The sequence below is a fragment of the Solea solea genome, chromosome 9 (genome assembly GCF_958295425.1).
Source record: "Solea solea chromosome 9, fSolSol10.1, whole genome shotgun sequence".
Taxonomy (NCBI): domain Eukaryota; kingdom Metazoa; phylum Chordata; class Actinopteri; order Pleuronectiformes; family Soleidae; genus Solea; species Solea solea.
The window spans coordinates 18,992-91,080 of record NC_081142.1 but is presented as its reverse complement, the minus strand read 5'-3'; the positions used below and the strand labels follow the sequence as shown (position 1 = coordinate 91,080).

At 41.1% G+C, this 72,089-nt stretch overlaps 2 protein-coding genes across 4 annotated transcripts; both read left to right on the top strand.

Moving 5' to 3' along the window:
- The first annotated feature begins 22,928 nt into the window (after window positions 1–22,928).
- LOC131465366 (claudin-18-like) lies at window positions 22,929–28,511 on the top strand. The gene is made up of 5 exons (XM_058637976.1): window positions 22,929–23,195; window positions 25,757–25,921; window positions 26,760–26,895; window positions 26,988–27,101; window positions 27,584–28,511. Exons 1-5 carry the CDS (start codon window positions 22,976–22,978, stop codon window positions 27,723–27,725), a joined length of 777 nt encoding a protein of 258 aa, XP_058493959.1. The 5' UTR covers window positions 22,929–22,975; the 3' UTR covers window positions 27,726–28,511.
- A 1,205-nt stretch (window positions 28,512–29,716) lies between these two features.
- Window positions 29,717–52,467, top strand: LOC131465365 (heparan sulfate 2-O-sulfotransferase 1-like). Of its 3 annotated transcripts, XM_058637975.1 has the most exons (8): window positions 29,717–30,294; window positions 32,690–32,928; window positions 34,482–34,567; window positions 35,118–35,256; window positions 44,665–44,762; window positions 44,886–45,043; window positions 50,337–50,403; window positions 50,752–50,839. In XM_058637975.1, exons 1-7 carry the CDS (start codon window positions 30,171–30,173, stop codon window positions 50,375–50,377), a joined length of 885 nt encoding a protein of 294 aa, XP_058493958.1. In that variant the 5' UTR covers window positions 29,717–30,170; the 3' UTR covers window positions 50,378–50,403; window positions 50,752–50,839. The 3 variants fall into 3 exon arrangements, with proteins under 3 accessions (XP_058493958.1, XP_058493956.1, XP_058493957.1); XM_058637973.1 differs by lacking the exon at window positions 50,337–50,403 and having other exon boundaries at window positions 50,752–52,467; XM_058637974.1 differs by having other exon boundaries at window positions 50,337–50,893.
- Window positions 52,468–72,089: the final 19,622 nt, after the last annotated feature.

The following is a 72,089-nucleotide window of genomic DNA, read 5'->3' as shown; positions in this document are numbered from 1 at the left end:
AGTGGCAACAGCACTGGCTGCCGATGCTCAGTATTCATGGAGCATAAACCAGCCTTAAGACTTAGAAAAGCTGAAAGGGCTTATCCCTATATTCTTAAACTCCCCTCTTTTATGTTGGTCTTAGGCATTAAGGATAGGATTGTGAATAGCAATTGTTCAACTGCTGCACTGAGAGTGAGTATATATATGTGGGTGGGGGTGTTTTATTCGCTGGCAAAATCCTTTCCTTTTCTCCTTTTTTTTTCCCAACTGTAAATATTAACTGTGTTCTTAACTCTTAACGGTGTATGGGACAGAGTAATGTGATTTTAAGGATATATTATGTGAAAGATTTTCCACTGCATACACTGCTGCTTGAAATAAGAAAAGGCTATTTTATGGAGCCTGAAAACAAATTTGCTGCGGCAGGAGAAGAAAAGGGGGAGAATAAGGATGAAGGAAAACAGATCTAACTTTGCACAGTATCAAGTCGTCAGCGTACAATGACAGTCAGATCTCAAGGGGGCTGGGATGCAAAACTGATTGCATTCCATTTTTTTTTATTTGTTCCTTTTTTCTTCTTCTTTCTCTTTTTTTGTGCCATCGCTATGTTTGAAATCCGTGCTTGGTCTTTCTTCAGAAAGCGTGTAGTGCTAATGCATTTCAAAAGCCCATTTTTGACGCACAAAGGAAATACTGCCATAGAAGTTTAGCAGTTCTGCCGAAAAAAGTGGCTCAGTCACCGAGCGCTGTACGCCATTGTGCTGCAGCCTAAGATGCTCTCGGTGGAAAAACTTGGTTATTTTGCTGTTTTCTTTACCACGGCTGGAGTTAAAAAAAAAAGCTTACACGTTCCTGTGCTGCCTTATAACCTGTTGTAATATTTGACGTTGTACATCTAATTGTGTGTGGGCACTGCTTTACAGTAGAAAACGATGGAGCATACAAAGAGGCGAAGTTGTGCACGGGGATGAATGAAGTGTCTTGGAGTTCATTTTGTTACTTGACTTATTCTCTCTTATGGCTCAGCCACATGAGTGTGGCTCAGATGAAACCATTACATGTACTGTAAAGTGCAGTCAACTGTATATAATCAGAATCGAGAGTGGCACTTAGGGGGGATTGAGACACCTGCAGCCACCACTGTTGATATCAAATAGGACCTTCTGAAACATTAGAGATGAGTTAGCATGAAACAAATTGCTCCTAATTGTCAGGAGGATAATTAATCTCCATTCATCTGAGCCTCAGTACTTTAATTGACAGGGTCTGGACTGGGTGAATGTGTTGGTAATAGAAATAAGGACCGAATGTGAATATTTTAATCAGTGATGACTTCTGTACCAGGGCAGAAATGAGTCGGCTAACCACGGAGCGGCAGACCATCCATCTCCAGAGTCTCAGGTGGAGATGGAAGAGTGGCTTCTCCATTGAAAGTGACAGTCACTCAAGTTTGTGTGTGTGTGGGGTTTGGGGTGGAGTTGGGGGGCTAATGGCTCAGCACTGACTACTGATGGTTATTGGGATTTATGCTCCCTTTCAAAAACAATAAGCTTCTTCTCTGAAATGGCTCGTGCAGGAGATCATCACCATTAGGAAAATACAAGGCTTCTGTTGTTGTATCGTCACGCAGTGTTGTAAGTACTGTGTGGGTACTACTGTGTAAGTACTGCATTTGTTTACACGTTAGGCCATTGTCAGCTCTTTCTGCCATGACATCTTTGGACTTTATTCATCACAGAGTTTACCTATAAAGTGAGGCCTAAAATACAATTTACAATGTAAATCAAATGACAGAATTTCCCACATCGTGTATTCATTTAATACATTTAATGGGGCAGCCCATGCGCAAGAGGAAAGGAATTGGGCTCATAACTGGAAGGTCACTGTTTCAAATCCTGGGAAGGGCCAAGGGCGGGGCTGCCCTTGAACAAGGCACCCAATCCACCATTGCTCCCCGGGCACAGATAAGTGCTGCCCACTGCTCCTGCACCGGCTTACTTATTACCTTATTACTAATACTACATAAACATACAATGGAGCAGTGTTTAGACCTCATGTCAAGTGGTTTGGTTTGTTGAAATGAGTGGAAGCAACCTATTAAAATTAGAAAATACAAAGAAATGTCCACAAAAAGTCTCAGAAGTCATTTCTACTGCTCAAAAAAACGTGGTCGTGGAGCTGCTTGATGGGATGGGAAACATTCCTTTAGTCAGGTCTGATATACCCCCATTCCCACTGGTCAAAAAACCTGTTTATTCCATGGTTCAAATGGTTCAAGTAAACATCCTAATTCTTTCCTCAACTGCTCCATTTATATACTGTATACTGTATGTAGCATTTCCATTGCAATGCTATGACATGAATTCAACCTCCAGCCACTGGCATTAATATTTGTTGCAATCGTCACTTTGTAAAACTTGGGATAGCACACAATATCATATATTTCATCAACTGGATCATCTTGAGGACTGATTTAAAGGGAGATCAATGTGAAAGACACAAAATAGTAACCTCTGTAACACTATCAGTCAGAGCTACAATGGTGTTGTTTTTTTGGGTGGGAAAACATGGGAAAGTGGTTCAGATGAGTTTTAAAGCTGCACTTAGATGGAAGTTATCTTAGCTTAGCTTAAAGATTAGAGACAGGATGAAACATCTTTTAGTTTTAAATATAAATCAACAGTCCGACATCTCTAAACATCTTCAGTTTATAGTGCCTATAAAAAATGAATGAAGCAGTTGCTCCTGCTGCAAGACGCTAAGCCAACTTCTACTGGCTATAGAGACGCAGCAGTTTTAGTTAAACAGTACTCAGTAACTTTTCCCATGGAGTCCTGTCTCATCTGTTTCCAGCTTTGGTGTAGCACTGCTGACGACTGGACGTTTAAATGCTAATCATTTCCTGCATATGTCTGCAGTGTTATTGTGACACATGACAGCTGACACCTTTGTCCATTTCAAAACACACACTCTAGTAGTTCATAAATAGGCCGACGGGACTATTTATAAAATTGGACAACAGGGAACAGAGCAGAGAGCGTGTCTTTCTTTAGCTGCAGGATATTTGGTGTGGCTCGCACAGGCTAACTTCTGCATATTCTAATTTGTCCTTGTCATGTTTATCATTAATCTTTGGCCCAGGTTTTTTTTTGGTCCCCCGGGAGGACTGAAGACATTCTCCACTGTGATAATGGCATTATGCCCGCCTCAGTGAAAATTTGTCATATAAATTATACATCATCAGTGACGACATGCGTCATATGTTGATGTGGCAGCGCTCAGTCTGGAGTGGAACACTCTGATGTGTCATTTATAAACATTCTCACCATCCCCAGGTCTCCACTTAGGTGTTCTGTCTGACCTTACTGTAAGCGTGTTCATTTCTTTTTGTAGTTTAATATATATATATATATATATATATATATATATATACACACACATCATATATTTGTTCTTGTACAAACTATGCAAAAAACATAATACACAATAAACAACAAGTACTCCTGCATTTACAAAGGATGCACTATCAACAACAGTGTATTAAGTTCTGCTGGTTGTTGGCGACAAATTGTATTATATCAGCTCCCTTTTACATTCATCACTCATTTGACGGATGCACAAACTGTTTTCATCTGTCACTTGACAAAATTCATCAATCAAATGACACAGTATATGGCAGACTTGATGTTATTGGGCATTATTCACCATTGTCCCTCGGTGAGTACACTTTTCAAAACACGGTGGGCTCATATATCAATCACACACATTGTTAACTATTGATTATTTCAACCAGGAGGAATCACAAGATTAAAAGGGAGCGATCAATCACGAGCGTGTTCCTATAGTTGTTTGTAGTTTTCTTGTTGTTTTTTTTTTTTTCATATGACTTTGCTGACGGCAGCGGACTCATTTTGGGTGCAGTCAGGAAGAAAAGAAAGTATGAGACATGATGGTGGCAGAGATGAATTAGAGCTGTGGAAAAGTGCACAGATATGAGCAGGTGACATTTTTTTTTCTGTCCCGCTTTCCATTTTCTCCCCACCAAAAAAAAAGGGGGGGGGGGGGAACAGAGGGTAAAAAGGGCTGCATTGTGCAAAATGGGACAACGTATAAAACATATTCAAAGTAAGTATGAAATTCCCTAACTTCAGAAAGCCATTTAGATCATCCATCCGAGTGACGTAAGGGAAAATAATATGCTTGACCCTTTTGTCTGTGCACTTTGAGAAGTTTGTTATAATGGCAAGCCCTGTAATAACTCACTGTAGCTCATGTATATTAAGTAGAAATTCACTGGCTTTTATGATAAATTGCCAGGGTAACGCCAGGACACCTCTTTTGCATTTCAATGCAAGAGAGTGTCAGATTCTTATTTCATTACCAGGCGACACATTAGCTGATGGATTTTAATTTTCTTTTTTTTTTCTCTCCTGCTGCAAGGAGGAATCCACCGAGACCGGACGGCAACAGAAAGGTTTTGTATATGAGGATAGGTGGAAAATGAAATAAATAAATACAAATAGGTGCCAAGTACCATTATTGCAATTTTGAGGCCATCATCAAAAAGAAATATAATACAATAAAAAAGAAAAAAAGAAAAAGTCACTTTCTGATCTTTGCATACCTTTGTGGATTGCCTGTCCAGAGTGTGAAATGATGTCGCCCCAATATCACAGCTGCAGCTCTCTCTTGCTGAGTGTACAGAAAATCAAGGTTTAATTCATATAGTGATAAAAATCAGGATGTGGTTGAATCTAAGACATGCTGAGCAGGGGCAATGTGGAGGAGACGTGGGAGCACAGCCCTTTCAGAGTTTCACGCAGCGGGGGTGCTGAGCCGCTCCTCACCGTAAAAACTCTGCTGAGGGATGGTTTCTGCTCAGCCACGGGGACGACAGGACAAATCACAGGTGCCAAAAGCAATTATCAAATTACCCAAGCCTTTCTTGCTCCCATTTAATCTGTTTGTAGCAAATCCAGCTAATGCAATACTTTGGGGTATTATTCTCTGTAGAGGGAATGATCACAATCGCTGCAGTTTTCAATGGAAACTGAAGTAGGTCAGTGAGAAATCTCCGCTACGGCCCCAATTCTGTGTAAGGTCTTGGCCTTGTTTTAGCACAAACAGTGCTTGAAGTGAGCCGGTTAATGTCTGGTAAGCTGTTCCCGGCAAACCTTAATTTGACTATTTTTTGGACTGGCACTTCTCACAAGATGCCGATACGCTGTTTAAGTTATCTGTCCAGTTCATTATGTCCCAGAATAACAATGTCCAAGGCTGCACGACATGACGGTCACCCATTCTCATAAGAGTAGTGTTTGTTACTATGGTACAGAGTAGTTTTTTGTTGTTTATTTATTTTATTTTATTCTTTATTTCTATTTTGCCTAATGACGAAACTTTATATCTACTGTAAATCTGCTGCGGCAAGAAAATGTAAAGTATGATGTTGATTTCACTACAGAGGAGATTAAATGACTCGGTTGGTTGAAGGGAAATCTCTATCAGTTATCGGCCCAAGAACTCCATATCGGCATATTGGATATCCAATATCATCCCTAAAAATCCCTCATTTTAAAAGATATTTTAGGTTTTTTTGAAGTTTGCTGATAGAAGAAATTGGCACATTATCAACAGATGCTTGCTGTCAATTTGTCCTTGTAATGGGAAACATCCCTATGGGTTGTTTTGGCCAACCCCTGAATATATCCCATAGATGCGTTTTTAGAGTACTCTCCATCTGTTTTTTTTTTACTGAGGTTAAGGTTAGAGCTAAAAGAAAACAAGATGGACATGTGGAAAACGAACAAGAACATGTGCTGTATCGGCAAGCCTTATTAAGAGGCCACCAAAGTTTTATGTCTGTTTGTTCGACTTTGTTGAAATGAACCCTTAAAAAGACTATCTGGCACCAGCGAAATGGTAAAAATCTTTCAAGGTGACGTCACCAGTCGCAGGTAAAACCACAGCTAATTATCTGAGTTTGTGTCCCCAGTAACAGCTGATATAGCTGTGTCATTAAGACCGGGTTATATTGCCTACTTTTATGAATTTATGCTTTCATTTCATTCACCCCTTCAACCGTCCGCATAATTCAAAATATCCTCGTTCATTATATGGGGCCACTCCCTCATATCGTCCTCCCACTCTGTAATATCACACTGATGTGGAACTGACCTGACAATTCCATTTGTTATCGATAGTTTTGAGTTTTCCCACGACATTGTTAAGGAAGCAGATTTACTCACTTTCACAGATAGCAGAACTATGCAGTATTTTAACCCTAATTTAACAGCTTCAGTCATTGTGATGGTTAAATGGTTTGTTGTCATTGTTTGCTATTGTTGTAAAGGTGTTTGCTCGACCATTCTTATGAACGATGTCTGTTGCCGGTTTGTTTTCGATTGGGTGGTTAGCTGTTCTTCCATTGGCATGGACATGGCTCCACAGCTTGTGTTTGCTGGCTCCACTGGAAACGAATGCACATGGCCAGAAGAGGAGAATAGAGGGAGGCAGTAGCTTCAGTCGTGAGTATTTACGACAGTGAGGATAAAGTGGTAGACACAAGGGGGAGTACCGAAGAAAAAAGAGGCGAAAAACTGACCAGTCTTTGCAAAGTTCCACTTTTTGCCAAATTCACAACTCAAAGGAACTGTGTTATTTATAACTGAAATAATGAAGACAATAGCTTTATCCCAGTATGTTTTGCTTGTCATGACGCATCACCAGCTACAAGGGAAAGTACCTGTGTCCCCACGGCATCTTGGCACTGCTATGTCTCCCTGACAATAACCAAACAGGAACCAGCTAAGGACATGAAAGTTGTCTGTTGCCGCTTTAATCACAGCAGGTTTCTACCAGACTGGCATCTCCATGACTACAGTCTATACTGTATAGCATTTAACTGAACAAGCCCAGGAGGCTAGTGGACCGTCATTGGCTCCAGTTGCACTGGGATTTATGGTTTTGGCACTGTAGCTTTCCTGCCTCCCACATGTGACTGTATTCACACTCTGTGACAACAAGACCCTCCTTCATTTCACAGCCAGTCCTCCGTGTTCCCACCATCCTTTGTTGCCACATTAACCGTAGGCTAACATAAAAGTAATTGGAAACGGATGCAAGCCAAAGCTCCAATTAATGCACCACCAAAGTCCCCATTCTGTGTAATCGGCAATAATGGTTTCATGTTTTGGAGGGCGTATGGTCACTCGCGTTCAGCGCTCACCTCGTGACAGAGAGTGTTAAACCCTGCTCAAAATCCCCACTCCACTGTAATCTTCATTTCAGTCATTTTCCCTCTTTCTCCATCTCTGATGACAGCTCCAGTGTCTTCACGTTGCTCGCAGTCAGATTGTGCGCCCGAGTGAACAGGGGGTGTAATTGACTACTGACAACTCAGCGACAGGATTCTTAATTATTACTCTAGGGTATGGTGGCTGGCTGGCCCGGGTTCAGCTCACTCACTGAGCATGCTAACAGAGTCATTTTCCTCTTCTCTGTGAATATTGAATTGCAGTTTTGTTCGCTGGATTTCCATGTCAGACCCTCAGACTTTACGAGATGACTGCAAATGAAATGTGCTGTTTTGAAAACAGGAAGTGCACTGTTGGCTCCATAAAAATAAGTATTCCTCACCCAATCAATGCTGCTGCAAAACCAGTTTAATTACAGGATATTATACTTGCTCTTTTTCAGAAAATGGGAACAAATATGCAGCACAAAATATGAGGAAACAAATATTAACTGTATGTAAACATACACACATCTTTTATGGTGTACTCCATGGTGTTCAGCGGGTTGTTAATGCCATTATCTAACATCTCAATGCATTAAGGCATTTGGACATATTCAATCTCATCAGAATTTGGGAGAAAAGGTGATTTAAATTACTTTGAATATGACATGGTTGTCTGCTGATCACACAGAACAAGTCTCTTGTGTTTAAGGAAAGTGAAAAAATGCCTCGTAGATGCCAGAGGTGAATGACCAGACTGGTTTTAATTGACGGAAAGGCCACAGTCATTACAACTAAGATCTGCCAAGGACCGGTTTCTAATTGCACAACAATATGTGCCACTTGCACCATTTTATTATGCCAGGTGAGTGTATAGTACAACTTGTCCTTCAACTAAAACTTAACTATGGGTTGTTTTGGCCAACCCCTGAATCTGACCAATAGGTATGTTTTAGCGCACCGCTCCAGTTATTTTTCAACTCAACTATGCACAGGTGTTAGTAAGGTTAGGGCACAAAAATGCAGGGTTAAAATTTAAATTAAAAGTCTAACGTGGGAGTAAAACCCATATTGACCACACCAGCGTAAACGTAACGGTGTTCACGAGACAAGTTACTTTCAACAATCCCCCGTGACATGAAGCTAGCTGTCTCTTCCTCGGCTACATTGAGATTACCAGGTGTTTCATTGCATTTGACGGTTTAAATTAATTACTGCAAACATCTCACATCTGTCTTTATTTTCTTCTTCCTCTAACACTTTCCATTAGGCAGTACATTGACAGGTGTCATGCTGCCCTCCACAGTTTGAAGTTCTTATGATCACATTTCGAAGTTCTTCACAGTTTGAAGTTTTCGTTCACAGTTTGAACTTCTTATTTTCAATCCAAAGTTTGTAATCACAGTAAGAACTTCTTAATCACCACGTCTGACTTTCATTTGAATGCGACTGTCCTCTGAACAGCAGGAGGTAGGTCAAAAAGGACACATTTCTCTCTCTCTCTTGTTTGATTTTGTCAGTTGAACTCTCACACACAGTGTGTCGTCAAAATGCCATATGGATTCTGATATGAACATTCTCACTCATGTCATATCACCACACTTCAAATATATATTTACTTTTGCACCGAATACTGAAGTGACACAAATCAGGTTTGAAAATTGCATTAACTAAAGATTTCTGTATCCACGCAGCTCTGGATAAAAAAAGTGTCCCATTTAAAGAAAGAATTAGACATGAGAAACCTCAGGGGCTGTCCGCACGAAAATGAGTCTGTGAAAATGGAAACTTTTTTTTATCATACCAGTGTTTTATCCACACAGAAATGTCGATGACGTCATTATCCCACCTCTCTTGCTCTGGCAGTTGCTGTCTCTTATCTTTATCATTGTCCTTATCCTTATTGTCTGTTCACTTTATAACTTTTCTTTCCTCAGTTGCCCTAACGTTCTTCATTCTGCCTCTGTTTCAGTGACTTCATACATTGTAATATATACTTTATTTTGTAAGCTTGTAAGTAACAAACTGTTTTTGGTGTATTTCAGCAGTGATACAAAACCACGTGTAAGCCTGGCATATGTACTGCAGGGGTTTTAGGGTGGGGTTTGGGGACGAAGGCATTTCCTGAAACAATCCCGTGTTTAAAACTTTCTCAATATGACAAAGAAAAGGAAATTTATGTTTAGTTCTGTTTCTGTGTGGATAGACCCTCAGCCTGGTAATTTTGGCTCTTAGATAGACGAATCTTAAGGCCCTGGTTTTCTTCTGCATGACACAAATTGAGTTGTGTACGAATTGTGCGTGCATTCCTGATTTTGGAACCGCACACAAAGAGCGCGTTGGGTGGGAGGGGACAGTGTATGTATGAACTGAACTTGTGCCCCACCGGTAGGTGGAGTATTAAGCCCCGTTCACCAAGCAGAAAAAAACATTTCGACAACAGAAGAAGTAGTCTCCAAGGAGAGTCCTCCGAGCCTCGACCTGGCGACCCACGAACCGGCTGACACCCCGTCTCCCCTGCCCGACGAGCCTTTCAGCTGACGAGCCGCTCGAACCAGACGTGTCCGAGGGAGCTTTAGCATCGTTTTCTTCTTATTTGGTAGGAATGTGTTCTCTTCCCCGAGTCCAGACTTGGTGCCACCGCCACCCGATGGTGAATTGGGATACTACAGGACCCTGACGCACGAGTATACCAGGGTCTGCGATATTCGACGCACAATGTGATGTGTGCGGCATGTGCACTGAAGTATCAGGGCCTTTAGATAGTAGCCCTTGACTCTTAGATAATGAGATGCACACATCATTATGCTACATATCTGTTTACATTGTTGACTTGGTAGAACGGGTATGCGTAGTTGTCACAATTGCTGTATTTTGGTCTAGTATTCGTGACTATCAGTGGTGCTCAAGTATTGCATATTGGACTTAAAAAAAAAAATTAAAATAACGTCAAGGCTCCAAATATGATACAATATGGTGCCTTTTGTTTCCTTTGCCTTTGTGTGTCAATACTTCATCTGCCCTCACAGTGATAAGACATTACACTGTGGCTCCCGCTGCTGCTACTACCACTACACAAGAGTTTAATTCCTCTGGTCCTTGCCTGTTTGTGCCTGCACCGGGGCCTGCTCAGTGTGATAGAGCAGAGTAAAGAGGGCGAGCGTCGCTTTGTGCTGCAGTCTGTGTCTTTTGTGCGGGTGGTTATGGAAGAGGGTGTAAAACAATTGGACAAAATGGCCCTAATGTGCTTAAAGAATCTTCTGTCTATAATCAAAGCTCACACACATGCACCACAAAGGCAGACAGAGCATACCCAATTCTCTGTTCTTTCTGCCGACTGTTCCTCTGCTGGCTTCTCCTCTCTGAGCTAAAAATCCAGGATCACTTATTGGCTTTTGCTCAGCTGTCATTCTCAGCGACTCATTGCCTCATCTCTTAAGGAAGAGACAATGCAGGGAACTGGCTTTAAGAGGAGATGGCAAAGTGTAACTTTGTATTTTTGTTGTCATCATTACACTGTATTGTTTTTATGGCTTGATCCACTCAGGACCACTCATTTTCTCAGCCTATACGTTCCAGAGAGTAGATGGAAAAAGGAAACATAATTGTTAACTTACCATCCAAACAGCAACAGTCCAGTCGAGTCCGTTAGTCGTAAAATTAAGATTTAAAGACTTTGAAAGGTTTCATAGTAATCTTCCCGTAACCAAAAACACACACAAAAATTCCAAGTGTAATTAATTTAATTTGCGTTAGCTGGAATAGCTTAATATTTCTAATGCCCAAATTGTTTTTTAGTTTGTTTGCTAACAGTTTGCTAGTTTGTTTGTAGCAGTCCTGGATACTATCTGAGCATAGGCTCACTTTAGCAGCTCTGTTTACACTGAAGCAGATTAATACTGTGTTCACACTGGACACGATGCAAATTTATTACACGGCACAGTAGATGTGACATGATAGAATTACGATAGTAAAGCAATGCAACAAATTTTGTTCCGTGTGAACACAGCATCAGCCCTAAAGTAGCGATTTTGTTAGCTTGCATGCTCAAAGCCTTTTCTATAAATTACAGTATACTGTTAGCTTATAGCATAAAAACTAGTCGGACTCAGACTGCCGATGAGGTCCAAACTTGCAACCTACACGGTGAGGTTTTGCATTTACATCTGTTAAGGTTTTTTTTTTGACTCTTTTAATGACAACTGTGTAGCATAAAAAAGTGACAAAAAAACCAAAATTGACAGTTTAATCTTCCTTTTTTACTTTTATCATATTTAGAAAACTAGCTAGCACCATTTTGTGCTTTAAAGTTGTGTCTTATTTATTATATCTTGTAATTCTTATTACTTTTTTCTGCTTTATTTTAAAGATTTCATAGTGTTGTTTTTTTTTAATGTATTTATTTTATCCCTTTTTTTAAAAAAAAAAATCTATATCTCTGCCTTTGGTGTTCATTTGTAAACTGGGGAGATCAGGTCCAATTTTCATGTATGATCCATTATGGCCTAAATGATTTAGTGATATATACTAACATGTACAAATGTATCATGTTGTGCAGAGAATCCATAGTAACATCTGGCCACAGACAAGGTGAAAACTGCCTTTTTGCTAACTCTGGCATATTTACATAAATGTTTATTGCACTGGTCAAATAAACCCATTTATGTATTTGTGCATCAAAGTTTGAGGATACTGACACTTTAGCCTCAGGCTCATAGCACATCCTTTTAGCAGCCGTAAAGGTGATATTAGCTCTTTGTCTGAAATGAAGTATTTGCTGTTCATTTAAGAAAATATTCCAGATGTAACAATTATATTTAAAGGGTCCAGATGAAGAGAGTGGGAATATGTGACATTTACTGTACATGTAATACCTGCTTTGTTTGTAATTACGCAGAACAGTTCCTGTGGTTTTTAGCGAATACCACATGGCCAAATGACTTTATTTTTGCCTATTTGGCACAGTGAAGTGATCAACAGAGTGAGCAGAAATGGCCACTCATCTCATCTGTAATTTGATGATGAATAGATGGGAGTAAAAAGGTGGGAAAGAAGAAGGGGGTGAGAATACCTGAGAATGTAAAAAAAAAGAGAAGCATGATGGCTGCCTCATGACCGCTCCTCTTGCCCTTAGTGTAACATTCAGGGAAAGAGTGTCCCTTTGTTATCACCCCCCCACTCCCTGCCTGGCAATTATCACAAACTCCACTTCCCCTGCCCTGCGGAGCCCAGAGAACTGAGCGGCCGGAGTGGGAGAATAGCTACATTTATAATTTTTTTCTTCTCTTTCCATAGATTAATTTTCTAGGAAGCCCTGTCACTGTTGTACAGGGAAGCGAGAGAGAGAGGGAGAGAGAGAGGAATAGAATGTAAAAAAGAGGGGGAGATGTGGGACGGGTGGGTGGGGGTTAGAGATTGGGGCTACAGTGCATGAGGCTTCTCGCTTTTTCCGTTTTCTTTTTTCTTTTCCTTGACAGATCATTTTCCATGCAGGGGTATCAGGGGGTCTGGCCGATAATTGGCATGCAGATTGCAGCTGATGGCGTCCCGCAACAGAAGAAAAGAAGTGGCCAGTTAGAATAATGAGCCAGCCTGCCTGATGGATGGGCGAGAGAGGAGGTCATAGGAAATGTTTCAGACACAATTCTTAACACCCCCCCCCCCCCCCCGCCCGCTACCTGCACCTCCCTTTTTTTTATTTTTCTATTTTCCTCACAAAGCCATGATATTTCATTATATCCTCCTCTCTGTACCCTTCCGGAGCAATGAATGCGCCCCATCTTCTCCTTTTCTTCTCCTCTCCTTTTTTATTTTATTTTATTTCTACCTTCTGTCCTCAGCCCCAGCTGTGGACACTTTGCTCCGCACTGTGCAGGACAGTCTGCAGGTACACACACACACACAGTGACGGTACAGTTACAGTTTTGGGAGTCGCTGAAATGTCACAACTCATTAGGAGGCCGACACCCTTAAGAGACCTCTGTGTTTTAATTACAGCAAAGGAGTTCATTAGTGGCCACTCAATGGATTTATGTCTTTTAGTGTCCGCTCGTGCAGGTTTCTGACTAAATATTGATGGAAATCAAAAAAAAAGTATAATTTCTGTTGAAACCTTTAATACACTGTAAAATATTTGCAGTACATTACAAGTAAATTACTGGCTACTATAGTTGCATTATTTTTACTGTATCAATTTATACCAAAGGCAGTAACTCTATATTATATCATATAAGATGAGGTAAGATAATACTTTATTAATATTATTATTATCATTATTGAGATTTAGCAGTATTTTTCTGTACAAATACTGTATTTGATCGTAACTTCATGTAGTAATTAATCTATACAGAATATTACTGTGATTTAACGGTGTGTACCTGCATAAATACTGTATTTTAATGTAACTGTCACAATCATTATGTCCTCAGTGTGACTTTACACTTTACTGTAGAAATTCTGTTTGACCGTAAATGTATAGTTATTCTATGCATTATAGTACTGAGATTTAGTAATAATTATTATTTAATACTTGTGATTTACAGGAATAGATACAATTTACTGTATAAATATTATATTTGATAATACTGTGATTAAACAGTACAAATAATATTGTATTTAAATGTGATAATTACCATCCATACATCCATCTTCTACCACCTCCACATGAAGGTCATGTCATTGATGTCAATCCCAGCTGACATAGGGCAAACATGGGGTATAACCTGGACAGGTCACCAGTCCATCACCGGTCATGTGATATTTACACTTAAAATACTTTACAGGGTTTTTCTGTAACAGCCACAATAAAACTAAAAAAAGGTGGATTTATATTGTGAGATTTACGGTGAAAAGCCTGTGAATGATGAACATACACTGTTTACGGTTTTGAAACTCTGATGCTTACTTGGAAAGAAACTATATATGTTATACATATGCATGTAATCAAATAGTTTATTTTGTGTACTTGCGGTCAGTTTTTGTAAATGTACATGATTTGTTTTGCACGATAAGGATAGAGCTTAAAATCTGTTTCTTGTGTTGAGGTGTTTCACTTTTCAATACGTCATCAATAATCAATAATAGCACTTTTACACAAGTATTATATTTAAGTAAGTACGTTTTTGCCCCTGTAATTTTGACCATTCTGAATTCACACATCACTATTTACTGTAGAGGTCATTATAGACTCTGTAATCACGTCTGTGAAGTCAAATCACAGAACTATCATCTCTTGTGCTTGTACATGGTTTAAACAAACTAATGTGTTCATTTATATCCCAGGTTGACTTTGGACACAGCTCCTCTCTGTGGGTGGATCCATACATTTCTCCTTCATTCACCCTCGGGTTTGCATTTTTATCGAGAATTTAACTTTAATCCTATACAGTTTATTAACCCAGCCTGCTCACTGTGCTCTAACAGGTCAGGTGGTGAATAACTGAGGGATTCTAAGTGTTATTAATACAAAACATGTCACATGTGAGAGGATCACAACATTTCCCTGCGTCATTGACACATTTTGTTTAGTTTTGTTTTATCTCAGATTATATTTACCGCCTCAGTCAACATCAAATTCATGATTATCTGTTGTACTTCACTTCTTTTTCAGAAGTAAAGTCTTGACCATACTTACTTTAGATATGGAAATAAATACAGGTTATAAAGTGGATAATAGCAGAATTGTCAGACTAAATTCAGCATTGAAATCTATTTTACACATAAAGCATGTTGAGTCACTAATTCATCATATCATCATCTATGATAAAGTTACATAGTATTTGTATTTTTTAAGTCTTTAAGCACAGTGGAGTGAAATGCTGACAAGTATTTATAGTATAGTGTGTTTATACTGTATGAATATGCCACATTTTGCCTTTATGTCATCACAATAAACTAAAAAGGGGAAAAAAAAACCAAGATACTATAAGATAATCCTTTATTAGTCCCACAATAAAGGATTCACGGGTGTCACAGCAGCAGAGTCAAGGTAATGAATAACAAGCACACTTTTCTACAAAATAGAATAATAAGCCACTAGTTTATCACATGATTATCTACATATATACAGTATATTGTCAGTATGTTTAATTATCATTAACATACTTTTAAATAAAGACATTTAAACACAGACTGCACAGTAAGTCAAATATGCAGTGTATGTACCGTAGGGATATGCCACAATCTGCCTTTATTTCATCATAAACTAAAGAAGAAAAGGAAGAATATATGACAAGATAAAAACAAGATAAGATAATCCTTTATTAGTCACAGCAGCAAAAACAGTAACGGTAATACATAATGAACTTGCTTTTCTACATCTACAGTATGAATTAAATGTTGACTATTAATAGCTTCATATTTACAATATAACCCAGGATTGCACTTATGTGAAATGAGTAACATGTTGCATGTGATTTACTGAGTGCAGTGTAGAGTCTAACAGCGACCTGCGATCCTTTGAACATCGAGAACATTTTAATAACGGACCATGTATCCTGTAAATATGTAAAACTGTTTGTTATGGGGGGGGGACTTTGCTGTGCTCGATCACAATAGAATAACACAGGACGGTGCAGTTCACACACAGTTCACTTCACTTTAATTCAGCACAACTATTCAGTGTCTCGCAAAATAAATGCACTCACACAACAGACGGGCGCAGAATCATCACACTTAAGCAAACGTAAGTGAAGTGTTTAAAGGAGAGCAGAAAGTAATGAATCAAAGTCGAAGTCATACATTTTAGTTCATTTTAAACTTCACCGAGTAAAAATGACTTTAATCCTGAATTATTTTTGCTGAGGGCGCTCCTCTTTTATAACTGTCGTCTTGAAGTGCATTGTGGGAAAATGCCACTTGTCAACGTCAGATTCAGATATCACTCGATTGAATTCTCTTCATGCTTGATTGATTTTTATGTAAAACTCCAATTTAATGACACAACCTTTACCATTAACCTGGCGGCCATTTTGGACCACCATGTATCCATGTTTTGAGTTTTGACGCTAAATGGAGGCTACATAGTTTCTTCAACACACCCGGAAGGGAAGAGTGAGATGAGGGATATTCAGTGTTGCTAAATGTTGCTAACTCTTACACACTGTACCTTTAAAATAAGTGTGAAATGTGTACACATTTATTGATAATGATCCTTATTGTTAAGGTTACTGATATTTAAAATGAGAAATGGGAGCTGTGAGATACAGCAGTGACGGACATATCGTCACAGATTCTCATTTTACGTGAGTTGACTATTGTTGTGAAGGAGAATGTAAAAAAATACAAAGTTAACTTCTGAATGGAGCAAAAGTCTGAATTTAAACACCACAGAAAAGTCTTTACATTTGAGCAGAACATCATAAATCAAACTCAGAATGAATTCAGAAGAGTAAAAAAGTACTTGAAACACTTAATGATGAATCATTTTTGTGTTGTCTGAAATTATTAATGGAGCTGTCGGACCATTTTTTGCCTGTACTTCCTTTATGCAGTGCATTGTGGGAGAATATTGGTGATATACTGTCAGCAACACATTTGGTATTAAAGCTTTTCTTTGCTGTTGTGAACACATCGTACAAACTTAAAATGATTGTGTCGTGTGGCAGCTACTCGCCGATCCCTTCATATTGATCCCTGACTAATTCATGGACTGTGAATTGGAAGGAGAGCACATGTTAAAACCCTTGAGACACAGGAGTGATGTAAATTACTTTTAACGAAAATTAAAAAGTTAACATCTGAAAAGCGCTAAAGTCTGAAGTAAAACAGGAGAGAAAAGTGTTTAAATTTGACCAGAACATAATAAATCAAAGGGAGTCAGGATTTTTACTTCCATTTAAATTTAAAAGAGTGAAAAAAGTACTTTAAACACAATGATGAATCATTTTTGTGTTTCTAACATGATTCATGGAGTGGTCTCTCCATTTGGTATTTTCTTGATTGTACTTTTACTTGAAATAATAATGTGTATGACACTGCAGCACAGCAACTGATCAATCCCTTACAAATATACTGGAAGGGGAGCATGGAGGAAACCTGTAAAATACACAAGTGAAATGCTGTCAAGCTCAATCAGCAGAAGAGCAGCGTTTGTCTCTCGTTAATACCATTAACACAAGGTCTCTCTGCAATTGTGTAGTCTGAGAAAGTAAGAAGTTTAACGGCACAAGAGTCGGCGGCGGCTTCTCCGAGCAGCTACAGGCTTAATCTCACTTGCACCCTCATCAACACAACACAGAAGGGAACAAATTTACTTTTTCATCCTCATTCTTCTGGCAACGCTAAGGAGCTGTATACAGTACACAGCAGATCAAAGCCTTAATTGAAAAATAATTATAGGTACTTAATCATAGAAAAGCACTGGGCTAATTGAAGTGAAAACAAGGAGGCAAACTCAGACCCTCGGAATCGTGTCAGAAAGAGGATATTGTAAGAAGCTCCTTCTTCACTCCCCATTGTCTTCCAGATTAAATAGGAGAGGGCTATTAGCAGAGTTAATTGGCTCTCTAATTTAGATCTCGCCCCACTGAAAGCATAACGGATGCGAGCCTGTCCACCAGTGATGTGTGCACTCTGTCACGCTGTCCTGCTGGACTGTGATTGGTTAATTGCTCAGGGTTTTTTTGAAGTTTTCTGTCATTCTTCAAATGCAGCGGCAGATTTGTGGCCTGGGATGTGTTTGTCTCCCTGGCTGCTCAGGTGCTGTTTTGTATTGTTTGGAGATTTTGGAAAGTGGGAACTTACTTTGTTTTCCTCCTGGCTCACATCAATCAGTTTTTCTGTATTATTATAAGTCAAGAAAATGCCATAACACCATTAACTCCTGCTGATTTCTGGTATTTGCAACCTTAATGGGATAAAAAAAATGGCACTAAAATCCTGCATTTTTTTGTGTTTGTTCTAGTTTTATTCGTGATTCCCTCAGAGGAACAGCACTTTCTCCCCAGGCCTTCTTCTGTGAAAGGCCTCCTTATCACACTTCCAGCCATTCTGCTCCCTGCCGCCTGCTGCTGCCCACCTTCTCTGTGCTCACTCTGCCCTCTAGTGTTTATCAGCAGGAATTGCGCTGATGACTTAAAAAAAGATCCAAAAAAAAGGACGACAAAAGTAAATGGAGCATTTTTCGACCATTTTCAGGGACAGCCTTTCATCATTTCAGCACACCTCCTCTCTAGTGTTTTCCTTTTGTAGCCTGACTCGTAATGACTGCAGTTCAAAAAACAAGTTTTTTCTTTTTCTTTCATGGTTTCTCAGCAAAGTCGGTGAAAGTGACAGCCAAAAACAGGAAAGAAGATGCATATTGTGCTTTATGAGCTTCAGTGTGTAGGAGCAGAGAGTTTAACTGTGCAGGAACTTAAATCTTTTGCTTCCACTGATGTTTTTTTGCACAGGGTGGGACAGTCACACAAGGAAAAACAGGAATCTACAACTGTTCAAGTCTATGACATCTCAAGAATATGTCTGCCTCTGACAAAACCAGCATTTTGAGCTCACATGGACACAGGATTTGCTGGTCTACTGCTGTCTTCTTTGCTAACTGAGGCGTATTTGAACAAAGGATTTCAAACACTCATGTCACAAAATAGCTCATTTGAATTTACCAATGGAGGCAGCAGTGGCTGAACAACTCCTGTGTGCCAGGACTTCAGTGTGTCATGACTTAAAGTCAACACATTGTTAAGATATAGCAGATTTAAGAATGTGTAGATCACATTAGGTAAGTCTGATGTTAGAGCAAGTGGTTAGAGCAAGTGGCTTTGTGTTCTCGCCGGCAGCTCCACGACTCCATGTTGTAAGTTGGCGCTGGCGCTTTGTGCAGGGCCATGCGCGCTCAGCACAGTCAGCACTGTCTACAGGCATACAACAAAAAAACATAACATTTTAGACAATGAATAAAGATAAACCAAAAGTGCCACAGATTTATTGGGTTGGAGACTAAAACAAAGGCAAAACAATGGTGATTATTAGACTCATACTGTTTCACATGGACACAAACTTAACTATTCCACATTTAAATAACTTTATTACCTCATCAACTCTATGTATGTGTTTTCAGTTTGTGAAAATGATCCCGTCTTACTAATTATTTAATGACTGTAGCATGTTCTGAATGGATTGCTCCTTACTGGAGAAATATTATCAATGAAAAAGTCAAACTATCAAAAAAGAATAACTATGGAATGATTTTACTCAATATTTCATCATGACGTTTTCCGAAAATGTTCCATTTGTGTGAATTCTTACAAAACAAAGTCTCACGTTTCAGTGTCCGTTCACTTGTCTTTTTTTTGAACACAGGTCTGTGGGCGGCTCACGGTCGGTAAACAGTTGCTCCTGCAGTTGCTGGAAAAGTTGTTTGCTTAAGGTTCAGTCAGTTGACGGACAAATGGGCTTGTTATGCAGACAGAAAAACATTAGCAGGCTACTGTTATTCTGACTGTGATTAAATCAAGGTGCGTTACCTGCGTAACTGATACTGTGATTTACTGCACAACGCGTGACCTGAAACATAGTATAACCTTTCTTACCTCATGGCAGGATGATCATGTCCCATAAGAGCCTTAATGACTTACTCATTTCTTGTTTTTGGAGTAGAAAGTCTTAATTTTCATTGCACAAGACAACAACATCAGAAGTGATTCTCCTCTAACAAACGAACAATTAAAAAATCTACATAAAACACAAATATAAAAACACTGACATTACAATGCATTAAGTGCTTTAAAGTAGTCATGAGTAGTCATGGATGTGTTGCATTTAAAGTTAAGGATATTACAAAAAATATTACAGTATCTAAACTTATTGATCGCTACTGATTGTATCTTATTTAGACATGCTGTTGATTTTTTTCTGTCAAAATAAGACAATGTGTTGGAAAAGTTATTGACTTTTAAATACCTATGCATTCATTGTTTAAAGTAGTGGTTCCTTACTATGAAAAACATTCATATTAATCAAATAGGAACAGTTTTATAAACTTAAAAGTTAATGTTAGCTGAATTTTAAATAACTTTTATGTTACATTTCAGGTTTACAGTGCAAGAAAATTGTTAAAATGTATAGAAATGATGGGTATTTTGTAAAGATATACACAGAACTGAAAATTAAATTGTGTTCATGTAACTTAATGTAGTTTAAATTAACTTTATAATTTTAGCATTTTACCAAATCAAGTACATTTAAAATGTATCCAACCATTTTTTTCCCAATGCAGTACATCAATGACACATGATTTCTAATAACTAAATAATAACTAATAACTCATTAGCATCTACACATGGATTAATACTGTTTAAAATATTTAGACTATTGTTGAATAATTGTTTTGGTTTTTGACCAAATAAGAGTTTTGCATGGAATGGGACAAGGTTGTACAACTACAACACAATGTTAATGCGAGTGTAAGTTTGTGTTTTTACACCAAACAAATCACTAACTCAGTTTCGCTTCTGTCCTTGTCTCTCTCTCCCTCTCACTCTCATGTTCCCCTTGTATCAGCTGTAATCAAATTGGTTTCAGTTCATTACAATCATATCAGTGTTTACTTTGTTCCTGTCTGACTGTTGGTGCCACAGACTTTGAGTGCTGAGTTACAGTTTAAGTACAGTTTAACAACACAGGGCTCTATTAATTCTGTGAATATTAAACACTCAATATGATTTGTGCAGAAAAACATTTAATGTAACCTTAGTAAATCTTGAAAGTAGAGTTAATGCCTGCATTAAAGCTGAATAAAGCATTAAAATGTGTTTTATTTCAGGATGGATGTTATGGAAATTATATTTACATCACAGTGTAATGAGACTGTTACAGCAATTATCTGCAGGGTGTGAGAGATCTTTTACATCTCCTTTACGTCTCGCTACTGATTACACAATTATACCAATAAATATCTGGAATATTCAAGATAATTTAATCCTGATGTCTTCACAGCTGACCTGAAGCTGGGGTCGGCAGCACATTTTTGTTGTTATTGATCAATAATCCCATAATAACCTTTTAGCCTAATACTGTGAACTATACTTCTGCTCTTTCTCTGAACTCTTTTTCCAGACTTGGAGAAATCTGACCTCTGACATGAGACTTCAGAGTTCAGAGAGACGGAGAAAGAATGAGCGCCTCCTGTTGGCCTCACTACTGAGAAGCTGCATGTACATTGTCATTTCAGTGGAAAGGTCACTCTTGCAACATTGTTAACAACTGCCTACACTGCAAAGAAACTTAAAAAGGCAAAAAAAAACGTGTCATTGTGGGTGGAGAGATTGCCTCGGGTCATCAGTCACATATGAAATGACCTTTGTCTTTCTACGTTCATCTGGTGGGAGGGGCTTAGAACAGAGTGCCTCCATCCTAAAAGTGCTTAATAATCTGGAGATAAGATTTAACAGTTAATTACGATTATGAATTTTAAAATGTTCAAAACCTGCTTCAAAATAGCTTTTTAAGCAATGGTAACTAAAGGAAGATGACAAATGGGTGATGGACACACTTGTTTCCATGTGATATTTGCTATAATAATGAATAATAATGATCAAAAATACTACTAAAAGCTACTGGTTATAACAAAGCTGGTCTTTCTAGCGTAACATTCCCACTCAAATAAACTTCATTCTCAGTTGAGTTCGATAAGGAATGTATTTTCAACTAGATTGTGTTTGTTTTTAACATACTGCCAATGATCATTAGATTTTTAAGTATTTGAGGCTAAATGTGGAGAGGATTTGGTGGAGTTGGTGGCAAATATGTAATGTAAGTCATGGTGAGACTGAAGACTGCAGCAAACCGAGGACTTCTCTCCTCCACTGGGAACATACGGTGGCCTTCACATACCAGAAAGGATGTTGCCCTTCTTCATTTGTGGAGTAAGCTTCTGCTTCAAAACACCAAACGCACGCTTGGGCTGGCTTTCCTTTTAAACTGCTGTAGAAACATGAAGGGGCAAAATGTGCGGATCACTGGCAGGGGGCTGATGTGTGACAGAAGCACAGCAGCACAAATGAAAGGGAAGGTCGACAAGACAGTAATGAGACCTGCTGAGATGATGACTTATAGCTTGCAGACAGTGGCACTGTCTAAAAGACACGAGGGAGTGACCAGAAGTGGACAGTGAGCATATTTGAGGGACAGCTCATGTTGAACGGTTTGGAAATGAAGTAAGAGAGTCAAGGTGCAGATGGTTTGGTCACATACAGAGGAGGGCAGGAGGAAAAGAGGAAGATCACAGAGAAGGTTCATGGATGTGGTGAAAGAGGACATGAGGACAGCTGGTGTAACAGAGGGGGAAACAAGTAGCTCAGCAAAGGTTTCAATAATCGGAAATAAACCTGCTGACATTGTCACCCAATCTCCCCTTCAAGCTCATTCACTTAGTTTGGTTTGAAAAGAGCTTGGAGAAAAAATGAGTATGAGTAGCTCTCAACTATTTTTATTTTGTCAAAGTAGCTCTCAGGAGTAAAAAGGTTGAAAACTTGATACCGCTTGATAAGACTTGAGACCTGATCTAAACATTCCAAACTGGACCATTAAAACAAAATCAAATTGGTTGTCAATCACAGAACCACATCATGTTCATGTTCATGTTACCAACATGAATCATTTTAACTGATACTAATACTGATGGGCTCCACCCAGCCTCTTAAGTACATGACTGGGCTATGAGCAAACAAACTCCATCTTGACTTCACACCTGCTGATATCGCATTCACGTTCGCACACACAGCCACGGCACAGAGGAGACGCAGACTTTCACACAGCATCATGGCCGTCACGCTCTGTCAGGTGCTGGGCCTCATCCTGAGTTTGATAGGGTTGGTGGGAATCATCGCTGCCACAGCAATGGACCAGTGGGCCACAGAGGACCTCTCCGACAGCATTGTGACGGCCGTGTACTCGTACTCAGGCCTGTGGAGGTCATGCGTCCGGCAGAGCTCCGGCCTAACTGAGTGCCGACCTTATTATACCATTCTGGGGTTGCCAGGTAGGTTCTATTCAGTTTTAGCTAAATTTATGTTAATTTGGGGGTGGAATTAAACAGAAAATTAGCATCAAGTTTCTTTTTTTGTTTTGGAGAGCCAGTTTCAAGTTAATTATGATTCATGGAGTAGAGAGGATTGGACATTTTGGGCCCGTGTTTCCTCGATGATGACAGTAATGAGACACCAATGACATCACATTCATCATCGTTTCTCAAAACTGGAGCAAAGACGAGTGAAGTTCACAAGATAAGGAGCTTGTTCATCACTAAAGCTAATACTTCATGATAACCTAAAGCTGTGACCCATTTCATGTCTCTGGACTTTGAAGGCTGCTTTTGTTTGAGCGGGACATCTAAAATGGCGTCCTCAGTGTTTTAGTATACCGGATTCATGTCCAAGTCAGTCGTGACTCTCTGAGTTAAACCTGGCTAAAGAGCAGTGAACTATTTTGGTCTATTGCTTTCCTGAGGATCAAAATTACGAGAAACAAATTTGACCATGCCCCCCATCATTGTCCAAAACTGAGAAAAAAACGGTAAAAAGTAGCCTTTTCCATGTCGTAGCTTAAACTTTGCTGCACCTGCAAATCAGCCATTTCATGAATGAACTTTTTTGGAACGGGTTAAAATCTAAAATGCCTTCTCAATGATTCAGTTAATTGGATTCATGTTGTCAGTTCACAAGAGTTTTTAATATCGACAGTGACTGTGATGGAGTTTATAGGATCGATCTTTTATGGTTGTGACAAATATTTACCCACATTCTGGGCTGGGGAGGCTGTGTGTAGCGATGTAGCCGTATTATACCATCCTGAGACTGCCAGGCAAGAGAATTACACTTAGAGGAAGGCAAAAAAGAAACGTTTATCGAATGTTTCTTCAGCAGGTTCGGATTAGATATTTTTTTTTCAATAAGACCATGGGAGGCACTTTGGAATATTTGGGAGGGTTTTAGGGCAGATTCCCCCCCAACCCCAACCCGCCGTTTTCCCTCCTCGCTGCATGAAAGTGCAGTCGACTGCAGAAAAGATGGTGTCTCTCTGGAATCAGATGGAAATTTGATGAAACGTCCAAAGCTTAGCTGAGCAAGCACAAGCTTTAGTGGAGTGTCACACAATGTAAAGTACATTTCTACAATCTGTACTTAACAGCCGAGTGCAGTGTGGAGCACATTGTGTGCTGGGTTTTAAAGGCTTAACTGCAGAATAATACAGGTACAATATCTCCGGCCACAGAAGGACGCCAGTAAGACTCGATGTGTTTTTTTTTATTATTATTACATCGTGACTTGATTTTTTTTTTTTTTTGCCGCTGCTTGAATGAAAAATACATAATTGCATCTTCTTTTGAGTAATAATGATTTGCCATTGCTAAGAAAATGGTGTTACACAATTATGAACTTATTATTATTTAATCCTAAAATAATGATAGCACTAGAAAAAAGTACTTTTCTACTTCATTAGTGTTTAAGCTTTATTCATGCTTTTATATGAAATGGTGCAATTTAAGATTAGAAGATCCTTAAAGATAAGTTTTATATTAATGTTCTCAGTTTATTTAAATATATATATAAATATTATTCAAAATTTAGACAATGTGTGTGGAATATTGGAGTGACCCATGGTCACGATGACTTGTTTCATAAAGATTTATAGATTATAGTCTTGTGTGATAGAAGATTGTTTCTTTTAAGTTGATTTTGAAAATCATCAAATAACAAAAACAACAAATACAAAGAGTAGTATAACTGAATGTAACGCATTTTATACCAGGCCCATTCATGGGGGCTGTAGGTAGTTTTTGAACTGATGTAGTTTCACTCCTAGCATGAGTAAACAAAAACTGTCGTCAGGACAAATTACAGACTGCCTTCTCTCCTGACAACCTTTGACCTGTTTCAATGCATTTTTACAATTCACACTGCAAATAACGTTGATTTACTTCTGCGTAGATTCCAATTCACCCACGTCGTAGTTCTCCAAACGTCATTTCATCAGTAAAGAACTCTTGAAAAAATCTCACCAACCGAGAAATGACGTTTGGAGTTGACTGATTTGTGGTCAGTGTCGCAATGTCAACACTGATATCAACACACAATTCTCTTTTTCCTATAATTGTTAAAATCGTCGTCATGCTACAACAGTGTGAGTATGGCTTTGATTCAACTGATTCAAAAAACATTTTTACTTTACACATTTTAAACTTGTTTTCAAACATTGGGTAAAAGGGGTGGAGTGGCTCAGTGGTTAAGACCGGTAGCCTGTGTGCAAAAGACATCATGGTCGCAAGTTTGACTCCACCCCTGGCTGATTGTACTCAGTTCCCTTGTAAGTTGCTTTGGATAAAAGTGTCTGCAAAACGACATGTAATGTAATGCAATGTAAAAGAAAATGTCCTCTCCCTGCATTTGGTGAGGGACAAACACTAACATAGAATTGTACTGCAGAATTTAAGTGACAGCAGCTTTGACTCTGGAACTTTGAAAATTCAACTGCTACTGAAAAACTGCAACTTCAAGCACAGAATGTTTCTAATGAGGAATTTCTAACCTTCTATACTTTCAGCTCTGCTCCAGGCCGTCCGGGCCTTGATGATTGTGGGAATCATCCTCGCAGCAATTGGCTGTCTGATCGGCATATTTTCACTGAAGTGCTTGAAAATGGGGAACATGGAGGACAAAATGAAAGCCATAATGACTCTGACGGCCGGGATCATGTTTCTCGTCGCAGGTCTTGTTTGTATTTGTTCAAAAAGTTGTTGCAGTTAAACCATTGTACTGTAAGGCATAGGCAACTCAGAGGTTTTCTTCGCCCGACTCACAACCCCTAGATTTAGCATTTGGGTTCTCCATTGTATGTGTTGTGACAGAAACAAACTGGCAAACTGGCAAACAGGCAAAAAGAAAAACTCAACCAGAGAAATATCTTCAAACACATGGAGTAGAACCATGAGAAACAGGACAGGGAATGCATGAACAAACACAGCAATAGACTGGACTAAAACACCAGGGAGGCAGGGACAACCAAACCCAGGTGAAACAGGTTAAGGCAGGGCAGAGAATGATAAGAGAAGACCGGATGGAAGCAAAAACCTGAGAAGGAACACACAGAAAAACTTCAAAATAAAACAGGAAGCATGGAACAAAAAACAAGACACAATGAACTAAAAAGAAAAAACAAGACACAATGAACTAAAAAAAAAAACAAGGTTAATGAAAACAGAACAACAAAAATTCCAAAGACCAGGGGCTGTGACGAAAAAATTCTGTCCAAACCCCCGCATAGTTCTCCAAAACTTTTTCAGCCACATAAAAACACAAAAAACACTACACATATAACTGTCACTGTAAGGGCCGAGTCATTATGAACACGATTCTCAGAAGAGAAGAGATCGACAAAACGTCACTAACTGTTTGCAGAAGGCAAACAACACAGCAGGAATTTTCCAAAATATAAATGTAGTATGTTTCAAGAGGCCTGAAAACACTTTTTTTTTTCTAATAATCAAACAAATACTCACCAAGGTGTAGCCTGGGTCTAAATCTGTGGTTTATTTGTTAAATTTTAGGTATCTGTGGCATCGCTGGAGTCTCAGCCTTTGCTAACTTGATTGTGCAAAGTTTTCGCTTCACAACGTACACTGAGGAGTTCAACATTTATGGAGGAACAGGCATTGGTGGACTCTCAGCAGGTCTGACTCCGAGGTAAACTTGATATAAATGTCCACAATTAATAATTTCTTTTTTATTTTATTATTATTCCTGCAGCTGTTTCAGTCATTTGTTTTTCCGTTCAGATATACGTTTGGCCAGGCTCTTTTCGTGGGCTGGATTGGTGGTGCCATATTGGTCATTGGCGGCATCATGATGAGCCTGGCGTGTCGTGGAATGACTCCAGAGAAGAATGAGCGGTATGTACAGTCAGTTAAGGATGCAATCTGTGAACTGTTGTGACCTTTAAGAGAAGTTGTATGTACTTTTGATGACAGCAGCAAAGTAACAGAAGGAAAGAAGCTGCTCAATAGAGCGACGGCCACTACAGAAGTGTCTAGTAAGCAGAAAAGACAGAAAAGGTGACACTGAAAGACAGAAATCATGCACGACAACAATACATAAAAGTCCCGGATATTATGTTTATTCTGTGTGGTCGTAAAAACCTTAGCTCCTTTAAAATGTAAAGGCACATACTCAGCAAAATGCAGATGAGTCTTTTGGTGTCCTTTATAGTTACAAATGCTGAGAAGGCTGCATGCAAAACAAAATACAGTGGTCTGTATTCCTTCCTGGTCACACATGTTTTCACTCATATTCTGTAATGTTCACATATTAACGTGCAGGGATGATGAGGTCAGACTCTTCATCTTTGTTCATCCCTTTGTCCTTAATTTTTCAGCTACAATGGAATGGCCTACAAAGCTGCGTCTCAACAGGCCTTCTACAAGTACGACACCAGACCCCGTCCAGTCTTTAATGATTCACACAAGGCTCAGAGTGTGGAGGGAAGACAGTCAAACCAGAGAGTTGATTATGTGTAGCTTATTATTATCTATTTTTGACATACAAATACTGTATCATGAAGTATAAGAAATTAGATTTATCTCCATGTACACAAATATCATTGTGATATTTTAAAGTAACTAGCAAACCTAACAGTTAAGTTAGCTTAACTGGATACAAGCCTTTTTTGTTCTCTGTGTTTTACCTTGTATGTAGGTAGTTAATGAAGTTTAGGTAGTTTATAGTAAAGTTTATAATAAAGGTTAGCACCAGTTTTTAGCCTGCTAGCATTAGATAGCCAAGATTTTTACTTGCATAACTGTTGTGATATACTGCCTTTGTATACTATATGAAATGCACATTAAACACTCTCTATATAATGAATAGAATACAACCCTTAGTTTTTCTAGATCAGGTTGATTTATGGATTTATTGTCTTCTCGAGACTATGTAGTATACATAATTCAAATAATTGAAAGATGATTTCACACATATTGAACAAGTGGGTGGAAATGTTAAAAAGATGAATGAATCAATTAAGTTGTTGCAAGTTACCATAACTCAGTCTGAAACAAAGTGCCCTAAGAGCATAGACACGTTCACCAGCCTATTCATTGATATTATCACATTATATGCTGACATTCTTGGAAAAAGTCCCCAATTTCACAAAAACTAAGAAAGAAAATGCCTTATTTACAATTTTACATGAAGTGAAAAGTTATTCCTGTATGCTTATCTTTAAATTAGAGCCACTATAGCCCACCCTTTGCCAGGTGTCGGGAAGACTTTATGTAATCGTGGTAACAACCACACAGACAGACAAACAAAAAAACATAACCTTCTTAACAAATTTACCACACACCCATGATGTTGATTGTGTTGTTTATCCTATTACTGGATGCAGCGGTCATCAGTTTATCTGTGGTTCTTGCCTGTTATCTCCGGCCCTACAGCCTTCCTACGATAAATACTAAATTGAGTTATCACATTGCTTTGTTTAACTGAATGAATCTCATGTGAATCTGGTTCACTCGTCTGTACAGAGACACAGTTTTCAATCCTTGTGGCGTATGTTTAAATTTCCCAGGCCACTTGAAGACACTTTTATTGATAAGAACATTAAAGGCATTTAAGTGGACATTTGATCGCACCAAAAGAGAGAGCGATTAATTGACCAATTGTCTTACAGATTGTCGAAAAGTAAATATTTGTTTAAAGGTATGTAGTGTTTACATGTGTTACATTACATGTGGTGTTACAGTGAATATGCAGGATATGTCAGTCCTACATATCAATATTTTGGCTCACAACTCAGTTCAAGTAAATAATAGTGTTGCTTTTGTAAATACATAGATATTTTTTAGATGCATCACAGATAATCAGATGCAGTGTCGCATAATAATTAATTTTGCTGTTCCACATCAGTCATGAAACCACAATTAAATGTTTAGCTGAAATAAATGAATGATTACATGTTCAACATTTTCTTCTCAGATTTAGATTAAGATACATATGCAATCATACACAGTACAATGTGCGGTGAAATGTCTTGTTCCTGTTGTGTACTCTTATGTAGTAGGTGTAATCGTGTGCTTTTTCTTTTGATTTGTCATTAGAAAAAAGTTAATTTGTCTGAACTATTTATCTGATTCACATAACTATGTATCTGATTTCCCATCTAGAATTGCCCCATAGAGATAAATAAAGTTGTCTTGTGTTGTTTCTTAGACCTATAGCTCCACCTAGTGGCTAAGAGATGCTGAGTTAAACTACCCCTGTACCTTAAAAAGTGGCTAGTGAGACCTGTCTATAATAACTTGTCTTTAAATCTTTTATTAATAATAACAACGATGATGATCATCGTTATTATATAGTATTATTATACAGTTGCACACATACATTTTAATTTTAATTATACATATATATATACATGTATATATATATATATTTTTTTTAGTGGTAACACCCTCCGGTCCAGCAGATGGCGCCGTGCATCTTTACCACTGGTTGTTAGATCCCACAGTAAACGCAAAGTGATGGTGTTTAGCTGTGGTAACGAACAGCTGCTGCTCCACAGCTGACAACGGTGGTTTAAAGTCGCTTTTACTGTTTTTATTTCACTTTTATCTCATCAGTGGAAGTGGATGAAAATTCGTGGAGTGCGTGTGGATTCAAAAACTCACAGTGACCGCAGTCTTCATGTTTAAAAGACGTGTGCAGGGGCTTTACGTGGCTCCATGATGTCAATGGAAAAGCTAGCTCGTACGAATTTGTTTGGCTAACACGGAGTTAATAGCTTTCAACACCGATGGCGCGAAACAGCTAACGTTAGTTTGAGATCTTTAATTAAACTAAAGCTGAGCCAAGTTTAAGTCAACCAAGGAAAACTGAGCAGCTGCGCCGCTGATTTAGCCGTTAGCACCCGGGACACGCCACGGTCCACTTGGCCGATTGATCCAATGACTTGTTGATTTGATTGATTGATGGGTCTTTTAAGGATCATGATGCCACCAAAGACGCAGCTTGTGGCGGTGTTGTTGTTTGCAGTAGCGATGCTGTTCATCGAGAACCAGATCCAGAATCTGGAAGAGTCACGAACAAAACTGGGTAAGAAAAAAAACTCTGTAAACATGAAATCAAAACTTTGTGTTGCTATGGTAACTTAATGTGTGTGTAAATGTTTGAGATGTGTTTGGTGATTTTATCTATGAGGTTTTACACCCAAACAAGAGCAAATCTCTCACTGAGTATGGATTATTTAAATTAACACAAACATCATCAGGATACTTGCCAAGTAGTTGCACAACAAGCTATAAATAGAGTAATTCATTTGTAAAATTAATCGTATCAGAGACGTACATTTCCCCACATTCTTCACAAATTACAGACATCTTATATGAAGATAGCCTTTATAGTCATTTAGATAAGATGTTGATGTACACCTACAATGTGGTGTATTTAGGCCAAAGAATAGATAAAGGTCCAGGAATAGCTAAGTCATTATTATTGTTGTTGTTATTATTATTATTATTATTATTATAATAATAATATAGCAAACAGGTGAGTCTAATGGCATCACAGAGAGATTGTTAAAAGACGTATTAATAAAATTGATGCTTAGAATCCCTGAGTCCATATCAAGACTGAGAGGGTATGGCATTTCCATGCTAGAAGAATTCTGCAATGTGCCAAAAGAGAGAACAAGTCAAAAATATCCCTGTCTTTAGCACTATAAAGAGTATATTTGGCTGGCACTTCAAAGATTGCCAGGAGAGGGCATGTTTGTACTTTTGTATTTAAGTAACTTAAGCAATTTTATTATTTACTTATCACATTTTTCTCCTCAGAAACTAGCTGAGTCTCCAAAACATTTCCCCCCCATCCAAAATAGTATTAGTTTATATTACATATAATATTATATATTTATATTGAAAATATAAATATTAGGTAATAGTAATATAATATACAAGGGCTCTGGAGTGCAGACACAACAGAGGCAGCGCAGTACAACTCATACAGTGGATGACAGAAAATAATTGAGAATCACTGATTTAGAGTGACCAATTTACCTAATCCCCATATTGCATGTTTTTGGACTGTGGGAGGAAGCCGGAGAAACCAGAGAAAAAAAAACCACACGTACCTGACTATACCTGAAACTAAGTAAAATAAAACAAAGGTTTTATAAATGGCACAGTGTGTCTCCAAATACTGTATAGCTCCACATTTTAGCCCAACTCACTGATGTTGTAAGTTGCACTGCTTTGGTACTGAGAGCTACAGAGGCAGACTATTAGTAACATGAAAAAAGGCTATAGACTGCTATATAAAATTGCGTAAAATGATTAAAATGTGTAGTATATGAATATATATGCACAGAAGCAGTTGCAGTACAGAACATATGTAAACAGTCACTAATGGAAAATACATTAGTTTTGTTTCAAAAATTAATATTTTTAGTTTTTTGTCCCTCATGCATGGTTTTCTTAGCTTTTTTGAAAATTATAGAAGTGGTTTTACTTTAAATCCGGCTTGTAGCAATAATTAAACATTGTCAGCGGCAAGTAGGTCAAAGCAACATTATGCAAGTTTATGTTGTGACTGAAATGACCTTTAATGGTAAGAATAGAGCCTTTAATTCCTTTTCTGAACCAGATAGAATAGAATAGCCTTTATTGTCGTTATTTTGTGGACAACGAAATTTGGGTGCCACTCCCTTGGTGCAAAATACAAATAAATAAATAACAATTTTAAAAGAGAAAATAGAAATATTAACAATAAAATAAGAATAAGAAATGTTGTTTACATTTTTTTCAGAAACTATGACTATGTATAAATTAACATAAGATAACAAAATATAGCAGCAAGACCGGTGTAAAAACAGAAAAAAGAAGGCACTCACAATATGGAAATTTGATGAGCAGTAGTAACACCATGAGAGGGCCAAATCATCAAATACCAATTTTCACTGTGAGGTGTTTTGTGCACTGACTGCCGACCTTTACAGTATTGTGTTACCTCGTGGTGCCAGACACTGAAAGGCTGAAAGAAGTGACACCAGAGATTCTCCTGTAATGAGTTTAATTAGCAATGTGGAGCAGAAAAGAAGCCAGAAAACCTTTAATTATGCCGCCTGTCAAAAGTGTCATTAAAAGCTTAATTAGTGGTTTTAATGTTGTTGTTTTCAAGGATTCTGTTGTTTTCCTTAATGAAGACATGCTAACAGGCCACGCTGGTCTTCAGTTTAAAACCACTTGTTCATTTTTGACATACCTGCAGTCTTTGTCTTTATTGTGGTGTTTTTACTCATTAAAATCCAACAGCTGAGAAAAACTCTGGCCTCATAATCATATAAAGTGAAGTTTACTGCAGAAATATTTGCCTTAAACCCAACGTAATGAATCAAAATTCTAAATAATTGACTCTTTTTTTTTTTTAAGGGATATACTCAGCTGTGTGTCTGATCATTAAAGGTCAACCTGATATTTTTCTGCCTCTTCAGAACAAGCCATTGCCAGACACGAGGTGGCTGAAGTCGAGCAGCGTCACAGCGAAGGCCTGGGGCGGGATTTCTCCGCGCAGGCAGCAAAAGACGACATGGTCATCATCTACAACAGAGTGCCCAAGACCGCGAGCACGTCCTTCACCAACATCGCCTACGACCTGTGTGGGAAGAATCACTTCCACGTCCTGCACATCAACACGACCAAAAACAACCCTGTCATGTCTTTACAGGACCAGGTGAGAAGATGGAGCCATGCATTCACACACTGCAGGGTAAACCAGAGCAACAGAGTTTATTACTTTTATTACAGCACATGATCTGTTTTATTATAATCAGTGTTGGGCATCTTACTTTAAAAATGTAATTAGTTATAGTTACAAATTACTTCTCCCAAAAAGTAATTGAGTTGGTAACTCAGTTACCACATTGTAAAAGTAATTAGTTACTCAGCAAAGTAACTGACATTATTTTTTATGTTCTATAACACTATTACATTGTTTAACATTCTATAGGTCAAAGATGTTTATAATACCTGAATGAAGAATAAAACCCCTATGTACAGTATTTTAGAGCATTTGGTATTTATTTGAACTTTGAATTGAAGGGCACAATTGACACACAAATGTTAACTTGGGTAAAGAGAAACAAAGGAAAAATGTGGCCTTTCAGTAGTGCAAATCTCTGTATCTGTATACCATTACACAATAAACAGGGCACTATCCAACTCTTAAATATTCAGTAAAGTAACAAAATTAAATATTGAAAAAAAACAATATTCACACACTTTGCATTCAAGAACTAAACCAATACACACAAATGCTTCATTAAGTTAGAGTTGCTCGAGGTTGACGTGGATAAACTCATTTTCCTCGGACATAGTGTGCACGTTGTAATATTTAATGCTACTGACCTTTATTTTGATACACCGGAAATAGGAAGTACGTCATGACATGCTAGGATGTAAACAAACAATAAAGTGTGGCTAGCAGAAGCTCCCAAGGAAACTGCGTTTATCTGAATTTATTGACGACATAACAAGTCACAACACACGTTACATATACATTCTTTCCTTTAACCTCGGTAAGTGAGTAGTAGTGTCGATATTTCCACTTAAAAAAACACTTGTAGCCAGAGGTTCACTGGTTCAAATCCAAAGACGGGTCAAGGGCTGGAGTGTACCTGAGCAAGGCACCACCCAGCTTCACTCTCTCCAATTGGTCGATGTGCAAAACTTTCATGTCCCTAAAAACGTTTTTAAAAGGTCTTCAATGACAGAAATGGCATCTATTAAAACATGGAACATTGCCATATGACATAACAAGTGGTATACCATCAACATATAAACTCTTATAATGCAAAGATGACAGCTTACAGATGTAAATTTTTCCAGAAATGTATGTATATTACACTTTTTAAAATGAAAATTGCTGTTGAACATAGAAGAATGAAATTGAAATTATTTTTTTCTTTTAATTAAAATAGAGAATGCAGCACTTTCAAATAATTAAATTTTTCAGCTCTGGAAAAACAAGACTGCAGGTGTATCATTAGCAGAGTTTGTGTTTTGTAAATGAGAATGGAGATGTTTAATGCCGCCTAAATGTCTCAAAGGCTGACTACAGCCTGGTTTAGAATAGGGACAGTTGACTTAAATATAAATGTCTTCAACTCAAGGATCCCCTTTAACTTCTCTGTTTATGAGTCATGTGCGGTTTTATGTGCTTTTGTGTCCCATCTCTTGCAGTTTTTCTTCCTCTTAATAATTTGTTTCCATTATCTTTGGCCACAGGTTCGCTTTGTCAGGAACGTTACCACGTGGCGAGTGATGAAGCCTGGCTTCTACCACGGCCATGTGGCTTATCTGGACTTCTCAAAGTAAGGCATTTCATTTTCTGTAATACCATTACTATCCAGGTTAGTTACAAACAGCTGAGCGGCTCAAAGGAGGCTCACGTATTGACCGCTAACGTGTGCTTTAGTGATGATTAATAGCTGTTGTTCGTATCTCCACAGTCACTATCACTTCTCTTATCACGGGTAATTACCCTAATAGTGCAAATGTTTTTGAGACTGAGATCCAGTTCAGTTAGTCTTGGTCTTTTTAAATGATTTCAGCTTCTTAAATATGAACATGGTCTGGTTTCTTGGTTCCTTTCTGACAGTGAACTGAATGTCTTTGTTGTGTGGACAAAACAAGATGTTTGAGGAAGTTGTCATTTTAAAAAAAAAAACAATTTTTATCAATTAAGACAATAATTCACAGGTTAATTAATGAAGAAAATCGTCTTAGCAGCTGGTTCCTGCTTCCACTGCTGAGTGGCTGCACCCTTAACAACACATCTTTCCTGTATTTTCTCAGCCTGTTTTCTTTCTGTCACTCACACTGAGAAGTACATCATATATAAATTATTTACTTTATGTGTAGATACGGTGTGAAAGGAAAACCGATGTACATAAATGTGGTGCGAGACCCGATAGAGCGGCTGGTGTCCTACTACTACTTCCTGCGTTTTGGGGACGACTACAGACCAGGCCTTCGACGAAGAAAACAAGGAGACAAAAAGGTAAATTTTTCTTCTTCTCCTGGTTTTCTGTTCGCCAACATAAAAAACTACTTGGCTGGGAAGCAGGATTCGACTTATGATGAGGTCATATGTGCTGTTGAGGACTTTTTTTCAGAAACCTTTACAACATTATAGAGAGCAGAGAAACCAAACCATAGAGTGAGCATGGCACTAGGCGTCAGTGGAGAGAAAACATGAGAAGGAACTCTCTGACAGAACCAGACTCAAAAATGTGCAGCATCCGCCACGACTGGTTGGGGTGAAACGAAAAATGGGGGATAGAGGAGAGGAAGGAAACCGGGAGGTGAGGTAGAGACAGAAGAAGGAGCAGAAACACAACAATTGTATCAAGTTATACGCTTAGACAAGACAGTTCTAATTCAGTTGTGTCATGTTTATAGTAGTACATTGTCATGTATACAGGTAGCAGCAGAGATTGTTGATAAAACAATTATACCGAGAGCATGTACACTACCGGTCAAAAGTTTTGGAACACCCCAATTTTTCCAGTTTTTCATTGAAAATGATGCATTTTAATGTCTCATTGTACTCTGAAATGAAAGCATAAAACAAATAAACAATTGAGGTCAAAAAAGAAATCATGGAATCAATTTATAAACCAAAATGTGTTCTATATTTTGACTCATCAAAGTAGCCACCTTTGGCAGCTGAACGCACTCGTGGCATTCTTTCTACAATGGAAATCAAACATATAACTCTGTTGCAGAAGTTCCCATAAATGTGTGGGACTTGTAGGTTGCTTTGCTTTCACTCTTCTGTCCAGTTCATCCCAAACCAGCTCAATGGGGTTTAAGTCTGGAGACTGTGCTGGCCACTCCATGTTTTCAAGCTGACCATCTTGTTCTTTTTTCCTGAGGTAGTTCTGGCATAGCTTGGACATATGTTTTGGGTCATTATCTTGCTGTAGGATGAACCCCTGACCAACTAGGCACATACCAGAGGGTACTGCATGGCGATGCAGAATGCTGTGGTAGCCATTTTGGTTCAGGGTGCCTCTCACTCTGTACAAGTCACCGACCCTGGATCCAGAAAAACAGCCCCAGACCATCACGCTTCCTCCTCCATGTTTGACAGTTGATGTCACACACTGAGGCACCATCCTTTTGCCTACTCAACGGCGTACGAAACTCCTGCGTGATGAACCGAAGATTTCAAACTTTGATTCATCAGTCCATAACACCTTCTTCCAGTCTTCAGTAGTCCATTGGCGGTGTTTCATGGCCCAGGCAAGCCTCTTCTTCGTACTCTGACGTCTTAGCAATAGCTTTCTTGCTGCAACTCGACCGTTCAAACCTGCAACTCGAAGTCTTCTCTTCACAGTTGAAACTGAGACTTGCTTACTATGACCACTTTTAAGCTGTGCTTGAAGCTGTTGTCTTGTGAGCCGCCTATCATGCAAGCTGTTGACTCTCAGAAACTTGTCTTTTGATTCTGTTGTGGCTTTGGGTCTGCCAGACCTCTTCCTGTCAGAGTTTCTCACAGTTTCTGAGTGCGTTTTGATGGTGAAGGAAACTGTACTGACTGACACCTTGACTTTCTTCGCAATTTCTCTGTAGGAAAACCCTACATTTTGAAGTGTTATGATGGTCTGTCTCTCTTCCATTGTTAATTGCCTTTTTTTTGCCATTTTTATGGTAACACACTACTTTCTGCAGTACAATACTGTTCAAATGATGCTCACAAGGTTATGGTGTTCCAACACTTTTATGCAGACAGAGGGGGTTGTAAGTAATAAAGAAAAGTTGGAACGGGGCTTCCGGTTTGACGCATGGAGTAGTCGGACGCACGTGAGATCGCTCTCCCAGACAAATCGCAATTTAACCCCAAGTTTACATTTAATTCAGTTTTGGCTGAAAATAAAGATAGATGGATTGGGGAAGATCACTTAGAAGCCAAAAAGTCGACGATAAGGAGCCCGCAAAGCAGAAAAACACGACGACTGCCAGAGACAGCAGCGGTAAAGTCGATCCGACCGTCATGGCGCCAGCAGACATAATTCAGGCGATTAACGACCTCAAAACTGACCTACGAGGCGATAACAACACTTTGCGACAAGAATTCAGTCATCTCGGACAAGAAATAAATGATAAACTGGACACACTCGGAGCAGAAGTTCACGGCTTAGCGGACCGGGTGGACGAGGCGGAGACCAGGGTGGAGACGGTTGAGAGATGGGCTGCTGAAGCGACCGAGGCTCTGAGCTCTTGCCTGAAACAGCAAAAAGCGCTGCGACTTAAATTAAACGATCTAGAGTCACGCTCCAGACGCAATAACATCCGCATCTTCGGAGTGGCAGAAGGAGAAGAGGGAGAAGACTCGGTGCCGGAGTTTGTCGAAGCGCTCCTCCGAAGCAAGTTGCCGATCCCGGCTGACATGGAGTTAAATATTCAGCGCGCACACAGATCTGGACCTCGGAGGTCCGCTCCCGACAAACCCCCGAGAGCATTCATATTACATTTCCAGGAATTCGCAACCAAAGAATTGGTTTTGAAGGAGGCATGGAATAAAACAAAGAAGGAAAAGATCCAGCTGAATAATAAGACCATTTATTTCGATCACGATTACACTGCTGAGGTGGTCAAGAAACGTAAAGAGTATAACGGGATCAAAAAGGCTCTGAAAGTGAAAGGAGTTCGCTTCCAAACACCAAATGTGAACATGCGCATCCACTGGGAGACAGGAGCCCGATTTTATAACAGCGCAGAAGAGGCGAGAGTGGAGCTGAGGAGACGAGGAATCACAGTGGAGGAGGCGACGTCGACCGAAGGTGAGACTGACTGGGGAACGCACCTGGGAAAGCTGCTGGGATCATGGCAGAAGGTACCGGGTCGTTATGAGGCTGAGGACGACGTTGCCCAGAGAGCACGATCTAAGCTTCAGGGTTTCCAGAGTGATCACACCGATGCTCAGAGAGATGATCTCCAGCGCAAGGGAGGTAAAATGAAGAAATAGAATTCATCACTGTCACTACGAGTCTGGAACACAAGATTTGAATTGGACTCATTTCTGGCTTCATTTAGGGTATAGTGACAATAACTGTCTGGGAGTGTCGAAATAGTTTACGTTGGACTTTAGGATGGAAAGGTTTGGCCTAGCCACCCTACACTTAGGGCCCTGTCTTAGTGATAGGATCTACCCTCGACCCACCAACGGGGTCTTGGTGAGGAGTTTTCTCCTCCTAGTTTGGAGGTCTGTTTTTCACTGTGTTCAGTTGACATTGTTCTGTCTTTGTTATTGTTTGTGTTATCAGGGGTTTACACTGCTACAAAGTAATTCACATTTTTCTATGTTTAAGTGATGTCACAGAATTTGAAAATTGCCTCTCTGAATGTTAATGGCTTGAGTAACCCGATCAAGAGGAGTAGGGTCCTAGCAAAAATTAGGAAAGATAAGTCCCAAGTGGTATTTTTACAAGAGACACACATGTCAAAACCGGAACATGAGAAGCTAAGAAAGTTCGGGTACACCAACACATATTATAGTTCATGTAAAAATAGTAGGAGGAGAGGGGTTGTAATAATGATATCTAATTCTTTAAACTTTGAGCTGCTTGGAGAAAAAAGAGATGATGAAGGTAGATATATAATAATCAAGGGCAGGATTGACAGTGTTTTGGTCACATTTGTGAACGTTTATGCTCCTCCAGAGAGGGACAGATCCTTTTTTAGGAAACTATTTGATTTAATTATTTCTGAGAGTGAGGGAATCCTGGTCTGTTCGGGAGATTGGAATACAATTTTGAACCATCGACTAGACACGACAAGCACAAGCAGACTTGGATCCTCAAAATCAAAAGACCTAAAAATCCTGATAAGAGAGGTAGGCTTGTTTGATGTCTGGAGAAGTATTCATACAAGTGATAGGGAATTTACCCACTATTCAGCCACACATAAAGTACACTCTAGGCTAGACTTTTTCCTGATGAATAGCATTGATAGACACAGGGTACAAGAGTGCACAATTGGAACGGCAGATATATCAGATCACAGCATGGTTTACCTTAGTTTACATTTAAACAACAGGCCAAGGAATACACTATGGAGGCTGAATATAGGAATTTTGAATAATAAATCCACAGTGGAAGAAATTACAAAAGAAATTGGTGAATGTATAAATGATAATAAGGACGACCAGGTCGACCCAACTATTCTTTGGGACACAATCAAAGCAGTTATGAGAGGGAAGCTAATATCACGGACAGCTCACCTAAGGAAAATCTGGAGATCAAAATATGATCAATTAGAGGAGGAATTGGAAAACCTAGAGAAACAACAACCCAAAAATGTCAATAAAGATATAATGGGTAACCAGATTAAAGAAAAGAGGAAACAAATTGAGAACTTAATTAACAATGAAATAGAAAATAAACTGAGATCCGTGAAGCAAACTTTCTATGAATCAGGCCCAAGGGCCGCTCGAATATTGGCGAGGCGCCTTAGGACGCAACAAATAACAAATTCAATTAATAAGATTAGGGACCCCTCAACAAATACATTGAAATATGACCCAGAAGAAATCCATACAATCTTTAAAAACTACTATGAGACCTTGTATTCACAGCCTGAGAAAGTTGACGATGAGAAAATCAAGCAATTCCTCATCTCATTGGACCTCCCCTCAATAGGCTTAGAGCAAAATGGATATTTGACTGCCCCTATTACAAAAGATGAATTGGATAAAGCCATAGGTAGACTGGCGACTAATAAGAGCCCTGGAAGTGACGGCTATCCAAATGAATGGTACAAAAAATTCAAAGAAGCCCTTGCCCCGGTACTATTAGAATCATTTAATTGGACGCTTGAGAAGGCGATAGCCCCTCCTTCCTGGAGAGATGCTGTGATATCTGTCATTCCGAAAGAGGGGAAAAATAAAGAATACTGCGAGTCATACCGCCCAATATCTATTCTAAACGTAGATTATAAACTGTTTACATCCATTATCACTAAAAGACTGGAACGTTTTTTGCCTGACCTGATACACGAGGACCAGACAGGTTTTGTAAAGGGACGGCAAACACAGGACAACATCAGGCGCACACTTCATATTATAGAACATGTTAATAAACACCATACAAGCGCTGCACTGATCAGCTTAGATGCTGAAAAAGCGTTTGATAGGGTCAGCTGGGCTTTTTTGTATAAAGTACTGGAAAGGATGGGATTCAATAATAAATTCATAAATTGCATAAAGGCATTGTATACTGACCCATTAGCCAGAGTTAAAATTAACGGGCATCTGACGGGCACTTTTAAACTCTACAGAGGGACACGACAAGGTTGTTGTGCTAGTCCTGCCCTCTTCGCAATTTTCATAGAGCCACTTGCTCAACTAATCAGACAAGAAGATAAGTTGACAGGAATCACGATGGCAGGAGATGAACACAAAATAGGACTATTTGCTGACGATATAATTACCTTTCTTCAAGATCCAAACACAACGTTTATCATATTATTAAAGATAATGGAAGAATATGGATTGATGTCGGGTTACAAATTGAATATGTCAAAAACTCAGGTTTTATCCTTTAATTTCAAGCCAAGAAATCAGGAAGAGATATAATTTAAATTGGAATTCTAAGTCAATAAAATACTTAGGAGTGATAATAACTCAGGAATATAGCACAATTTATGAGACGAATTACAGGCTAATTAACGATAAAATTCAAAAAGATATAGCAAAGTGGTCATTGTTAGTGATGGATTTCAGCTCAAGAATTGAGGTGATCAAGATGAATCTTTTACCCAGGTTGTTGTACCTTTTTTTATCTCTCCCAGTTAAAGTACCAGATTCTCAATTCTCAGCATGGGACAAGCTAATTTCCAGGTTCATCTGGGCAGGTGCCAGACCGAGGATACGATTCAAGACCCTTCAACTAGACAAAGAAAATGGAGGATTGGCATTGCCAAGTCTCAGAGATTATTACTATGCTGCACAGTTAAGATATGTTGTCTATTGGTGCTCTTCGTGTTATCAAGCCAGATGGAAGGACATTGAGATGAACCTGGGTCGGGCCCCCCCACAGTCAATGTTAGGTGGAAAAGATCATATGGATCTTAAGGTTGAAAACTCAATTTTGAGAGGATCGTTCGAAATATGGTATGACGTCGTTAAAAAATTCAAGTTAACAGGTGACTGTAAGCTGTTGATCTGGCCTTCTCACACCAGGTTCAGACCAGGTGTAATAGACAAAACCTTTAAAAAGTGGAGAGACAAAGGAATAACAGCTATATGTACACTCATAGATAAGCAACATTTTAAATCATTTGGTCAACTTAAGGTTGAGTTCGGATTGGACAACAGAGATTTTTACAGATTTCTTCAATTAAGACACTTATATGAGACAGAAATCAAGAAAGACCTCTCATTGGAAGGGAATGATGTGATTGAGGTGTTGACAGGTGCATATAAACAAACTCCTTCAAAAATAGTCTCTAAACTGTATAGAGGATTAATGAAACAACAAGGAAGGAATACATTGTATATAAAAGAGAAATGGGAAAAAGAGTTTAACATTGAGTTGTCTGAGAGTGACTGGCATTCCATTTACAAGACCCAACACACATCCACAAGTTCAAAGAGATGGAGGGAGTTTGGTTGGAAGAACATAACACGTTTTTTTATTACACCGCAAATTAAACATAAACAATTGGGTCAACAACAATTCTGTTGGAGACAATGTGGGCAATTGAATGCCAGTCACTCTCATATATTCTGGTCCTGTATGAAAATACGATCCTTTTGGGACGGGGTTCTGAGGATCGTGGGGGAAATTTTTGGTTATAATATCCCTGATGACATCAGGCATATGTACCTGGGACTGATACCAGATGGGGTAATAGCTAAAAATGATGTGTATCTGTTCAAGATCCTATCCCTTGCGGCTAAGAAAGCCATTACAAGAAGTTGGCTGAAAACTGAACCACCTGGATTGAGCCACTGGCTAGATATTGTTGAAGAAATTCGATCAATGGAGCAAATGACCTATAGACTACGGATGAAATCAGAGTTATGTACTGCAAGATGGACAAAATGGCATCTCTATGCAAGATAGTAGTGTCTACCCCCTGTATTTGTGTTTTGTTCTTGTTTTATTGAATGAAAAATAAAGTTTAAAAAAAAAAAAAAAAAAAAAGAAAAGTTGGAACACCTGTAGGAATTGGTAGAACCAACTTTCAAGGCTTGATCAACCTCCATTGCTGCAGAACAGCTCTAAGTTGTTAACCCATTTCTTGTTCCCTGAAAAAGGCCATTCTGAAATGTATATTATTTTTCAGTTTTGGGTAACCTTACCTTTTTTTTTTTTTAACCTAGCAGTTCACAAGGGGTGCCTACTTACCTTTGTACCATTTCAAGCTATTCATTGGACTTGAATGGCTTGAATTTCAATAAAAAACTGGAAAAATTGGGGTGTTCTAAAACTTTTGACCAGTAGTGTATACCAGGGGTGTCAAACTCAAATGATCTTGGGGTCAATGAGCATTGAATCTGGTCAAGAGGTGGCTGGACTAGAAAAAAAAAGTGGGTGCAAAAAACTGTTGGGCAGGCGGGCAATAATATAAAATTAACACAATATTCCAATTTTAGATATTCGTGATGATATTGTGCAGAATTTCAAAGTAAATGTGGAATATGTATAAATCACATTAAAAATATGTATGATGCAAAATGAATCTAATAATATCTAAAATTAGAAATCATTATAAATTAAAAATTTAGGAAACAATGTGGACAACTGTAATTACAACACCCACCAAACAAGCTTATTTTTATGTAATTTACGTCTAATAATGGGATAATTACAACCAAATGTTTTTGTATTATATTGTGTCTATATTCTATCATTTAGCTGGCAGCTGTGCCTCGGCCTCACGTGTTGTGCTTACATGAAAGAGGAGGTCGGGGGTCATGTTTTCAGTATAACATGATATTAAGTGGTGGGCCAGTTTGACACCACTAGACTAAGGGCTTCCAACTGCTGCAATTCCAGTAGAAGGAGTGTGTAGACCAGGGGTGCCCAACTTTTTTGACCCAAGATCTACTTTTCAAGTAGCTAACCTCCCGAGATCTACCAGTCCATTGTCAACATTGCAAACCCACACGCATCGTTTCCAGCATGCAGTAACTAACCTCTGTCACACCCTGACTCTAAAGGCATGACAAATATGCGAGATACACCACTTTAAGGAATAACAAAGTAATTTATTGAACAAAAGTCAAATCACGAAATGAACAGCTAAATATTTACTACATAATTACTATACTTACTATATGTAATACTACTATTACATATAGTAAGTATATGTAATAATAGGGGGTGGAGTGGCTCAGTGGTTAAGACCGGTACCTTTTGTGCGAAAGACATCATTCGCAATGGTCACAAGTTCAACTCCACCCCTGGCTGATTGTACTCAATTCCATTGTAAGTCGCTTTGGATAAAAGCGTCTGCTAAATGACATGTATATACATATAGTGTGAATATCAGTGCAGTCAGTAGTGTAAGGTGTGCATGAGGGACAATGTGTGTGTAACTGACCTTAATATGAACCAAACACAATAATAAAACGGATACAAAACAGGTGGATATAATATAAAAAATATACAGGGAGTGCCTTGCCCTCTCTCTCTGTCTGTCTCTCTCTCTGCCTGTCCCTCTCTCTCTGTCTCTGCTTCTCTGCCTGTCCCTCTCTCTGTCTCTGCTTCTCTGCCTGTCTCTCTCTCTCTCTCTCTCTCTCTCTCTCTCTCTCTCTCTCTCTGCCTCTGCTTCTCTGCCTGTCGGGAGAGTTGTACTTATGTAATGGCCTTCAAGATCTCTTTTATTTTTTAAGTTGGCAAAAAGACTATCCGCTGCCTCGAGAAAGGCTTCCTTCACCATATCGCCGTCTTTGAATGGCTTCTTGTGCTTAGCAAGGACGTGACTAACGCGCTAGGAAGCAATAGTTGCGGCGTTACCCTGGGTCTTCGGCTTGGTGAAGATTGACTGCCGTGCGGCAAGCTGTGCTTTCAAGTCCCGGACGTTTGTGGCGCGTATATATATATATATATATATATATATATATATATATATATATTTTAATTATATTTATTCCAACACCCCTCGCGGTCGACTTGGGATCAGTCCGCGATCTACCAGTAGACCGCGATCGACTGGTTGGGCACTCCTGGTGTATACCACAGGGAATGTTGAAAAATAAACCACATTTGGTCTGCATTTCTGATGCTTTCATGTTTTGACGGTTTAGCTTGTGTCCTCTATTTATCACTGTAATGTTTTTCTTTCTGACGAGTCTGACAGAGTCTGTCAGAGTCTTTTCAAATCGGGTTCAAATGTTGTTTGATGGCTGCATGTGTGTGGTTTATAAAACCACATGTTTGCTTTTGTCTTTCAGACCTTTGACGAGTGTGTGTCATCAGGAGGATCTGACTGTGCCCCTGAGAAACTCTGGCTGCAGATTCCCTTCTTCTGCGGGCACCAGTCAGAGTGCTGGTGAGTGGACGGCACCTTTTGTGTTGTTGTGCATAAAAGGAGAGTGCACCTTGTATTCATTTGCAAATTATGATGTGAAACTTACACAAATATCAATATTAATTTTTTGATGATTCTGTGCAGGAACGCAGGCAGTCAGTGGGCTCTGGAACAGGCTAAATACAACCTGGTGAACGAGTATCTGCTGGTTGGAGTAACTGAGGAGCTGGAGGACTTTATCATGATCCTGGAAGCAACACTGCCGCGATTCTTCAGGGGAGCTACTGAGCTTTACAAATCGGGTACATAGCATTCATGCTGCTCTTTAACCCTCTGATGACATCATGACAATCAGGCCGCCTGGATTTATTTAGATTTTATGGCTGTAGTAAAAAATGTGCAGTGAGTGAGTGCTTCTGCCCTTTTATGCCTCTTTTTCCAAGATAACTCACTTTCGATATCTGGGAGGTATTCAACAGTTCAGGAATACGGTACTGAGAAGCTTACTTACAAACATGTGACGCACTGGTGAATCTTGTCTGTGACTGAACAGTCGCTCCATGGAAGTCCTGGGGGCTACCGTAATGACAAGGATATCGGTGCAAAGCTCTATTTCTCTGCTTTCCAGTATCCATCCATCTGTCTTCTACCACTTTATCCTCCACATGAGGGTTGCGCAGGGTGCTGTTCCAATCTCAGCTACAGTAGCTTTCCAGACACCAACGTCGGCAGCCACTGTAGCCAGACATAGTTGCGTCAGTGTTTGACATTGCCGTGAATGGGCATTCACGTTTTTTTGACGAGCTTCGCTCCGTTGCTGCCACAGTTGACGCTAGTGGAGCCACACAGCTGATTTAATAGATGTCAGTGCAGCCTTAAACGTTTGTTTCCTTCCTCCAATCACTGTTCTCTGCCGACACTAACGCTGTATTGTTTGGCTTCCGTTTTGTTTACAGCGCCCCTAACATTGTGTGACGCATCATTCCTATATTGGACAGCTAGTGGTGTGTTCATGAACATGGGAAAGAATAAGTCGTGCATAAACACGGTTGCAATCCAATCCATACATAATCTATTTGTAGAGAATATATACACATTTAATGTACCAAAATAATGCGGTTTACGCCCGCTTGTGTATTGAATGGGTTGTTTTTTTACAGTTCAGTTTGCACTCGTAATACCAAGATGTCTTGACTTTCTGTTTAACATAAGCATCCCTTTTTGATGGCAGCAACTAATGTAGCTAAACGCTCTGGTATCAGTGTTTAATGTTAGCAACTACTGTAGCCTGACAAAGTGGCATCTGTGTTTGGTATTTGCGGTTATTGTTGCCAGACCGTTGCAACGGGGGTTGACTTCAGCAGCTGTACTACTACTCTAAACGCAGTAGCTTTTTCAGCTACGGTAGCCAATGTCTTCTATATTTATATATCACGGTAACTTGTGTTGTCAGTAATTAAATATGGCTGCCCCCCTGGCAACAAAGTGACTTACAATTTTGCAATGAGAAACCGTTGATTATTCTACTTAATATTGTCCAAGATCAAAACTAAACGCATCTGAGTCATAGATCTATGCTTCATTTCCACTGTAATAAAAGCCTTTATTGAATTGAATTGAATTGAATTGAATGACTTTATTCCTCCCCCAGGGGGGAAACACACATTCACAACAGCTCAGTTAAGAAAGGTGAGAATAGAATAAAGGTAAAAATAAGAATAAAAATATAGAATAAAAATAAAAATAAGATAAAATAAAAATACAATACAATACAATAGTAAGACAAAAATTACCAAAAGATAAAAAGTAAAAAAGATAAAATTACACTCTAATATAGAGTATTATCAGGGAAAGTGAGTGGACATTTAAGAGGAGTTAAATATCCGAACAGCAGTGGGGATGAAGGACTTTCGGTAGCGCTCTGTCCTACACTGAGGGTGCCGGAGCCTGCCGCTGAAGGAGCTGCCAAGCCCCTCCACAGTCAGGTGCAGTGGGTGGAGTGTGTTCTCCATGATGGAGGACAGTCTGGATAACGTCCTCCTCTGTCCCACCTCCTCCACCGATTCCAGCGAGCAGCCCAGGACAGAGCCGGCCCTCCTGACCAGCCTGTTCAGTTTCTTCCTGTCCCGGTCCGTGCTGCCCGCTCCCCAGCAAACCACAGCATAGTGGATGGCAGAGGCCACCACAGAGTCAAAGAAAGTGCGGAGTAGAGGTCTGCACACTCCAAAGGACCTCAGTCTCCTCAGGAGGTGGAGGCGACTTTGACCCTTTTTGTAGAGGGCGTCGATGTGAGTGGTCCAGTTCAGTTTGTTATTGAGGTGAACACCCAGGTACTTAAAGTTATCCACCAGCTCGATGTCCGAGCCCTGGATGCTCACCGGTGGGTGTGGTGGGGTCTTTCTCCGGAAGTCGATCACCATCTCCCTCGTCTTTCCGGTGTTCAAGCACAAGAAGTTGCTCTCACACCAGTCCACGAAGTTTTTGATGACCGACCTGTACTCCAGCTCGTCCCCCTCAGACACGCAGCCAACAATGGCTGAGTCATCGGAGAACTTCTGGAGGTGACAGCTGCTGGAGTTGTAGGTGTAGTCTGAGGTGTAGAGGGAGAAGAGGAACGGTGAGAGCACCGTCCCCTGGGGAGCCCCGATGCTGCAGATGGCCACCTCAGACCTGCAGTCCTGCAGCCTCACATACTGCGGCCTGTTGGTGAGGTAGTCGGTGGTCCATGCAGCCAGCTGTGTCCCCACTCCTACGTCCTCCATCTTCCTCCGCAGCAGCGCCGGTTGGATGGTGTTGAAAGCGCTGGAGAAGTCAAAGAACATGACTCTCACAGCGCTCCCGGCGACCTCCAGGTGAGTCAGTGCCCGGTGCTGCAGGTAGATGACGGCGTCATCCACCCCGATCTTCGGCCTGTAGGCGAACTGCAGCGGGTCCATCACGGGGCTCACCACCATGCGCAGATGTCTGAGGACCAGCCTCTCCATGGTCTTCATCAGATGAGAGGTCAGGGCGACGGGTCTGAAGTGGCTCGGCTCCTTTGCGTGCGCTGTCTTAGGAACTGGAACCACACAGGAGGTCTTCCACAGGACCGGGACCTTCTCCAGTCTGAGGCTCAGGTTGAAGATGTGCGCGACCACCTCACAGAGTTGGTCAGCACAGTCCCTGAGCAGTCTGGGGCTGATCCCATCTGGTCCCACAGCTTTCCTGATCTTCAGTCGCCTCAGTTCTCTCCTCACCTGCTCAGTTGTCACAGAGAGGGGGGGGGGATTGAGGGGGGGGATTGAGGGGGGGTGGGCAGCTGGGGCTGTGGGGGGTGGGGTGTTGGAGTGAGGTGTTTTGGAGGTGAGGACGGTTGGAGGATGGTGGCTGTAGCCGCTGGAGAGCAGGCGTGCGAGGAGTGGGGGGTAGAGGTGGAGAGGGGAGGGGGGCCCTGGTCGAATCGGTTGAAGTATTGATTCAGTTCAGTGGCCCATCGCTGGTCCCCCCCTGCTGTGACTCTGGCTCCACTCTGTCCATGACCTGTGATGTTCTTCAGGCCTCTCCACACATCCCTCGCTTTGCTCTGTCCCATCTGCTCCTCCAGTTTCCTCTTGTAGACGTCCTTGGCCTTCCTGATCGCCTGCTTGAGCTCCCGCTGGACTTTTTTCAGCTCCTCTCTGCTCCCTGAAGCAAACACCCTCTTCTTCTTGTTCAGCAGAACTTGAAGTTGAGGGGTCACCCATGGCTTGGTGTTGGCAAAGCACCGCACCCTGCGGGTTGGTGCGACGTTCTCCTCACAGAATTTTATATAATGTGTGAAACAGTCATTGAAGCCGTCGATGTTATCTCCATCAGAGAAAGTCTCCCAGATTGTTGTCTCGAAGCAGTCTCTCAACCTCTCCTTGGCTTCTTCATTCCACATCATTACAGTTCTTTTCTGTGCGGGCTGCCTCCTCACCACGGGTGTGTATTCAGGTCGCAGACGTATCAGGTTGTGATCAGAGCGGCCGAGTGGGGGGAGGGGGACGGAGGTGTACGCACCCTTTATATTTGCATATAAAAGGTCCAGCGTCTTGTTCTCCCGGGTGTGGCACTTCACGTACTGTGTGAACGTGGGGAAAAAGGGGGAAAGCGAGGCATGGTTGAAATCACCATTTATGAGCAGGAGAGAGTTTGGGTGTTCAGTTTGCAGTGCTGACACTGAGCTGTGCAGCCTCTCACATGCTGCGGCTGCATCGGCTGAGGGAGGGATGTAGACTGTATACACAATCACATGTGAGAACTCCCTCGGGATGTAATACGGGCGGATGCCCACCGCAACAAACTCAATGTCCTTTGTGCAAACTTGTTCTTTGATGGAGACGTGCGCGGGGTCGCACCATCTCTCGTTAACGAACACCGCCACTCCTCCGCCTCTCCTCTTCCCAGCCACATTCCGGTCCGCACGTACCGTCTTAAACCCCTCCAGGGAAACGACCGAGTCCGGTGTCATCTCCGTCAGCCAGGTCTCCGTGAAGCACAGCAGGCTGCTCTCCCTGAAGTCCCTCTGGTGCCGGGTCAGCGCCGCGAGCTCGTCCGTTTTGTTCACGAGGGAGCGGACATTTCCCATGATGATAGATGGGATAAAAGGACGGAACCTACGTTTCCTCTCCTGTTTCCTCCGACCCGCTCTGCAGCCCCGTCTCTTCCTCTTTAAAACCGTTGGAATCGTCCATTCCGCGCTGAGAGAGAGAGCGGTGTTGCGCAACACCAACAGCTGATCCCTGGTGTAAACCACGGATCCGCTGAGCGTGTCTGCCGACGGAGTTCCCAAAAGTGCCGAGAAGAGCATTAAACAAAATGCAAAAGTAATGAAAGTGGTCTCATTGTGCGCGTGGTGGCAGCAGGATTTGACCATTTTAAAGAAAAAGCGTGAAACACGCCAGAAAAAAGGAGAAAAAACGAGAAAAAGTAAGAAAGAAGGGAGAGCCGTTGTAAGCAGCAGCTGCTCGTGCAGCGCCATCTTGAAATTTAAAGAGGACATAGCCCGGAAGTGCCAATTAACGCTGCGTTTTTGTGTGTATCTGCGTCATTACCTCATTTATGAAGCCCTAAATGTCCATAACAATGAGTTTAGCCACTGCTGAGACCGCAGGGTTTGATTGTTTTCCTGAGCTCTACGAAGCGGAACGGCACTTCAGTTGACTAGTTACGTCACTGACCAATTTCACCACTCCTCTAAACAGCAGCGCCTCCTAGTCCAGGCACTAGAGTCCAGGCACATCCGGTGACGTACTTTCAACCTTAGAAGAAGAATAAGAACTATTCTCGTTGTAGCTGCTGAGCTCCGTACAACCGATACGCTCAGCAGCTACAACGAGGGTATTTCTTCTTCTTCTTCTATGGTTGAAAGTAGCAATATAAAGCAGTACACAGCACCAAACTTCACCTAAAGGAAGGAGCAGTGTCAACAATACGTATATTACAATTTTTACAAACCGTAAAACTATCTTTGTGTGCTTGTTTTGTCGTTTAGCATTAGCAATAGCCGGCTACAGGCTAAGCTACACGTTACGTTGTGTTTCATTTGCATGTGTGTTTATCATCTTGGTAACCACAACGTTATCCAAGTTACAGGCGTCCTGCAGCAGTCTTTCACTTGTCACAGTGTCTTCTGACTCTGGCTCAGACTCCGGATCAAACTGTGAGGGGTCGTGACGACGGCATTACTCAATGTTTTGATAATTGCTAGCGGTGCATCCGCCTTTCCAGAGGCGGAGCTGCAGGTCTGAGAGCTGACGTGCCAATTACGTCACTTCCAGGTAACTGGCCAATCACAAGACAGTCCGTGTTCTGCGGGTGTGGTTTTGGTCTGAAACAGCGCAGCTGACGAGAGTGTCAGTGATGAGACATTTACATCTGCGCGTTTGTAGTGACTAGGAAGTTTTTGACCATAAAAACTACTTCATGTTTGTAAGTACACCTCCATATCTCACATATAAGTGAGATAGGACCATGCTATGGCCTCTTTAACTGTTGTGTGTCTCTTCAGGAAAGAAGTCCCATCTGCGAAAGACCACTGAGAAGAAGCTTCCCACCAAAGAGACGATAGCCAAGCTGCAGCAGTCTGGCATCTGGAAACTCGAAAATGAGTTTTACGAATTTGCTCTCGAGCAGTTCCAGTTTGTACGAGCCCACGCCGTCCGGGAAAAAGACGGAGAACTTTATGTCCTGGGCCAGAACTTCTTCTATGAGAAGATCTACCCCAAAGTGAACTGATTGTGGAGCCATAAAATGGTGATAAGGGCTGCATTAACAAAAACTCTCATTAGAAGTTGTATACACTGGGAAACAGGGGGAAACACTAAATTGCACTGATGAATGCTGGATTCTTTGTTCATGTGCGTCAGTGTTTTCTGTAGATTGAGTACAGAAAAGCCTTTTTCAGGCTAGACGGTGGAGTTTATTCCAGGAATGTGTGAAGACATTTTTTTTGCTGTGCAGCTGCTGAGGAACCTAAATGGGGATAAACCGTCAGTCTGAGCTCTGAGAAAGAATTTTTCCTATGTCAGGCTGAACTGTTTAGTCAATGTCTAAACCCAAACTCAACTCAATTATTGAGTTATGTGTTTGGATCCGTGAGAGAAAAGCAGAAAACCTCAACAAGTGCAACATTTTTAAAGATGGTCAGGTTTTTTGAAGTGTGTTTGTATGATGTATTAATACATAGGCTCTTTATCTCACTGGTTGACATTCTTTTCTTACTGGAAATGTAATATTTTTAAACCATAAACCCTCCCACACCATAGCCCAAAGATGAAGTATGTGTTTTTAACGTGGCTGCTTGTCTACTGCATAGTTTGGTACGTTTGTGGCACCTCTGAAAATCCAAAGAAAGGATTTCAATGAACAAAGTCTCAAAATAATACATTTAAACTTACTGGTGGAGGTAGCAGTTGGTTAATAACTCCTGTGTGCTGTGATGTAAAATCACTGGGTTTTTTTCTATGGACATTGGGCAGTTTTTAAAGCAACACAAACTTCAGTATCAGTTGAAAAAGTCTGTCTAATGGAAAGATAGAGAGGCAAACACATTCTTAAATTATCTTAGACTTGGTTTGGCCTAGACTTTATTAGGTGAACATTTTGGTAAGTGGCTAAAATCAGTTTCACCTTGTGTTCTTACTCAAGCTGATTCTGAGAACGTGTCAATACTTCACAACTACACCTCAAACCCTGAACTATCATAGTTTTGTTTTTGCACTCCTCAATGTACTAGTAACATGTTTACAAATTACAGAGGGTGAAATTGTCTAAAAAAAGTTCATACATTAGCTGCATTCATGTGCAGTGATGCAATTTCGGACCAAACGGCATATATCTGATGGAACCATTGCATCCTTTGGTGCGTGAATACCTTTTTATCCCACTGAGATGTTCTCCACTTTTATCACAGAGATGGTGACGTGGGTCGTGACCAAACTGCCTTTTGATGAGGAAAGGAAACTGAGGTACGTAACGGCGAAAAGATTAAAATATACAGGGTTAGACTGATCTTTGATTTGGTCACAGCAGGCTTAACATTTCCAGCGGAATGACCAAGAGAAGTTGAACTGATAGTGCCTTCAATGCAACTTTTTTGATTTTACAAGCACCCTACAATCATGTTTGCTCTTATTTTGATGAATTACTGTTGAATGCATTTGCTGTCTTTTTGTTTTGATTTACACAACAATACTTCATAAACAACCTGAACATGAATACAAAACCGTCTCATTGTGTTGTTATAGTAGTTTCTATGATATATTGTTGCTTTTCTGACGGTTTTAATGAGTAGAAATTATGCTAGGCTTATGTTAGGCTTTGCACAGTTTATCAGTCAGTAACAACTAAATTCATTGCCATATTTTTGAACAATTAATAGCTTTCATTATTGATGACAATGTGAGGAATTGTGGCTATGGTAACTTTACTTTTGCATTTTTATTTCTACATCACCGCATAAATGCAAAAAGACAAAAGAAAAAAGACACAAATCACAAACGCCATTAGAAATTAGCATTTGCATTTTGTACAGACTGCTACCACACTAAAATCAAAGTTTAAAGGTGTACTCGACTCAATCCCTGCCTCAACTTGACATTGATGTCTTTGTTCCGGATGATTATTATTTCATATGCACACAATATGACGTTATGGCCAAATGTCTGCAAGATCTCACATTAATTACACATTAATATTATATTGTGCTCATTTACCTGAGAAATTCTCTTCTCTTAGAAATTCTCATTCTCACTCTATTATTTATACACATCAAGTCTTTGTTTATCCATTGTTTGATTTTAAAACCCTATATAACTGATATATAACCTAGCAGCTCTGAGAGTCTCTAACTAGCCAACTGCGCAAAATGCTAATGTTATTGGATTTTAAATATCATTTGGGCATAAATGGAAGAATTGGATACAGATTATTTGGCCTCCAGGCAAAATTTAAAGAGTACAATTTAAAGACAAGTTATTTTTGAGTTAAGTTAATAACAATAGTTATTTCATTTTGCTTGATTAAAATACTGTCAAAATGGCAGTTAGCTGAAGCCCAATAGTTGTTTTGTCTAAACCTAAGCCAAAGGATATAAATTAAAATAACAGAATTCAATGGTGAATTATCAAATTTTTTTCCTGATTTATATTCCATGTTGATTTAAGATAGATAGACATACAGTATACTGTATTTTCCTCATTCGGACATTTGTCTTGAGCTATAAGGCTAGACCCATTAGCAAACAGCACCGGGTGTACAGGGTACAAACATACAAGAAAGAAAACATTATACAAAACCAATAGAATATAACTAAAACAGTCCCATTAAGAGGGTAAATAAATACATACATAAATAAAAAGAGGAGTCAATCTAAATGCAATTTTCATGTGATTATCGAGCTATGATAGACATTGGAACAGAGTTCTTACACCAATGATTAATTGTATAGATAGATAGAGGGATATAATCTGCCTCTGTATCTTACTATGTCTAACACTTAACCACTGAAAGCTTCAGATAACAGACTGGGATGGGACGATCTGCTGAAGTCAGCTGTGGCCATGGATACAAGGTGAGGCTGCTCGTCTCAGAAAATAGAACTCAGTTAACAGTTTTGCTGCAGGCATATTGGAACATTGTTTGCATTAATGAGATGAATACAGTGTGATAATTACTTCATCTCAATCAGAGAAAAAAAGGGCTATTGTCTATATTGATTGTGGCTGATGAGCTTGGAGGTTAATTAGGAACACAACATTTCAAAAGCCTAGGCCAATCTGTTGTTTGTCAGTTGTTGGAATTGTTTGTTAATGACTTTTTGTTTTTTTTCACTTTATGCACTACAATACAACTCTGTTTTTCTTTTGTTTCTGCAAAGAAAGGGGGGAAATGATTGTCTCTGTAGTAATCTTGGCCCCAGCTGGTGCTTTTTAAAGTGCCTGCCTTTGTTTTCTCTTTTGCTGTTGTGCTGTACGCCACAAGAGGGTGCCGTTGTACTTCTAAAAGGTCCACAAAGTGCAGCATGTGGGCTCAGACTGACTGAAATGGTTCACGGGAGCCCATTAATGCACCTGTGCAAAGCCAAACGGAACAAACTAATAGCGCATTACCATTAACAATACAAATTACACTATTTGGCACACTTGGCTTACAGGCCTTGAGATACAGCTATAAATAGATTCACTTGGTCTTGGGCAATTTGTGCTGTACTTGCATAATGACAGCACTCAAATTAGTTTGTAGTGCATGCGTGTGTGTGTGTGTGTGTGAATAGTGCAGCCATATTGCTGCATCTAACCTCTGCACGAGGAAGTGATCTGCAGGGGCCGCAGCTCCAGTAGCCAAGCTCCAAGCTCATGGCAAAATGTGTCCATTCATGGCATTCATTTCAACCCCTGTAGTCATTATTTTATTTTATTTTATTTTATTTTATTTTATTTTATCTTATTTCAAACTGCTGTGAGTGCTTTGTGTGTGTGCCCTGTGTTTTTTTTCTGTCTTCAATCTCCTAGGCACATAGGTGTGTGCCATAGCCATGCCATTGATTGGTGGAGTGGTTCTGGGCCCTGGCTCTCGATTGGCTGTACTCCACCACCACCTAATACATAAGGAGCCAATATGGTGTATGTCAGATGGCAAATTTTGACCAAAAAGTCATACTTTAGTATGTCGTCCAAATTTTGACAAAAAAGTCATACTTTAGTATGTTGTCCAAATTTTGACCAAAAAGCCATACTTTAGTATGTCATCCAAATTTTGACAAAAAAGTCATAGGTTAGTATGTCATCCAAATTTTGACCAAAAAGCGATACTTTAGTATGTCGTCCAAATTTTGGCAAAAAGTCATATGTTGTCCAAAGTGACTTTTGAAGTGACTCTAATGCTCCCATAAACATCAATATATTTGTGATTCTTTCTCCTTACTGGAGCAGAGATGGAGAGCAGGACTGCCTCACACACATGCAGCGGAGCGTCAGACATCATCATACAACAAACTCCAACTACAGAATGAAGTGAAAGAGGATTTGACTGTGGCTTTAACAGCACATGAAGGAAAAGCAGAGGATTGACCTGTGAAAGGAGATGATGAGTCTGAGCTTCATATAATGATATATGTGAGGGATAAACTCATGCTGTTTGTCTTCTTTAGAGGAGCTTAATATTTACCCTTTGAACCCTCAAAATGTTGGTCTGTACTTTTGTTTGCTTCATTTCACCATAAAAGGACCAGAGAATGTCCTGAAACTAAATGCTTTTGTCCATTTCTCCAGAATATCTTCCAATATCTGTCAGTTATTTACAATTTAATGCATGTTAAAATCCTGTTTTAACAATTTAAGATGAAACACTGCAGTTGTACATGAACATCTTAGATTTGAAATTGGAACAGTATGAAACATATTGACACATTTTGTCTCTCAATGTGCAAAAACTATGTCCAGGTGTATATTAAATATTAGCATTTTGGCTCTTATTTTGAAGTTTTCTTGTCTGCGTGCACTTTATTTCCCATCCTTCATTATCCCAACCTGCTTCACATGTGTCTAATTAGTCGCAGCTGTTTGTCCTGACCCTCCTCCCCTCTGTGTAAATAACCACGCCCTCTTCCTTCCTTGTGTTCCAGTCTGTGTCCACGTTGATCCAGCTCCTGTGTTTCACTCACCTTTGGTGATCCTTGGTCCTTATCTGCCTGTCCAAGTGCTACATGTGTTCAAAAAAAGACTGTAACTTACCACCGTTCCAGCATCTGGGTTCAGTTCTGTTCTGTAATAACCACATGTTGACTTTGACGTGCCACTTCTCAGCTTTCACAAACTGTGGTGTAACTACAGTAACACAAAGTGTGCTTGTGCCAGCGTGTGGTCAGCGATACGCTCAGTGTTTAAGTGTTAAAAGATGTGATTGATTCTGTTATGTGTGAAAGAAATTCTTGAGTCATCAGTGTTGAGTAAATCATATCTTTACTGCATGCATGGATTTTTGCATGGAGGAGAGACACTGGCCGTTTCTCAATACTCAAGTAAGCAAGTATGTACTTGCGTACTTGGGAAGTATATACTTGAGAAGTACGCTGGGAGTATATACTTGCCAAGTACGGGAGTACACAAGTATGTGGTTGTTTCTCAATACTCAAGTATGCAAGTATGTATGTATTGTTCTGCTGTTTGAATGGTGGCTGGCGCCAAGTGTTGCAGCCTCATTACCGCCACCTACAGTGTTGATAAATGAACATATGAAATACTTTTAATAAATGCATATATATGTTGTTATTATTTTTACATTTTAAATATTTAACTTCATTTATTAATTTATTTCTATTAAAATATACAATACCAATAATACAATGTGGAAAATAGATATATTACAGCATTGTAGAGTAGTATATATATATATGTATGTATGACATATATGTACGTGTACAAATATATACTACTCTACATACTATACTATACATATCTAATATTTACATATTATATTTAAATATAAATCTCGACTTTATTATAAATCTAAAATTCAAAGTTAAAATAAATAAAACATTAACAATATACAAACCTTCAAACTTTAAGGTCAAAACGTTTCCATTAAAAACAAAATAACACGTCAACAACAAATCTATGGATCACACCGAGCATCTAATGACAGCGACGTCTGAGCCAGTGGATCATTTCATCAGGACAGGCCGAGGTAACGCTGCTCTGTGCCGGGCACAGTGAGCGCTGAACGTCCGCAGAGGCGGAGCTGATCACCTCCGACAAACGTCGCTGCCAAACTATAAATACGTCATATCATACACAAACCACATGTTTGAATTCTATATGACTCATTTCTCGCCTCAAATGATGTTAAAACTTTGTTCCGGGACTCAGAAAAATATTTATTTCAGATTTATATTTCTATTATTATCTGCTGCTATGCTCCGCCGAAATGTATTCTGGGATACATGGCCATCGCAAGTACGCTTAAGTCACCTCCGATGCATACTTGGTAAAAATGGGCGGAGCGAGAACATTTCCGGATTTGAGAACCGTCCTCGCTGTTCGCTTACTTGAGAATTGGAACAGCACTTGGACTGAGGCTGATGACGTTTTCACAAGTACGGGAGTACGCAAGTACGCTCAAGTACGCACAAGTATGGATATTGAGAAACGGCCACTGTCACCAAGGACGGTCTAAAATGGTCTCTCCATTTCCTCCAAAAAGCTTCACCACTTATACACAAACATCAAAGTTACAAACAAGAACAGACACCATACCTAATGTTTACGACCCTAGTAGATGTTATCTAATGTTTACCCTAACAGATGCCATGTGCAACCCTAACGTTGACCTTTCCTGGTGACCTTTCCCTATCATATAATCACCCCAGCATTCATTCACAGCTTGACTGTTAATTGTTGTATTAGAACATTACAGGAAACAAGAAGAAAACCAGTTATTTCCCACAATGTGTACTTTTGTAATATTGATATCAGACACGAAAAAGACACTCAATGAAACACAAATGAAATCACCCTTACAGTCATTTAACTTTGTCTCCATCAGGTGGACAAAATATTCCTATATCAGGTGGACACCACAATCCTATATAACCCGCCCCTTCCGCCCTTTGACCCCCCTATTTTCCCTCCAAACAATCCACGAGAACAAAGGGACACTGGCTGTGAGTTTTATGGACGTTCACTCATTTAATGATTCATTTGGTTGATACTACATCTTGTTTGAAGATTTACTTATTGTTTGTGTGTCATTATACTAGATTCCTGAGTTTAATCCTTTGCTAAAGAGAGGAAAGTAAGAGTGGATGTATTATCTTTAAGTTGAATGATTTGTCTGAATACACTGAAAACACTGAACATGTGTTTCTTCCCTTTTCAGGATGAGTTGGAAGCAACCCAAGAGGGGCAGTGGCTCTGGTGGCAGTAGTGAATGAAGATCAGGTTCCTGCACGAGTTCCCTTTGAAACTCACCATGTGTCTCTGGTCCTCACAATCAGGTTGTAATGGCTCACACACTGATCTACGCTCTCCATTTGAAGTTGTCAGAAGTAGAATGTAATAATTTGATTTAGCAGAAACAGTCAATTCAACTTAAGTATTAACATTTGTATAAAGAAGATCATTTCAGTTCAGATAAATCCGTTTCACATAAGTGTCACATACTTAGTTGTTTTCATTAACTGAATGGAATTAGTACAATGCACTTAACCCAAGTTACTTTAACAACAAATACTTGAGTTACTTGTACTCAAATCAAATACTTTTGTATGCTTAAATTGTTTGAGTTAATAAACTTAATTGGTTTCCTAAATGGTTAAAGTTGAACTAACTCATTCCCCGCAGACAAGATACATTCTCAACATTAACTTCATAAAACCAGAGACCATTATGGCTACATTGTTGCAATTAAAGAAACACACTCAGTGCAAACATAGCCACAATCTGGAAATATAAAATGAGGTCACCCCGTGATGCTGCTGACACCGAGGCTCATTTCATCACCGTGGACAGCGCTATGAAATCACGGCATACATTGACAAATAAACTCATGCGCATGCTCAAGCTACAATACAATTTCAAATGCATTCTTTTCTTTTTTTTAAGATACAAGGAAGTGCGGTGCGCCCGGCCCCGCCGGGATCCCACCTCACCAGCCGCGTGGCGTGGGGCACAGGCGCACACTCCATATCCACACTCCGGCGTGACGCGCACCGCAGCCACTGAACCACCAGGCTCCTCAGTTGAGACATGTACCGCAGCCACAGTGCACGGCACCGAGATCCCACCTCGGCCTGGCGCGTGTCGGTCTTCACTTAAGCCGCGCGGCGTGACGCACAAACCTACAAACCTGCTACAAACCCCAGACTGGATTCAGTTTACTGGCGTGAGTACAACAGAAAGTCATCACAACCAAACAGAAACAAACCGCAAACACACTTAACACTTGAGTGTAGAGTGTAGAGTCGAACGTTAACACTTTAATTTTTATCATACGACATTAAACTAATATTTTTTTTTTTTTTTTTTTAACCTGTCCTGTCCAGTACCCAGGACATGTAATATGATTGACTGCATGCCTTTTGGTGTCGGACAGATTTGATATGTGCAGGACGAGTCTGGGATACTCAGAACTGCAGTATTTTTATTTATTTGTTTTATGATTATGTGTTGCAGGCAACCGGACAGGGGGACAGGGAGTGGACTGACAAGGGGATGGGGAGTGAGCGGGGAGGAGGAAGGGAGGGGGAGTGAGAGAGAGAGAGCGAGAGAGGGAGAAAAAAAGAAGAGAGAAAGAGTTTGAGAGGGGGAGAGAGTGAGAGATAGAGAGCAAGGTGGACAACAGTATAATACATGGGTTAGTACCATTAAATTGAAATTATATAAAGTAGACAGAACATACCTGATAAGACAGAACATAGACAACTTTAGGATGACATTAGTGTGTTAGTAACAGGTTAATAATATTTAACAGTTGAAATTATTTTGCATATACAGAACATACTTTCAGATACAGTTTATATAGTAATTGTTAACGACCACATCAAGAGAGTATGTCCGGGCTTACAACAGTTATATCAGTTAAATTTTATTTATCTTAGCGTGTTAGTGTGTGTGTGCGTGTGTGTGTGTGTGTGTGTGTGTGTGTGTGTGATCGCGCATATCAGTGTATATGTGCAGGGGTTGTCATTAGGTGTGATTGGAATCTGGGTGGGGGACCGTGCCAATGTCCGGCCAGTCCCCAGCGACGGGCCGAAAATCATCCAGGCGCCTAAGGCGCCCAGTAGCCGTACAGGGCAGGAGAGGCCCACAGCCACCACCCCCAGGATAGCAACGCATCCATCCCGCAGGGGGCCAGTCGGAGGAATGCGGGGGGGAAGCCCCCCCCACCCAAGGTCGACCCAAGGGAGCCGACGGCGACAAGACCACGGACAGAGGCCGAACCACCCCACACCCAGGCAGGTCGCAGAGGCCCAGGGTCCCCGCACCCAGAGCCCGCCAGCGCCCAAGGGCAGGGCCAGCCCACCACCGGGGGGAGCAGAGCCCCCCCCAGACCGCCCACCAGGGAGGCACGGTCAGATACCCACCACAGCCACCCCACCGCCCCCCAGAAGCCAACCGCACGCCCCCCAGCCCAGGGAGGGACGGGCGGAGGCCCACGTAGGGCCACCAGCCAAGGGGGCCCCAGAGACGGAAGAGAGGCAGACTCCCGAGCCGGTCCAGACCCCCCAGGTAGAGGCAGGGCCAGTGGTCCAAGGACCCGCCGCGCCCAACCCCGCGGTGCCCCGGAGAGGGGTCCCCCAACATCCAGGAGCATCTGCGCCCGCCGACGACCCCCGCCGGGTAGGCAGACTGCCGCCCACCACAGCACCTTCAGGGAGGTGCGTTGTGATGAGCTACAACCATGCCTCCCGGACAACCCCCAGACCGAGCGCAGGGGATCCGATCCCCCACGTCCAGCGACGCCTCCTGGCCACCACTGCTGCCCTCACCCAGACTGCCAGTCCCAACACGGCCGGGGGGTGAGCAGGAACCGGGCGCTCAGGAGTGCAGCCACGACCACCCCCCCTACCCCAGCCCACCGGTGAGTGATTTGGAGGTGTGTGCGTGTGTGATACGATGTATGTTGGTATCTGAGGTGCAGTTAAAATGGCGGAGGGAAATGTGGCACGGGCGTCCCACTGTTGGCAAACAGTGGAGCCGTCGACGTGTCTCTCGCCCACCAGGCCCTAATGTCTAACATGCGATAAAATTAGGGGAAGAGTGGCAGATCATCGGGGGGAACGGAGAGCGGCCCCATCATGTGATGGTCCCACCCCCCGACCCCCCATCAGCTCAGCCACACACCCCCCGGTGCCCTAGATGTGTGTGTTTTAAATGTATCATCTGCGGTGGGGGGGGGGGGGGGCGTAGGGGGTGGGCAAGAGTACTTACAGCTTACTGACTGGCAGGGCCATATGCCCCAATCCCACCCACCCCCGGCCAAGAAGGGAGCAACCTGTCCAGGCCAGGGACACGCCATGGCACCCCATGAGTGCCGCCGGGGCGGAGGACCAGATACCCCCACACCCGACCAGAAGGTAGGACCCCGGTGAGCACACCAGCCCCGACGAGGCAGGACCCACACCCAGGCCACCACGGCATTACCAACGGCAGCAATCCCCAGACCCCGGCCCCGCCCACAGCCCAGGAACAGTCCAGATCAGGCCCACGCTCCACCCCATCTCCGGCCCCCCGCGTGCCTCCCACCATGCCCCCCCTCCAAGGGACGGAGGACGCACAAGTCCGCCCCAGAGCGCAGCAGGGGCACAGCAGCATGCACCGCCCCGCCACCCCGGAGGGCAGATCCCAGGGGGGGGATCACCCTCCCCCCGCTAGGGGCCAACTCCACCCCCCAGCGCCCCGCAGGCCCCAGCGCACAGAGACCCAGAGCCCCTACCCCCACCTGCAGTGCGGCGCCAGCCCAGCCCCAGCCCACGGTCCACCCCCCCAACCTCCACGTGCCCCCCAGGCCAAGGTGGCAGCCCCCCCACAAATCCACCCCGACCCCCGTAGGGCAGACCCACAGCCACCGAGGGACGGTAGACCCAGGGCCACTAACCCACACAGACCACCAGACATCCCCAGCACCCCAGATGCACGGCCCGCAGCACCACAGACCACAGATTAAACTAATATTTAATTAAACATTTTGTTTGGAATGAGTATCAAGTAAAAATTAAGTGGAGCTCCACTGAATATTATTAATTATAATACTAAGTGATTAGGGGAAAAACCATGTCAGTATTTTGTAACTTAAGAAAACAAATGTGATGTTTATTGCATTATTTAATGGTGTATTTATTTGTTTAAATAATTAATGACACATTTAAGTTAATGGTGTATTTATTAAATTAAATTAAATAAATGGCAAATTAAAGTCATTATTTAATGGTGTATTTATTCATTTAAATAAATGACACATTTAAAGGGGACATATTATGCAAAATAAACTTTTTAACCATTTTAATACTTATATTTGGGACTCTGGAGGCCCTACCAGTCACCAAAGTGTGGAAAAAGAATACTCAGTCATGTTTTTGTGGTCCCCCTTTGTGTAAGTATAGGCGATAAAACGCGCCATGTTGAATTCCCTCCGCTTATGACAGCAGCATGCGCATTTCACCGCGAATGTTACCGCCCCACCAGTAAGGTCTACTTCGAGAGCTCCACCTTAGCTCCACCTTGTCCCTGCGAGAGTGCAGGCGAGGGAGGAAGAGCGGTATTATGTCAACGCGGAGGGACAAATGTGCTTTTTCGTGGCTGCACAGTGGAGCACAGTGTTTTACACAAACTTCCAGCCTCAGAGGATTTTATATATGAAGCTAATGTGCCAGATAAAGTCAGCAAAGGTGTGTTCGTGTGTTTGCACCACTTCGCATCAGACTGCGGCCAGTGGTCGCCGTATTTAGTCAGCGAACGTATTTCACCGACGTACAAACACACACATTTTTAAGAAAAGGTCACATAGAGCTCATAACTGGCCATTCTGACACGTCACATACAGCGGCAGTTTATGCAGCTCGCCGCTGGCGATCAGCGGTGCTGTCCCTAAGTATCCGTGTGTCGGAGGTCTCTTCCTGTGATGGCACTCTCTGTGAAAATCAGTTAAGCACCGCTGATCGCCAGTGGCGAGCTGCCTAAACTGCCGCTGTACGTGACTGATCGCCAGCTCCGGAGCATACAGTCACCGGTCTGTAACAGTCACATACAGCGGCAGTTAATGCAACTCGCCGCTGGCGAGTTGCATGACCTCAGCAGTGGCGAGGTCTCCGGAGCACAGACTCAGTCTGATACAGTCACATAAAGCGGCAGTTTATTCAGCTCGCCGTGCGCTGCTGGCGATCAGTGGTGGTGATCAGCGGTGCTGTCCCTAGGTGTTTTTAACTGATTTACAGTTCGGCACTGTTCGGCTCGATCCTTATGTAGGACGTCTCTTCCTGTGACGGCACTCTCGCTGTTTCCGCGCACGCTGCCATGTTGATATTGTCAGAGAATTAGTGGAGGGAGGGGGAGAGGTATGGAGCAGAGGGAACATGATCTGAGCGAGTGAGCGCTGTAAAGAGGACACATCAGAAACCCCCTGGAAGAAGTGGGTGTGTGTTTGCCTGTGTCTCATTTGCATGTAAAGGGACCACGCACAAAACAGAGCGTTCTGAAAGGTGCGGGTTTAGCAGGGTTATTGAACTGCTATGGTGCTTCATCCTTATGGTATTTTGACCAAAGCATGTCACTAATATGTTCATTAGGACACCAGGGAACTATTTTAATTGGGGAAATAGGGTATTATATGTCCCCTTCAAGTAATTATTTGATGGTGTATTATTAAATTAAATAAATGACACATTTAATAATTATTTGATGGTGTATGTATTTATTTAAATAATTAATGACAAATTAACTAAGACTTAGACTTCCTTTTTATTGTCATTGCACAGAGAACACAGCAGTGAAAACTGGCAACGAAATTACGTTGCTTGGCAAGCAGATAAAAAAAACCAACACATAGCATTGAAGAGGTAGATTATTGTGTACTGTGATTAGTAAAGAAATAAATAAGTGTTTTTGTATTATAAATATATATAAAGTAGTGCAAAAAAACAACAAAAACAGGAATGAAACCTGTGAGCAGCAGAACAGATAGCAGCTAAATATTGCACAGATCGTGGATCGAATTCCAAATTCCTTATTTGGAATTTAGTAGTCTGATGGCCAGCGGAAAGTAACTATTTTTGAGTCTGTTTGTTCTGCAGCGGATGCTGCGGAACCTCCTGCCAGACGCCAGCAGGGAGAACAGTCCATGGTGGGGGTGGGTGTGGTCGGTGAGGATCTGGTGAGCCTTTGTAAGGCAGCGCTTGTGTGCAATGTCCTGGATGGGTGGGAGTGGATGATGACCCAATGATCTTCTCCGCTGATCTCACCACCCTCTGCAGAGACTTCCAGTCGGAGGCCTTGCAACTCCCAGACCAGACGGAGATGCCACTGGTCAGCAGGCTCTCGATGGTCCCTCTGTAGAAGGTGGAGAGGATGGGAGGGGGGAGAGACACCCTTCTCATCCGTCGCAGGAAGTGTAGGCGCTGCTGGGCTTTCTTCTAAAGTAATTATTTAAGGGTGTATTTATTAATTTCAATAATTAATGACTCCAAATCAGTGTATAAACCTAGTACTAGCCTGCCTTGTCAGGACACACCTCTGTATAGTCCATTTAAATACCTCATTTATTTTTTTATAATTTTAATAATGTAAATATTAGCATTTTAGCTCAATAGCTTCTAGGCAATGTGACCCAAAGACTCCAACTCAGTGCAGAAACATAGTACATAACATCTATGTTATGTCTGATATGTTTCAAATGCAGTCATTTATTTTTGTGTGAGACTGCGTGAAGAACCATTTACACCCTGCTCTGTAAACAGTGCTGGAATGGCAGCGGGCATGCGCGATTCATTATCAGCCTGGACGCGGAGTGGTGAGGGTCTAAATCTCTCAGAGTTAGCGACAAAGTGGCCAAGTTGGCAACACTGTTTCACGCAGCCGTGCAGTGATGACTCTGCCCACGTTGAGTGGGTACTTTTTTTGTAGTGGAGATGTGACCTGTATGAGGACAAAACCTGACTTATGTATAAATAAATAAATGTATAAAAAAATACATAAATGAATGAATAAATAATAGAATGAATGAAAGAACAAATAAATGCCTTCCATGTATTTCTACATTTCCAAAAATATTGGTAAAGCTTCAGGAGAATCATAAGTTTAATGCCAGAGGCACCCTCTGGCATTAAACCCTATAAAATGGTCGAAACCACATCACAGGTCCTATGATGTGGTTTCAGCAACAGGTTTAAAAAACATTTCAGGGGTTTTTAATGTTTCACGGTTTTACAAGGGTTTTCAAGGTTTCTCAAGGTGTTTCTCAAATGTGCTGCAGCACAAAAGAAATAGTGACTTTCAACATGACCTTAAACGGCACTTAGCTGTGTGTAGTGTGTGTGACTGTGTGGTGTGATTTCTGTGCAATGTATTGTTTTGGATTTGGTGCAATGCATTGGGTACAATGTGTTGTATTGGGTGCTGTCCAATGGAAATGGATCTGCAACACCTGAATGAAAAACCCAAACCCACCTGTGGCTTAAGTGACGGATGTTGGTTGCTACTTTGTGACCGATGCAATGGAACTGGATCGGACAGGATGCAATGGAAGTGGATCGGACACAATGCTATGGAACTGGATCGGACAAAATGCAATGGAACTGGATCGGAGTTGGTGCAATGCATTGGGTGTCGAGTGGAAATGTCCCCCACCTCTCCTCTGTCCCCTATTTTTCCTTTCACCCCAACCGGTCGAGGCAGATGGCCGCACATCTTTGAGTCTGGTTCTGTCAGAGATTTCTTCCTGTTAAAAGGGAGTTTTTTCTCTCGACTAATGCCTGGTGTTTGCTCATTTTGTGAACTGTTGGGTTTCTCTGCTCTCCGTGATGTTGTCTGGGTACAGTGCCTTGAGATACTGATTTGGTGCTATACAAATAAAATTGAATTGAAAATAAATCTTTGTCAGTGTTTGTGTGTTAACCAAAGGAAACAATGTGGCAAAAAACCAAAAAAAAGTTTTTGTGAAATGGACACATTGTTTAAAAGAATACTTTTGCGTGTTAGAATCTACATGCAATGTCTGTCCTAATGTTTCCTTTCCCTTTCACTTAAATGGCTGTCTGTTCCTCCCTGTCTGCATTAGTGGGTGTGTTTGTGGGTGTGTCTGCTTGTCTTTCTCCCTGTAGGCTTGCCAGGGAAACCCCTTTACTTGGTTTCTCTCCCTCACCTGCTGCAGATTACTCAGCTTTTGATCCCAGCCATGGTAAATTAAGTTATTTTGCCTTTCATTTTTTCCAGGATCACTTCCAGCCTGTGTCTTTAGGTTTTGTTGTTTTTGGACTGACTTCTTTCAACTTGCATTTTTGAAATGAGATGTTCTTTTATTTTACTGTCAACTAACTTTTGTGTCTGCATTCATTGATCTGCTAACACCTAGCGGCACCTTAACAGCTTACAGCTAACCCTAACCCAACAGCTGAAAATATGGGACTTGAAGATACCAACACAACGCATGCAATGTTGAGCTCACTGTTTATCCCTAAGAGCCTTGATTTTCACACCTGCTAGCATTAGCAGCTTGGAGGGAGCACATGGTGGGTGAAATATCCCTCTGTACTTTGTTTTACCCTAGAAATGTGCTTATACCTGGTGTATTTGTAACACTGAATGATTTGACTCCAGTAATTGCTGTTTTGCACTTTCATGGTGTAAGTGTACTTTTAAAAATGTTTGCTTTCTTACCTTACCTTACTTATTTTCTAATTCCAAATTTCTGTCTCTTCATGCATAGATAAAAAAAAAAACTGGAAGTTGGGGCTACCGCCAAGACTGCGCTTGGGTAAGATGCTTTTTGTTTACCCTAACCCCCCCCACAGACTCAGGGTTCAGGTTTTTGACTGAGGTGTTACATTGTATTACGTTTGGTTTGGTAGTGTGCCTTTGAGGTTTTTTTTCCAATGTGATGTGAAACAAAATGGGTAAAAGAGGTCACTCTAGTCCAGAATCAAAACCAAACATGTTTTTTTTACCTCCACCCACCATTGGAGGGCCCCTGTCGGCCAAGCCTCCCCACACCGAGACCTGGTATTCAGGCAGACGGTTCCTCAAGCCTGATGGTTCACCTCTGTATCCCCTGACAAAAGGCCCTTGCCCAGATGGCAGGGGAGCTCGAGGCAGGTTTGGTCTAAGGAAGTCCTAGTCTGGATGGCAGAGGTAACCTATGTGTTTATGTATTGATATTGCTTATTTTGTCTTAACTTTTGTCAACACTTTTTGTCAAGGGTTAGTGCTGTGACTGATATCTTACCCTTGTTTCATAAGGTATCAATAATGAGCCTTTCCCCCTCCAACAATTCCCACTCTGACACAAACTTGCTGATTGGCTGACCATTGGCACCAATATTCAACTTCCTTAATGAGGCCATCCATGTTCAGATCAGAGCAGCAGGTCAGAGAGGCACAGGAGACGAGATGTCATGGCCATAATACATAAAGAACCTATAGTGGTGAGTATCCTAATCTCCTGTGACTTAAATGACTGGGATGTTTGCTGCTGCTTTCCTTTAATCTATTCCAGAATAGAGACCTACTTATGTCAAAGCCCCCCCCCCCCCCCCCCATCAGTAGCCACCATGACAAAAAAAAACCTATTGTGGTGAGTATCCCAATCTCCTGTGGCACAAGTGACTGATGTTTGTTGCTTTGTGTGTGTTCTTTGTGGAGACACAACATGGTTTTGAGCTCGAGGCAACGCTTGGCAGATCTCATATCTATAGGATATGTTACATTGTTACATCTGTATTAATGTCTGCTCGTACTGAAAATGTTACACAAAGCGACGACACCATTAAAACCTTGAGGTTGATGCCACAGCAACATAAAGTGTACACAAAAGTTGGTGCAATGCATTGGGTGAAATGTATTGTTTTGGTAGAAAATGGAACTGGATCGGACACAATGAAATGGAACTGGATCGGACACAATGCAATGGAACTGGATCAGAACCAATGCAATGGAACTGGATCGGACACAATGCAATGGAAATGGATCAGAAACAATGCAATGGAACTGGATCAGACACAATGGAACTGGATCAGACACAATGCAATGGAACTGGATCAGACACAATGCAATGGAACTGGAATGCACCCAATGCAATGGAACTGTATCGGACCCAATGCAATGGAACTGGATCGGACACAATGGAAATGGATCGGACACAATGCAATGGAACTGGATCGGACACAACCCAATGGAACTTGATTGGACTATACTTATGCTAAAGAGACTAAGCATAATCTCTTTTCTCAAAAAAATATGATGTACATGTCGTCCGTTGTCTCTGTCCTCCTATTATGTGTCGAGTATACCAGACTCCTCATGTGACTTAAATGACTGCGATGTATGCTGCTGCTGTTTCTTTTTTGTAATCTATTCCAGATTAGAGACCTACCTGTGTCAAAGCCCGCCCCCCCCCCAGTCAGTGGCCACCATGATATGTAAAGAACCTATGGTGGTGAGTATCCCAATCTCCTCATGTGACTTAAATGACTGCGATGTATGCTGCTGCTGTTTCTTTTCTCTAATCTATTCCAGAATAGAGACCCACTTGTGTCAAAGCCCCCCCCCCCGGTCAGTGGCCACCATGATACATAAAGAACCTATGGTGGTGAGTATCCCAATCTCCTACTGTGATTTAAATGACTGGGATTTTTGCTGCTGTTTTTTCTTTTTTCTAATCTATTCCAGATTAGAGACCTACCTGTGTCAAAGCCCGCCCCCCCGATCAGTGGCCACCATGATACGTAAAGAACCTATGGTGGTAAGTATCCCAATCTCCTCCTGTAATTTAAATGACTGGGATGTTTGCTGCTGTTCTTTTTTTCTACTCTTTTCCAGAATAGAGACCTACTTGTGTCAAGGCCCCCTAAGTCAATGGCCACCATGATACATAAATAACCTGTGGTGGTGAGTATCCCAATCTCCTCCTGTAATTTAAATGACTGGGATGTTTGCTGCTGTTCTTTTTTTCTACTCTTTTCCAGAATAGAGACCTACTTGTGTCAAGGCCCCCTAAGTCAATGGCCACCATGATACATAAATAACCTGTGGTGGTGAGTATCCCAATCTCCTCCTGTAATTTAAATGACTGGGATGTTTGCTGCTGTAATTTTTTTCTACTCTTTTCCAGAATGGAGACCTACTTGTGTCAAAGCTCCCCAATCAGTGGCCACCATGATACATAAAGAATCTATGGTGGTGAGTATACCAATCTCCTGCTGTGACTTAGATGACTGGGATGTTTGCTGCTGTTCTTTTTTCTTTTTTCTAATCTATTCCAGATTAGAGACCTACCTGTGTCAAAGCCCGCCCCCTGGTCAGTGGCCACCATGATACGTAAAGAACCTATGGTGGTGAGTATCCCAATCTCCTCCTGTGATTCAAATGACTGCGATGTTTGCTGCTGCTTTGCTTTTTTCTAATCTATTCCAGATTAGAGACCTACCTGTGTCAAAGCCCGCCCCCCCGGTCAGTGGCCACCATGATATGTGAAGAACCTATGGTGGTGAGTATACCAATCTCCTGCTGTGACTTAAATGACTGGGATGTTTGCTGCTGTTCTTTTTTCTTTTTTCTAATCTATTCCAGATTAGAGACCTACCAATGTCAAAGCCCGCCCCCCGGTCAGTGGCCAGCATGATACATAAATAATTTATGGTGGTGAGTATCCCAATCTCCTACAGTGACTTAATTGACTGGCATGTTTGCTGCTGTTTTTTCTTTTTTCGAATCTGTTCCAGAGTAGATACCTTCTTGTATGAAAGCCCCCCCAGTCAGTGGCCATTATGATACATAAAGAACCTATGGTGGTGAGTATCCCAATCTCCTCCTGTGACTTAAATGACTGCGATGTTTGCTGCTGCTTTGCTTTTTTCTAATCTATTCCAGAATAGAGACCTACTTGCTTCAAAGCCCCCCCCCCTCCGGTCAGTAGCCACCATGACAAAAAAACCCTATGGTGGCGAGTATCTCAATCTCCTGTGGCACAAGTGACTGATGTTTGTTGCTGCTTTGTCGGTGTTCTTTCTTCTACTCTATTCCAGAATGGAGACACAACATGGTTTTGAGTTTGAGGTAACGCTTAGCAGATCTCCAAGACATCTATAGGAAATGTTACATTGTTACATCTGTATTAATGTCTGCTCGTACTGAAAAATGTTACACAAAGCGACAACACCATTAAAACCTTGAGGTTGCTGCCACAGCAACATAAAGTGTACACAGAAGTTGGTGCAATGCATTGGGTACAATGTATTGTTTTGGAGTTGGTGCAATGCATTAGGTGAAATGTATTTTTTTGGAGTTGGTGCAATGTATTGGTTGCAATGTATTGTATTGGGTGCTGTCCAATTGATATGCGACACCTGAATGGAAAAAGGGTGGCAAATATCCCCAAACCCACCTGTGGCTTAAGTGACGGATGTTTGTTGCTGCTTTATGACCAATGCAATGGAACTGGATCAGAACCAATGCAATGGAACTGGATCGGACACAATGAAATGAAACTGGATCGGACCCAATGCAATGGAACTGGATCGGACCCAATGCAATGGAACTGGATCAGACCCAATGCAATGGAACTGGATCGGACACAATGCAATGGAACTGGATCGGACACAATGCAATGGAACTGGAATGGACCCAATGCAATGGAACTGGATCGGACTATATTTATGCTAAAGAGACTAAACATAATCTCTTTTCTCCAAAAAATATCACGTACATGTCGTCCGTTGTCTCTATCCTATTATTTGTCGAGTATACCAGACTCCTCGTGTGACTTAAATGACTGCGATGTATGCTGCTGCTGTTTCTTTTTTCTAATCTATTCCAGAATAGAGACCCACTTGTGTCAAAGTCTCCCCCCCCCCCCCCCGGGGTCAGTGGCCACCATGATACATGAAGAATTTATGGTGGTGAGTATCCCAATCTCCTACAGTGACTTAATTGACTGGTATGTTTTCTGCTGCTGTTTTTCTTTTTCTAATCTATTCCAGATTAGAGACCTACCTGTGTCAAAGCCCGCCCCCCCAGTCAGTGGCCACCATGATACATAAAGAATTTATGGTGGTGAGTATCCCAATCTCCTACAGTGACTTAATTGACTGGGATGTTTGCTGCTGTTTTTTTCTACTCTTTTCCAGAATAGAGACCTACTTGTGTCAAAGCCCCCCCCAGTCAGTGGCCAACATGATTTGCAAAGAACCTAAGGTGGTGAATATACCAATCTCCTCCCGTGACTTAAATGACTGGGATGTTTGCTGCTGTTCTTTTTTCTTTTTTCTAATCTATTCCAGATAAGAGACCTACCAATGTCAAAGCCCGCCCCCCGGTCAGTGGCCAGCATGATATGTGAAGAACCTATGGGGGTGAGTATCCCAATCTCCTACTGTGACTTAAATGACTGGGATTTTTGCTGCTGTTTTTTCTTTTTTTCTAATCTATTCCAGATTAGAGAACTACCTGTTTCAAAGCCTGCCCCCGGTCAGTGGCCACCATGATACATAAATAACCTATGGTGGTGAGTATCCCAATCTCCTCCTGTGACTTAAATGACTGCGATGTTTGCTGCTGCTTTGCTTTTTTCTAATCTATTCCAGAATAGAGACCTACTTGTGTCCAAGCCCCCCCAGTCAGTGGCCACCATGATACGTGAAGAATTTATGGTGGTGAGTATCCCAATCTCCTCCTGTGACTTAAATGACTGGGATGTTTTCTGCTGCAGTTTTTCTTTTTCTAATCTATTCCAGATTAGAGACCTACCTGTGTCAAAGCCCGCCCCCGGTCAGTGGCCAGCATGATACATTAAGAATTTATGGTGGTGAGTATCCCAATCTCCTTCTGTGATTTAAATGACTGGGATGTTTGCTGCTGCTTTTCTTTTTTCTAATCTATTCCAGATTAGAGACCTACCAGTGTCAAACCCCCTCCCCCGGTCAGTGGCCACCATGATACATAAATAACCTATGGTGGTGAGTATCCCAATCTCCTCCTGTGACTTAAATGACTGCGATGTTTGCTGCTGCTTTGCTTTTTTCTAATCTATTCCAGAATAGAGACCTACTTGCTTCAAAGCCCCCACCCCTCCGGTCAGTAGCCACCATGACAAAAAAACCCTATGGTGGCGAGTATCCCAATCTCCTGTGGCACAAGTGACTGA

Bases quoted from the DNA above. Each gene is read 5' to 3' on its own strand.
- LOC131465365 (XM_058637973.1), top strand. From the start codon at position 30,171: ATGGGTCTTTTAAGGATCATGATGCCACCAAAGACGCAGCTTGTGGCG. The intron at 34,568-35,117 runs GTAAGGCATTTC...CTTTATGTGTAG, and splicing joins GCTTATCTGGACTTCTCAAA to ATACGGTGTGAAAGGAAAAC. The intron at 35,257-44,664 runs GTAAATTTTTCT...TTTGTCTTTCAG, and splicing joins GAAAACAAGGAGACAAAAAG to ACCTTTGACGAGTGTGTGTC.
- LOC131465366 (XM_058637976.1), top strand. From the start codon at position 22,976: ATGGCCGTCACGCTCTGTCAGGTGCTGGGCCTCATCCTGAGTTTGATA. The intron at 23,196-25,756 runs GTAGGTTCTATT...CTATACTTTCAG, and splicing joins TACCATTCTGGGGTTGCCAG to CTCTGCTCCAGGCCGTCCGG. The intron at 25,922-26,759 runs GTCTTGTTTGTA...GTTAAATTTTAG, and splicing joins GATCATGTTTCTCGTCGCAG to GTATCTGTGGCATCGCTGGA.